Consider the following 70,154-nt stretch of genomic DNA (forward strand, 5'->3'; position numbering starts at 1 on the left):
GCTATATTCCTTCCTCTAAGCCTGTGTGCTTCCCAGAACTGTCAGTTTCACAGTGATTTGAGCATCCTCGCGGAGGCGTACTTCTGATCGCAGTGTTCACCGTCGAGCGTGCTCTCTCCGTGTGAAGCTGGTGTGAGAGGTGCAGCGAGCTACAGTGAAGAGTGGTGCTCCGTTGTGGTGTGAGGCTGTGTGAAGACACGCATCTTTGAAAGTCACGCTGTGACTGTGTCATGTGTGGTCAGCCTTGTGCACCCTGTGAGAAGCAGCCAGTGATAGCCAGCACCCATTGACAGTGGGCAAATGGCCACATGGCAGTGTCCCCTGCCCTCTGTCCTGAAGGTGGGGCCTAACAGCAATGGAATGTTAATTCCATCCTTAGGAAGCCCTCAGCCACTCCCCCACACCACCTAGGTATTCGCTCCTGCCCACCTGTGACTCACCTATCAACTGAGAGGGGACGGTATTGCATTGTTGTGTAACCACTCCCCTCACAAGCCCCTGTAAAGGCCCATGAAGCAGGGGCTCGCTCTCCTTCTGGCCAGGTGCTGCCGTTACTCTGGCACCTCAACTCTTGGCTGACCCAGGACAGGTAATCTGAGCATGGTCCCTGTGTACTGCTTAGATGGGACAATGGATGTAATAATGTTGTTTCTGGTTTGTGTGCTGTCAGGAGTTCAGGAGAGGCGAGGCCTAGCAGTGATGGAACGTGGGCAGAGAAGCCAGGGAAAGGTGAGTGTCTGCAGCTTTGTAAGTGTGTCCAGGTTATTCATTGCATGGCTCTTAGGATAACTTACATCGTTGGGGAAGCTGGGACATAGGTCTTCAGCTCAATGGATGGACTTCAGGGTAATGACCATTTGTTCCTCTCGGGATTATGTTTGGTTGGATTGCTGTATGGACTCATGATTTGCTATTTGTAGCGAGCTCTGTTATCACCAAGCTTGGTCAATGGAGACTCCTTAATAAGCCTTCACCGTGTCTGGTGTGATCTTGCCCATAACATGTCCGCGGTCGGGCAGTCGGCCGCGGGTGGCGAGGGCTCGCTGTAGCACTGGGCTGTGTGGAACGAGGGATAAACCAACAGATGGGACGGTGCACACGCTCTTCCAACACCATAAAGAATCCTGCTAGCCCCTCCTCTATCCATTAGTGTCTGAAGGTTAGCATTTATACTGTGCATTTAATTTAAAGCTAACTTATAAACGAAACCTACACTGTTAAGTGTGTTTTATTATGTAGCTTCATTTTCTATCCTAATGAAAGTTTTTTTTAAAAGATTTATTTATTTGTATTGGAAAGGCAGATCTGCAGAGAGAAGGAGAGACAGAAAGATCTTCCATCTGCTACTTCACTCCCCAAGTAGACGCAGCAGCTGGAGCTGAGCTGATCTGAAGCCTGGAGCTTCTTTCTGGTCTTCCACGTGGGTATGGGACCCCAAGGCTTTGAGCCATGCTCTGCTTTCCCAGGGAGCTGGATGGAAAGTGGAGCAGCTAGGACAGGAACTGGTGCCCGTATAAGATCCCGGTGCTTTCCGAATGAGGATTTGGCTACTAGGCTTATGCACCAGGCCCCTATGAAAGTTTTTAAGTATGTACATACACATACTTGTGTCTGTGAACTAGTATAGATTAGTAGATAGCTTGATTGTTGAGTTAGCATTTCATGTTCAGAAAGATTCTTGTCCAGCTGTCTCCACTGGACAAGAAGATGTTGGTTAATTTAAAACTGCAATTTTTGGGAGCCAAAAGAATTCTAAATCTAATTAGGGAAAATTAAGTTTTACTTCTTTGTCTGCGATTGTGGGGTTTCTATGCAGGACGGGTTCCTTCCTCGCTCCAAGAATTCTTCACATTCCAGATGTACGTTATTTTTAGAAGCATTAGAATTTTAAAACCATAAATAAGTGATTTTATATTTATGTATATCCAGACACTCTTATTAAGAAATCAGTCATTGCATTAAAAAGCCTTGGGCAAAGGGCCAAGATAACGCCAAGCATCATATTTATACAATGTGAAAAATGCTGCTCATGTTCTGCTCATATATTTAAGGAATATTTGTGGCTTGCTATACTTGTAAATTTTTCTTTGTATTTTAATGTTCTAATCATTGTGTACTTTGGTGCTTTCTCTATTAAAAAAGTTTTTTAAAATTGGGCTTATCAGGGCCCGGCGCGGTGGCGCAAGTGGTTAAGTCCTCGCCTTGCACGCCCGGGATCCCATATGGGCGCCGGTTCTAATCCCGGCAGCCCCGCTTCCCTTCCAGCTCCCTGCCTGTGGCCTGGGAAGGCAGTCGAGGACGGCCCAAAGCTTTGGGACCCTGCACCCGTGTGGGAGACCCGGAAGAGGCTCCTGGCTTCGGATCGGCATAGTATCGGCCCGTTGCGCTCACTTGGGGAGTGAATCATCGGACGGAAGATCTTCCTCTCTCTCTCTCCTCTCTGTATATCTGCCTTTCCAATGAAAAAATAATAAAAATAAATCTTTAAAAAAAAAAAAATTGGGCTTATCAATGTTAAGCTTTCATTTAACCAACCAGCTTACTAACCAAATTTTCAAATTTCACATGATCTGTTATTCCATCACTGCAGTTACACTATTTGTTAAAGCTCAGGAGTGTTCAGCATCTACCCGCATGCAGAGGGTACAATGTGCTGAGACAGCGGCGCCTGACCTGCTGCTGCGACCCGCCTGGTGTCTGCTTTTACAAGGGCGAACGTAGAACCATGTCATGCATGTTCTGTGTCAAAGCGCACATGCACAACGGGGCCTCTAAAAGCTTGCAAGAAGTGGAATCTGAAGCCAGTTCATACTTCCCCAAACTTCCAGAAGCCCCTTCCTACAGGAACGAACAGGCTTAGCTGCATCCCAAACCCCTTTCCTTCTGTGGTTCTTCCCTCACACACATGTGCTTCTTTACACGCTGGCTTGGGTCCTGGGTTCCCCAGAGCCCTCGTTCTCCCATTAGACAGTTATTTTATACTGTATGTATTTATTACTTGCCAAAACTGTCACAGATGCTTGGGATAGTCCAGTCAACACCACACGTGCATCCTATCAGTCAATATCACAATAAACATAGTGGTGGGTGATATGATTATAAAGTGGCGAGTAGAAGAAGGAACTAGAACAAGGTGGGGGGGTGAGGGTGGCCTGCTGGAGCAGGGAGGCACCCCAGGGGAGGGGCTTGCCCGTGGAGGGCTGAGGTTCTGGGAATAGCCTGGGCACCACAGAGAAACCCAGAGGTAGAAGCAGCTGGGGAAGAGAAGAGCCACGATCCAACCCCCTTGGGCCCCCATGCCATGCTGAAAGCATTTCCTCTGAAGTGACTGACACAGAGCGGCATGATCTTTCAGATGGAGCAGGACCCCCTGGCTGCTGCTACGAAGAACGCGAGGGTTCGGGGCATGAGAGTAGGAAAAGAGGCCAAGTGGGAATTCAGGCAGAAGTGTTTGTGCGTGGAGCTGCTGTGGTGGCAGCAGAGACCCCACAGGAGTGAGTCTGCATATATTCCTAAGGTCGGAACCCAGCAGCTCAGGAATGGAAGGGAGGGAAGGAGTCTGTGATGGCTCCAAGGCTTTGGGTGTGATCCCTGGGAAGGTTGCATCACTCTCAACTGAGACCGCAGAACCGGAAGGAAGAGGAGGACGTCACAGCACAGGGCCCATGAGAGAGAAGAGACCCATGATTATCCTTGAAGGCATTCCTGTGGGGGATGAGGGTGAAGGCCCAGCTGGAGTGGATTCCAGAGAAGTGGGAGGAAATGCTGAGCCAGCAGTAGGCTGAGATCCTGTCCTGGTTGGGAACCCCGCTGTGATCGTGTCCTGGTGGGGAACCCCGCTTTGGTCCTGTCCTGGTTGGGGACCCTGCTGTGGTCCTGTCCTGGTTGGGGACCCTGCTGTGACTGTATCCATTCCTTGACGCTCTTTTCTCCCATAGCTCCTGTAACCTCCCAATCTCCCTTTCCTCACGGACTTGGCAGATGAGTAACAGTTGTGCCAGAACAGGATGCAGGAGGAACAGGGAGAAGGGCACTCCATAGAGAAGAGACCAAACAACCAAAGTGTGAAGATGTGCCTGGTTTGGGGGACCGTGCATACCTGTTGCTGTGTAGCTAACGTGGGCCTCAGGTGGGAACCAGGATGAGCCCACGTGGAGCTGCTGAGTTGCCCTGGGCCAGCGTGACGAAACCAGCTGCAAGCTATTTCAGAAGCTGGTTCAAGGAGCAGAGACTGGAAACTCAGACAGTGCTGACACCTGGAAACTGTGGGCCCTGGGAGCTGGCAGGAGAGTGAGGCTGCATTTTCAAGATGGAACTTCTGCAAGGAGCGTGTTGCCTTTCAAAAATACAGCAAATAAGGGGGTTTGATGAAAAAGGTAATTGGTGTATATTAATTAGCGGGGTTGGCATGAGCACAGATGCAAGCAGAGACAGAGATAGCTAGATCGAATTCGACTTTGAAAATGATACTTTAGAGAATCCTCTGCCTAGAAGTACAGGGGACAAAGGAATGATAAATGACAAACTTGTGCATATAACACAGGATTTAAGAGGCAGGGAGAGGAAGGACAGAGCAGAGCTATCAGGAGAGGCTGCGGGGCAGAGGCTGCGGGGCAGAGGCTGCGGGCAGAGGCTGCAGGCCACCAAAGCCAAGGAGGCCAGGGAGGCGAGTGAGGCCTTGTCGGGCCTGAGAAGAGGCAGAGAGGAGGCTCAGAGGCCCCTAACGCCTGCCTCAGGTCACACACCAAGAAGACACCACGCGTGCTCAGCTGTGGAGCGAGAGAGTACTGGAGTCCCCAGGGACAGCCTGACAGTGACTTGATTTACAGATTTGACCTCAAGGTTCTGCTGCTGGGAGTGCAGATTGACAGTTTGCGATCAAAGGAGAGTTTGTGATATGGAGTGAGAGAACAAAGCCGAAAATGAACAAGCACCTGCTGAGATTTCATCAGGCAACCAGAATTTTTCCTTTTTTTTTTTTTTTAATTTATTTTTATTGGACAGTCAGATATACAGAGAGGAGCAGAGACAGGAAAATCTTCCGTCCAATGATTCACCTCCCCAAGCGGCTGCAATGGCTGGAGCTGAACTAATCTGAAGCCAGGAACCAGGAGCTTTTTCCAGGTCTCCCATGTGGGTGCAGGGTCCCAAGGCTTTGGGCCGTCCTCAGCTGCTTTCCCAGGCCACAGGCAGGGAGCTGGATGGGAAGTGGGGCTGCTGGGATACGTACCTATGCCCATATGGGAATCCCTGCATGTGCGAGGCGAGGACTGTAGCAGCTAGGCCACTGCTCTGAGCCGGAACTTTCCAATTCTAAGCTTTTCCTCTACAGTTTGTTACATTTCTGGAAACTACTACCACATTGAAACTAATTGAAACAAAGATCAGTCAATCATCTGAGTCAATCATGAGTGTTATAATTGATTTTTAAATTTTAAATGTGGACTTCCTCTCTTGCGTTCTGCCAGCAAAACTGCCAGCTTCCATCAAAAACTCTTTAATGTCTTGTATTTCAAAGATCATCTTGCTACTACTTTATATTCATTATATTCTGAAATTCTTGAATTTAAAAATACTCAGGGAATGGTGGGCTATTTACATTCCAGGGTTTCAAAACGCCCATAGTATTTTTCTGTTGTGCCCCTGGCTTCTTTCCAGAGCCCCAGGAGGAATCCATTCTCATTGGCACCCTGGTGTGCTGCATGGTCATAGTACCGGAGAAGCCGGCCGAGCACACGGGCACACGCACCCTGAGTGTGTGACGCGGCGACTGCTGGCCACCAGCGTAACTGACCCGGAAGCCTGTGCTGCACGCGCAGGGAGCGTGTCGGGAAAGCCACCAAGTAAAACGAGCAACAGGATGAAACAAGACAAACTCACGTGGTTCTGTTTCTGAGCCTGAGATTCTATGCACATTCTTTTTTCAAGTAAATTCCTAGTTCTGTTCCTCAGTCGTATTGCCATGATGAAATAAATTCAGAAATGTTATGAAGCAAAGGGAAGCTCAATTCCCTTTTTTTGTCTTTATCCCTAAACTTGGTAAATGCTCATCCTGGCAAGAATCAACATTTGAAAACACTGAGTTTTTGGACTCTTAAATTTTGGTTTGGGTTTTCTTTTCTTTTCTTTTCTTTTTTTTCTTTCTTTAACTCCTGAACTCCTAGAAGTTGATAATCACCAAAGAAGTGAGCCAACCAGACCCGCACGGTAGCCTAGTGGCTAAAGTCATCGCCTAGCATGCGCCAGGATCCCATATGGGCATAGGTTCGTATCCCAGCTGCTCCACTTCCCTTCCAGCTCCCTGCTTGTGGCCTGGGAAAGCAGTCGAGGACGGCCCAAAGCTTTGGGACCTGCACCCACCTGGGAGACCCGGAAGAGGATCTGAGCTCCTGGCTTTAGATCAGCTTAGCTGCGACCATTGCGGTCACTTGGGGAGTGAACCAGCAGCTGGGAAATCTGTCTCTCCTTCCATCTGTAAATATGACTTTTCAATAAAAACAAAATAAATGGTAAAAAAAAAAAAAAAAAGAAAAATAGCCTGTGATGCAGCAGCCATGTTTGACATGGTTGAACATGATTCTCCTGGTTGTCCCGGGTCTCCAGACAGGTACACCTCCTTCGAAGGCCTTTCTTGAAGCTAGCGGTCCTCAATCTTTTCTGTCCTGCAAACTCACTCCTCTTTTCACTCAGTGGCAGGTAAGGTTCTGGAGTAATCCCTGCAGCCTGTGTGTCCGATGGAGCCCAGCAGCTGCCTGCGAGGGAGTTCTCTGCCCTCTGCATTTGCCCTGAGAATCACGCTGAACTACTTTGGCCCAGAAGTCTCCCTGACCACCTGCAGAGCCCAGAACTCCTTGAGAAACCAGCAGGATGCTCCCACACTCCCTGCGGGGTCAGGGTGCTCCCGCACTCCTTGCGGGGTCAGGGTGCTCCCGCACTCCCTGCGGGGTCAGGGTCCCTCAGCCTCCTGGGCTGTGCAGTTGACAGGGAGAAGAAGTTGTAGCGTTTCCACAGCCTTTCACGAACACCCGAGGGACGGGGAGCTGGGTAAGCATGCATTCCGTGGAAACAGTAGTTAAAGATTAGGGCAGATTTTTATGGCATATCTATAAAATGAAGCACTTTCTTTTATCATAGAATTTAGCAAGCTCAGTCTTTCCCTGAGCAATAAATTGAGCTCTCCTAAGAACTATTTTTAAAACCAAATTGAGCTATACTGCATGCTGGGCTGCCGAGATGAAACAAAGCATTTTTAGCCCTATTTCTCTAACCAGATTTACCACATTTCATTACTTTGCTGCCTACGCCTTTCCTGTTGGTCCCTAAGGAAATAAGTAGGTGAAACTGAGAATAAAAACAACATAAAATAGGATATTCAATACCCTCGGTTGCGTATGCCCAATCTGGTCACACAATGATTAAATTTAACTGCATTTAACCTCATTTCCAGCGCAGTTCAATTCTAGGGGCAACAAGAAACCCAACACTTTGTGTTATCAGGAAATACTTGCTGAAATGCAGTTTTGAGTTTTCCTGCTATATAGGACCTTGACACACAGCAGGCAGGTTTACTCTGAGAGGCTGGCGCATACTGCACTGGCACACCCAACATGACAGAGGTTTTCTGTAGCCAAGGGCATTAGCCAGCACCCAAACCACGAATGCATACTCCACCTTTTGCAGCTCGGCTTTGCTGTGTCTGAAAGAAGAAATTTCCATCTTGTTCCAGGAACCAACATGCTTAGGCCTCCTGTACTCATGACTTTAAATGGGTTGCCACATTGTTTGAAGAGAGATCCCAGTGAGTGAAGCATTGGTGTAAGTTGAAGAACTTTCAGATGTCCAAAGTGGATTCTATAACAAGGTCAGGAAATTTCTTCCTGGGAAAAGGGAGGGATGAGATTTCAAAATCCGATTGGCTCCTTTCGCCTGGGCTGGTTTTAATTAGCTGGTGATTCTGTTGTGAAGTGTGGAGATTGACCAGATGGCCGTTTCAGATACTCTCAAGCCTGCATGCCATTGACTGTTCTCCACGCCACTGCGCAGCCAGGGCAGGAACGCAGGGGGCACACACAGCACAGTTACGCGCTTGTCGTGGAGGAAAGCCATGTCCCTTTGCAGTCCCATCATTATTTTAAAATAAGAGTTTTAATTGTGAAGATATGGTGAGTCCATGGGGGTTTATAAGACATGTACAATTTACAGGTTGACAATGGACGTTGGTGAGACAGACCTCTCAGCCCTGCAGGTGGGGGACTGACCTAAGACCACAGGTGTTTCTTGGGAATCTCTTCTCAGGCTCATCCCCCTGTTTTGCTGGGCAGTTTTATCATTTATTTAAATAGCCCTTATTAACATAAACAATGTCATATAAACTGATTTAATGTGTTCATTTTTCTGTGACTTTCATAACTTTTTAAAAAGATTGATTTATTTGAAAGGCAGAGTTACAGATACACAGAGGAGACAGATCTTTAATCCACTAGTTCACTCTCCAAGTAGCCATGCAGCCAGGAGCCTGAACTTCATCCAGGTCTCTCCTGTGGGTGCAAGGCCTAAGGATCTGGGAGATTGTTCACTGCTTTCCCAGGCACGTTAGCAGGGAGTTGGGTTGAAAGTGGAGCAGCCGGGACACACACTGGAGCCCAGCTGGAATGTGGTGCTGCTCAGGACAGCTTAGCTTGCTGCACCCAGCACCAGCCCCTCCACAGTGTATTCTGAGGTTGAGCTGTGCTGATGCCCTAACTGTAATTCATTCATTTCCTTTGGATGCAAAATTCCATTGCACAGATACAGCACAAGTTGAGCAAGTCTGTGATGGACTTTTGGGGTTCTAGTCAGTATTTCTGTTTGTCTTGGTGAGTTTTGGGTGTGTTCTGCACATACACAGGCTTCTCGGGGCATTGGTGTGGATTTGTGGAAGGAGTGCCAACTCTAAGTTGAAGAAGTGACATTTGAGCTGCGTCCTAGGTGGTACAAAGGAGGCAGCCATGTGGAGGTTAGAGAAGGGCATTCGAGCACAAAGGCTGTTGGGTGAGGAAGTACGGGGTGCTGCAAGATCAGGAGGCCCGTGGCTGGAGGATGGGCGCCCACAGCAAACGACATATCAAGTGTAAACGTGATTATGACAAGGAGGCCATGCAAGGGGCTGCAGAGAGACGGCATTAGCAGTGAAAAGACAGAAATAGGGAGGGCAGCTGAGAGGCTATGTAAGTATACCAGCAACATTGGGCTGTTAGCTTATGTAAGAAAAGTAGCAGAGATAGAAAGAGGTGAATGTATTGAGAAACACCTAGAAGATGGAGCGATGGACCCAGTGGTGGTTTGGACTTAAAGACTGAGAAAAAGCAATCAAGCGTAAGCTTTGCATTCTTGCTCTGTAAAAACCTGGTGACGAGTAGTGATAGTTACTGGAAGGCTGGGGGAAAGGCAGGGAGGTGAGGAAAATGAGAATGTTTGTTTTACCAAGACTGGGTTTGAGATGGTCTAACACATCCAAAGGCAGAAGCTGGCAGGCGATGTCGCTGGCAGTCAGATCCGAGGTCTGCTCTGGAAAAGCCAGCTGGGAGTCACCAGGATGTCGCTGCCAGTAACAGCCAAGGGAGGTTACAAGATACCTGGAGAACATATGGAAAACAAGATGTCCATGAGCTAGCCCCAAGGTGCTACCAGCATAATTTGGACAATTGAAGAAGAGACAGCAAGACAGGGAGGTTACAGGGGAACCAAGAGGCACAGTATATGAGCTGTGAGATCAGACTGCTTCTGGAGACTGGGTGTGACCTCCTGATGTTGCCAGCCAGCTAGTAAGAGAGGGACATGGACAGAGGAGGCCTTGGAACAGTTTTAATTACAGGGTAGGCGGGTACTCCTGAACAGACTGGGGCGAGAGAATGTAGGGTAGGAAATGGAGACAGTAGCAGAAATCTTATCTTTCTGTAAGCTTAGCCACAAGGGCAGCAGAGAACTTGAGGCAGAAGCTGGGGGGAATGCAGGATGAGTGTGTGCACTGAGGCTTCTTTGCTTGTTCAAGGTGGCAGCTGCTGGCACCACGTGTGGGAAGCAGTGGTGGCGCAGAAGTTGGAGTGGCCAGCTGCAGCCACAGTGTGCATGGGAAAGCAAGAGAGTAAAAAAAAAACACGAGAAGTTGACCTGTGATGCTGGCAGGGAAGCCCCACATCAGAGACCCTGAGAAGGTTGGGAGGCTAGGTGGGCTTCTCCCTTTATCTCTCCCTTTCCCCAGATACAGAAGAGAGAGAGGCAACAATGGTCTTAGCCACTTTCTTGTAACCCTTGACCCTTTGCATCCTAATTAACTACGTAAAAATCGCTCCTGCCTCAATCTTGTGGGAAAGATGAGCAAGTCATGACAGGCAGAGAGTGGGAGAAGACTTAAAGGGGAGCAGGAAGGTGGCAGGATCAGAGTGAGTTCACTAAGGCCGGCCTGTAAGAGGAAGGAGTAGTGAGGGATGCAGTGAGAAGGGGCTGAGGAGGCGTTTCCCACGGCTGTGGTTCTTGCCCCAAGATCACGGTGGCCAATCCGTTAGGCTGTGGCTGAGTGGCGGTTCAGGTGCACTAGGAGGAGCGTCTGAGGAAGCAGAGCCGGCTGGATCCAGTGTTAGCACAAAGCTCATCCTGACACCTTTGCTAAGAGAAGCACAGAATGCTACCCACGCCTTTCAAAGTCATCGCTTTCACTCAGTTCACAACTAGTTTTCACTTTTTGTCCATTTTAAAGACTTTCCAATTTCCATTTAGAAGCTTGCCTAATTCCAAATCTTTATGGATCTTTTTATAGCTTTCCATGATCGTTTTTTGGTTTAATTCCACTGCAGTCCCTTGTTTAGGATTAATTGAGACTTGCCTTAGTTTCCAGTATCTGGTTTATCTTAGTGAACGCTTCAGGTGCTGTTGGGGCCTGGAGCCTTCTGGATATGTCAGTGGTGCCAATGTCATTAGTATTTATACTATGCTTAAGTATTCTGATCTTTACTGGTGTTTTATTTGTTGTATATTCAGAGAAAAGAATCCAGATCTCCAACTGTCAATGCAGACCCTGTTACCACCGCCCCCCCCCCCCGGTCCTGTAAGATTTGCTTTGTGTATTTTGAAACTGTCTTGTTAGGTCCACTCACATTCAAGATTGTTAAGTCTTCTTGAATAAGTGACCCTTCTATCATTACAGAATGCCCCTCTGCTCGAACACAGCCTAGAGCCTTCTACCGTTGTCTATCTCCTCTTTTCATCTTTAATTTTTTCTTTTATTATTATTATTCTTTTGATGATCTTTACATTAAAGAAATGAGTAGGCAATGGAGTCCCCAGGACAACTTCCTTCGGTTCTCCTGGTCTTCATTCCACTCTGGTAGGAATACAGTTACCGTGCACTGTTGACACCTCCCCAAGGGGATCAGAAGTAGCCGTATCCTTCATTTCCAAGGAAAAGTTCAGTCATGGAAATGAACTGAGATATCCCTGCCCTGTGGTCACCCAAATATGGATGCATGACCCAGCATCGGTACATGCGGTCTTCCCCCAGAACCACCTGAAGAGCTATACACCCACGCCACGAAAGCTGTCCAGGGACATGCGCACACGGCACCCCAGGTCTGTACGAGGACAGAGAGTCACTTTGAAAAGCAGTCTGAAGAATTGCAATCTGCAGAAACACCAGCTCCTGCCACCAGGGCTGCCATACTTGTACCCTGCTAAGGATCAGCTCCCGGGAGCTGGGCTCACAGGGTCCCTGCCTCCCAGGAAGAGTCATCCTCCAGGGGATGGTGTCACACAGCAGAGCGTGTGGGCTTAAACCAGTTCCTACCCATGAAGCAGCAGGAAAGTGCAGAAACTCTGAAATTATAACTCTTTTCTCTCTTCATTGAGGAAATAGAATAAATCTCAGCATCTGGTCTCCCCCTGGGGATCACCATGTTTACCATTGTCGTTCAAAGCGGGAGAGGTCACACATCGACGGGGGACGTGAGCTGAGGAAATGCTGGCTTGGCTTTGCTTTCTGTGCAGTGTTAGAGCCCGAAGAATCATCTCTGCATCCCCATGGTTGCCAGCCAAAAGCCAGTGCCAGCTCCTCACTGCTCTGCCCTCTCTGGAGACAACAGTTTCTGGAGAGCAGTTGTTCAACTCGGTGCTCACTGCGTTGGAATTCCAGGAGGTTTGGAACCACAGTGGCCAGGTGCCACACTGCGGCAGCACTGGGGTACTGATGCACTGGTGACACTGGCCATGTGTCACACTGCGGCAGCACTGGGATGCTGATGCATTGGTGACACTGGCCATGTGCCACACTGCGGCAGCCCTGGGGTACTGATGCACTGGTGACACTGGCCATGTGTCACACTGCGGCAGCACTGGGATGCTGATGCATTGGTGACACTGGCCATGTGCCACACTGCGGCAGCACTGGGGTACTGATGCATTGGTGACAGTGGTGACAGTGGCCAGGTGTCACACTGCGGCAGCACTGGGGTACTGATGCATTGGTGACAGTGGTGACAGTGGCCAGGTGCCACACTGCGGCAGCACTGGGGTACTGATGCATTGGTGACAGTGGCCATGTGTCACACTGTGACAGCACTGGGATGCTGATGCGTTGGTGACAGTGGTGACAGTGGCCGTGTGTCACACTGTGGCAGCACTGGGATGCTGATGCGTTGGTGAGAGATACACTGGAAAGCCCAGGCCTGGTGCCCTGCCAGTCGAAGGGGTACCTGACTGCACGTGCTGGAGGAATTCTGATGCTCGTAGTCCAAATTCCCATAAGTCCCTAAAATCACAAATGCATGGAACTTGGTGGTATTTAAGGGGAAGAAAATAAAAACTTTGTGTGTCCTTCCGAATCTTCTGTCTTAAAAGAAGTGATGGATAGATAGTTATGGTCATGTGGCCGTCTGTAGCAATTTTAACATCAAAGACCTTGTGGGCATTTTTTATCCTCTTTGAAAGAGGTTTCTCCTTTGGGGCCTTAAAACCATGGTCCCCACCCACTTGGAAGCTTTAATCCCGTGTGGCCCACATCTGAAAAGATCACATTTGTGCTTCTGTGGACATCTTGAGATGGTCTGTTCTAGCAATTACCCTTGCAGTGTATTTTGTTTCTCTATTGGGCTTGAATTTCAAATTCCACAATGGTAATTTAACCACAGCTTAACCAGAGAAGATGTCATACATTTCAAGTCTGTCTAGTGGATGTTGGAAACCCCCACCTCTGGCTGGCAGCTTCTCCCCCAGTGAGTACCCAGTGCCCTGTTCATACACAACAGCCAGGAGCTTGCCAGCTGCTAAAGGTTGCCATGGAGCCAGCCAAAGTCACTCCAAACCTTATTCTACACTTTCTGAAATAAGCTATTCTGTCAACGTCACTTGTCACTGAGCACATGGCTTACCGCGTTGTTCCTGGAATCGGCATTTGTACCCGAGGCTTCGCTCAGCTAACTCTGCCTGTTACAGGCAGATGAAACTATGGGTTCCCAGATGGGTGCCAGTTTGAGCTCCAGTGCTCCACTTCCCATCCAGCTTCCTGTTTGTGGCCTGGGAAAGCAGTGGGGGATGGATCAAAGCCTTGGGACTCTAAACCCACCAGGAAGAAGCTCCTGGCTCCTGGCTTCAGGTCAGCTCAGCTCTCGCCATTGTGGCCATTTGGGGAGTGAACCAGAGGATGGAAGAGGTTCTGTTTCTCCTTTCTGTAAATTAGCCTTCCCAATAAAATGAGTACATTCTTTCTTTTTTTTTTTTTTAAACTTTCCGCTAGTTTCCTTTGAGTGGTCTTTACTAGCTCTCCAGGTAAACTTGGTAAGATGAACAGTAGGGGCTGCACAGCGTGACCTATAATGACTATGTGCAATCTGATGCAGCTGCAGAAAATCTGGGTTTCACATGCTTTCCGTCATAGCAAGAGACACATAGACACTGTGTTGAGACAGAGACACATATCTCAAGTAATAGAAAGTCCAATAAAACTCCTTCCTTGCCTCCTGCACGGCACAGGACCGGGTGCAATGCGGGCGTCTCCTGCATGGCACGGGGCAGGCGCAGTGCGGGCAGACACAGGGAAGGAAGCATTTGACGGTCTCTGACAATCGGACCCTCTCGGTGCTGCTTCTGACCTGGAAGAACTGGGAGGGGCGCAGTGGTTAATTTGCATGTTAATATGTCTGGCCATGGAGCGTCCAGTACTTGGAAACAGTAGTTCTCTTTCTTCCTTCCTTTCATTCTCTTACTAATTAAATTCCAACTTTATTTCAAGCTGAATGTTTTTCCACTTACATCCTTCTCTTGCTCTGGGCCCAGGCCGTGGCGTTGCACGGCACTTAGCATATAGGGAGATCTGAACAGAGCGATTAAGTGCTGCGGCTTAAACAGTTTTGCTGTAAGAAATTGAATTTGCTTAAACATAAGGAAGGAAATTGCACATAAATCAGCACAACACTGAACCTTACTTTTGCATGACAAATGAAACTGAACCAAGAAACTTGCAGGCCTGGGCCCTGGGTACATATACTCACTTCACCTGCCACTCTAGCAGCGTGCAAAGTGAAGGACAGAGAAAAGCAGAGTTTGGAGTAGCTGGGAAAGAATTTTGAACAAACAAGAATATGTCATTAATTGGCTTTCCACGTTTAATTTCACTATGGAAAAAGTTTGTACTACAGGATATGAGGTTTTATAGATTTTACTCTAGAACTAAATACACTTCTTAGTAATGGTATTGTCTAGACAGCTAATGTGGGTTTATTTGAAAAACATTTTCCCATTTGACATATTTTTCTTTATTTTAGTTATTCTTCGTATTGGGAAATGTTATCTTTCTCAGAAGCACAGGCTCCTGAAATGCTACTTCAGGGTGTCTGCGGCTGGGATGGGAGTGGGCAGCCTCAGCTAAGCAGGCCAGCCTGGGCAGCCTGGAGAACCCAGCACGCAGGGCGGCCTGCACCTCTCTCCCCTGTGCGTGGTGCTCTTTGACGCTCAGTCCACACCAGCCAGCAGCTCTCCCAGATCTGTGAGCTGGACAGGAGCCACCATCAGCTGCCTGCACCTCCGGCCTGCAGGGGACTAGGGACAGGGGCTGCAGAGTGGTGTTTCAGAGGCTCTGTGACCACAGGGCCAGCACTCAGCTTCACACATGCACAGAGCTAACCCACCTTGCACACACGAGAGGGCCTCGACTATGGCAGCCGAGGTCACCCTTTCACGCTGCTTTCCATGAGCTTTCTGAAGTGCCTTCACACACATGAGAATGTGTGTGATGGTGTGTGTGTGTGTGCCTCTGTGCCCAGGAGGGAGAGCCCCAGCTGCAGCCTGACCCAGCCACTGCTGGAGCAGCCGACCGCCAGACAGGATTCTCACCCTTCGGGTTTGAGACTGCTTGCCTCTGGGTGTGCTGCCTGTGGGGCAGGAGGGGCAGTGGCTAGGAAGGCCGCTGCAGGCCTTGCCTCCTGAGGGTACACAGGCTAAAGTCCCAGCCCATGGAGGCGCCGCACACGCCCACTCCTGAGAGCGTGCCACTTTTTGTCACCTTGGGCGGTTTGCAGGTGTGCAGTTATTCTGGAGCACAGAACAGGCTGGTGTCATCAGCCGAGCTTTCTGGGGGAAAGAGGAGGCCGGAGTGGGAGGGCGCCGCGAACCCGCCAAGTCTCTGGCTTTGGAGACAGAGGAAGGGGCCACCTGCCAAGGAACGCAGTGGCCTCCGGAAGCTGGAAACCAGCCGACGGTTCCCGCCCTGGAGGCTCAGCAGGACTCCTTCAGGCCTGAGCAACAGGAGCTCCAGGTCATTCATTCCATCAGGCCGAGTGAAGCATCTGCAGGAAGATCGGCTGCAGCAGCGGGAGACCAGCAGAGGAAGCCGACCCAGCAAGGGACCCAAAGGCCCGCCCAAGACCCCGCACTGCCTCCCTGGACAAGCAGGGCATGCGGCCCTGGCCCTCACCCTGGCTGTCACTGCATATCCCCAGGGACTTCGCCGGCCTGACGCTCATCTGCACAGGTTACTGGGGATGGCAGAGATTTCCACCAGCCCTCCACAGACTCGGGCCTGAGACCGGAGAAACTGCAGGTAAATTGTCCCTGGGGTAGGCGGATGGGCTGTGCACCTTACCCGGAACAGGAAGCTGGGTTCATGACAAGATTTATTAGAGGCCTGATGCAATGCTTAATGGCTAAATCCTCATTTTGCAAGAGCCAGGATCCCATATGGACGCCAGTTTGTGTCCCAGCTGCTCCACATCCCTTCCAGCTCCCTGCTTGTGGCCTGGGAAAGCAGAAGAGGATGGTCCAGAGTCTTGGGACCCTGCTCCCATGTGGAAGACCCAGAAGAAGCTCCTGGCTTCAGATCAGCTCAGCTCCAGCCGTTGCAACCACTTGGGGAGTGAACCAGCAGATGGGAGATCTTTCTGTCTCTCCTCTCTGTAAATCCTCCTTTCCAATGAAAATAAATAAATCTTTTTTAAAAAGAAAAGAAGAATAAGAAACGCTTCCCAATGCCTCTATGAATCCTCCATGCAGACAGGGCCCTGCCTTAAGTGTTCAGAATAGAAGAACTTGATTTAAAGCTGTTCACTGAATGAGCCAAAAATAATTGCCCAAGAGACTTGGGATGAAGCCAACCAAAGCAGAGCGAAGCCAGCAGCAGCGCAGGAAGCCTGCAGAAGCAATGGTCTCTGAGTCTGTGGTGGGCAAGTGAACGAGGCCAGGCCGCCATGACCTGTGCCCTGTTCACAGGGAAACCAAGAATGTCCAACAGCCCCCAAGTACAGGTCAAGAGGAGAGAGGACTGGCGGCAGCTCCACGCAGCCTCAGTGCAGCCCAACTCACAGCTAGCAGGGAGATGCGAGTCGTTCTTCACCTTGCAGAATGTGAAGGGGATCAGGCAGTGGGAAAGAGGACCAGGAGGTCCTGGGCTGGCTCCACCCAGCAGGCATGAACACCCCAGGGGCCAGAGTACCCACCAGAGCTGGAAACTGGGCAGGGAGCTGCAGCCCCGAGGCCCTGCAGGGAGAGGGAAAGGCAGTGAGCCAGAGAGAGCCAAGCCATCGACTCCCATCGGCAGTGTGATGAGGCCACAGAGACACACTTGGGAAGCACATGGAGTGCTTGCTCACAGGTGACAGAAGTTCAGGATGGGGCCCGGCGCGGTGGCGCAAGTGGTTAAAGGTCCTCGCCTTTCACGCCCGGGATCCCATATGGGCGCCGGTTCTAATCCCGGCAGCCCTGCTTCCCTTCCAGCTCCCTGCCTGTGGCCTGGGAAAGCAGTCGAGGACGGCCCAAAGCTTTGGGACCCTGCACCCGCGTGGGAGACCCGGAAGAGGCTCCTGGCTTCGGATCGGCATAGTATCGGCCGTTGCGCTCACTTGGGGAGTGAAACATCGGACGGAAGATCTTCCTCTCTGTCTCTCGTCTCTCCTCTCTGTATATCCGCCTTTCCAATGAAAAAATAATAAAAATAAATCTTTAAAAAAAAAAAAAAAGAAGTTCAGGATGAGCTGGAAGAGCGAGGCTGGTCAAATGTAAGAGACTCAGGAGGACAAAGGAAGAAGAATCTCAGGGAAAGAACGTTCCACATGGGGACTTTAGGAATTCATAGGACTGACACCTGACGCTCCTTCTCCCGCCCCACCAGCATCCAGCAGAGCTGGCAGTGCTCCTCTGCAGCTTGCAGTGGCATTTTCTGGTACAAAGGCAGGGTGAGCACACCCAGTAGGGTTCCACTCGGACTGCATACAACGGACAAAACCAATGATGGCAGTTAAATGCCATTTGTACATTTCTCCCCCACGGCCGCCCATGGTGGTGAGAACCAGCAGCCACTACTGAGCCAGTGGCTCCCCTACTTAGAGAAACCTCATTACCCACAGTGACTGTTGGGGCTCCAGTCAACACTTTTATTCTTCCAGGCACTGGACTGCAGCAGTCAGCTTTTCACACGTCAACTGTAATGCCAGAGAGAAGTTTGCTGGAAGGAAAAAGCTTCTTCAGCTCACAGGATGGATGGATGGCCTCGTTAGTCTGGTGTCTGCTGGCCACTGGCCACAGTGGAGCTGGTGCAGACATGGTCACATGACGACCCAAGAAGCAGAGACAGAAGCGAGGCTGAACCCCAGGCTTCTCGGGATACCCTTGCAATCGGAGCCCTGGATGTCCTGAAGGCCGCCCTGGGGACCTGCTGGATGGCATGAGGTCAAGTCTCCAGGCTCAACTATAGATGACCTCAGGGTTCAAACAGCTGCCCAGGGTGTGTTTACCCCATCGTGTGGACATAGAAAACAGGGACGACAAAGAGGGCCCCATCCCTAAGTAACTTGGAGGAGGAAGAGAACACCCAGCAGGCCCGAGCAGCCTTGGCCACACTGATGCGAGCTGACCGATTCTATTCCAAAAATGAGAAGCTCTGGAGTCTTTATGCACCGGCCAGTGGGCTGTCCCGTACCACCACGAGTGAAAGAGGGCAGCAGCCCTGTCTGACTGATGTCGGAGGGTTTTAAGCTCACATTGTTGTCCAATGATCATCCAATCAGCTCAGGTGATGTGCATCACAAATCATTCAATCAACTTCAGCAACACACAGTACAAAGCATCCAATCAACTTCAGTTCAGTCTACACCGTAAGCCAATCAGCAGTGAGTGCGTGTACAGCAGCAGATAGCTGCAGTTTGCTATGCTAGAAGCTTAGTTAAAGAATCAAATCAGCGTCACAGCAGTGCGCCTCGGCCTCTCCCCTGCTTGCCGGCAGCACGCGCTGGCATCCCATCTCAGAAGTCTCCACAGCTGCTTATCCCGAGGTGCCGTCTGATCATCAGCCCTGCCTGTACCTCTCTTCGGGGTCTGCCTTGCTGGGTCTTCTCGCAGGGACAGAGCGGCTGTCTCCCACGGCCCACCTCGCTAAGGGACAGACAAATGCTGGCTTCTCCGCTGTTTGATCAACACCTTTTAAAATGTTAGTAAAATATGACATGCACCCTTTAAACCCTTCCCCTGGCATCAAGTCCACTCTAGCCAAGTACACTCCAGTCCTCCTGCTCTGTAAGTTCTGTGTGTCATTTCGGCATGGCGCATGCCTGGTGCCGTGCAGCAACCAGAGGCTCACCCTCCTCCCCACGTGGCACGCCTGCTCTTCAGCCCAGCCTAAAGCTGACCCTGCCGGCGTTCTAGAAAAGGGCTCTGAAACCAGTGGTGCTCCCTGCGGGCACACAGCACCTAGAAGTGCTCGCCAGCTCCCTGTCTGAGCCCCACTCTCTCCTGGGTCTCACGTGGCTATCAGAGCTGTGCACAGAGTCCTTCCTGCTGATGCAGGTGGCTATCCTCCATGTAATCCAAAGTTGCTTTTCTGCAGGGTTCAAGGGCAGGCCAGGAAGCAGGCGGGCTTCCAGGAGGTGGCAGGTGCTCAGCCTATGCTCATTTCCCCTTTCGTCTCAAATCGAAGTGGCTCCTACAGACTCTGCCACTTTCCAGGCCATAGTGGCCAGCCCTCCGCTGGGCTCCCCTCCTGGTTTGCCTTCCTGGCTCACCAGAGAAAGATCAGATTCCCACACACCCAGAGGAGGGACACAGACTCACGGCCAAGTCTGTCCCCAGCTTAGCCATTCAAAAGCATTTTTTTCTCCCCATCCTAAATGGCCTTATTTGGTGTCAGAGGCAAAAATATCACTATTTGCTTTTGCTTTAAGGAAAAAGTGTCTTTTAAAACTGTCCGAGTTACTTCTGCTTGTCACCTTGATATCCCTTTGAAAGCCATGCCCTTCCTCACCCCCGCCTCCCTCCAAGGCCTGGGCTCTGAGTTGCAACTGGCTGCTTTCTGTTTTGTTTTGCAGCTGCAAAGTTGAGCAAGATGCTCAGGTTTCTGGAAGTGAAAGCCCACACCTTAGCTGAACCGGAGCTCTCCCAGTGTGGCGGCTTTGGGTTCCGAGCAAAGTTCCTTCTGGGAATGCTGTCATTCAGCAAGGCCACCAGCTGCGTGCACAGCAGCCCTGAGAGTGACAGGCAGCTGTCCAAACCTCTCCCAGGCATGCCCACTGGCCTTGCTGTGTCATTTTTGCCTCACACTTGGACCAGCAGTCAGCAGGGCTCCGCAGGAGTCAGAGAGGATCAGCACAGGTCAGTGGGGTCAGTGGGGCAGGTGTCAAACACACCTCTTGCCTCCAGATCTCCACATCCTCTGTAACAGCGCCTGGTTAGTCCCTGCTGCTCTGCTCTCTAGCCACACCTGCTAACACAGCTAGGAGGCAGAAGATGACTGCCCACGTCCTTGGCCCCCTGCCATACACATGGCAGCCCCGGGCCTGGCTCAGCCTGATCCTCGGCTGCCGCAGGCATCTGGGGAGTGATCCAGCAGATATGAGGTACCTCTCTGTCACTTGGCTGTCAAATCCATAAATCAAAGTGCATGTGCATGAAGATGCCTGTCCTCCAGAGCAAGATCTGATCAGCCCGTTCTGCTACCCACCGTCCTGAAGGGCTCCATGCAGAGACCCCCGTAGCCTTCCAGAATTTTCTTCTGAAAGATGAGGAACTCTGGCCCCAGGGTTTTATAGCATTTGCAAGCCACCCTGAGCTCTCACACCTCTATATGCTGCCTCTCTCTCTTTTTTAAAATTTTTATTTATTTCTATTACAAAGTCAGATATACAGAGAGGAGGAGAGACAGGAAGATCTTCTGTCCGATGATTTACTCCCAAAGTGACCAAAATCGACAGTACTGCGCTGATCCGAAGCCAGGAGCCAGGAACTTCCTCCAGGTCTCCCACACAGGTGCAGGGTCCCAAGGACTTGGGCCGTCCTCGACTGCTTTCCCAGGCCACAAGCAGGGAGCTGGATGAGAAGTGGAGCTACCGGGATTAGAACCGGTGCCCATATGGGATCCCAGTGCTTTCAAGGCGAGGACTTTAGATGCTAGGCCATGGCGCTGGGCCCCATATGCTGCCTCTCTATAGGTGGTGAGTGAGCTGTGTGTACACATGTTGTCACAGGCCATTTCCTGGACGATGGCTGCCCAGGGCACTGGAGACTAGGGTCTGGTCTGCCCGCCCCCACATCTCCTAGGCTCTAGCCTGGAACAGGAGGAGGGGCCACATTCCAGGTGACCAATGGCACACCTGAATGGACATTCCTTGCATAGTTGGGGCACAGACAGCCCCTTTGCCTTCCCACATGTCTAGAGGGGTATAAAACTCCTCCACACGTATCTCAGACGCCCTTTTCGCTTCCCTCTTCCTTCCCCTCTGCGCGAAGGGGGCCCAGGAGCGGATTTTCCAATAAAGCTTCCATCTCAACTCTGAACAACTTGCCAATATTATTCCACCAGCGGGCGGGTGGTCGGTGGCCATCATCTAACACTGAACAGCAAAGCGGTCTGTGTGGACAGCAGGCTGGCCATGGACAGTGGTTGGTTAGGCACTTGGCTAGGCCGGGCACTGAGCTGGGTGGTGGGACTACCCTTGCCACTCACAGCCATGGGAGCACACCACTCACGTCCCTTGTGGGCCACACCATCTAGAGCCTCAGCTTGGGGACCCTGCTGTCTGAGGAGATTCTTGCAAGGGCAGTTGCCCAGGGAGGCGGGCCACCACAGCAGCCAGAGGCTAGGCACACAGCCCAGGGATTCATCCTCAGGTAAGGGGATGCCTGGGCAGCCTTGTGAGCTGGCATGTAGGATTCAAAGGTCTGAGTCTCTGCGATGCCCTCTCAGCAAGCCCTCTGGGGTTAGGAGACCTGTGCTGACAAAGGCCCTCTCCCTACTCACTGTTCCAAATCATTTCTCACCAGAAAAATGCCAGGCTACAGGATCCCTTCCCAGCCCACCTTTATGTAGAGGACCCCGCAAGCCCCTGCCCACCCTCCCATAATGGACTCTGGTTGTCCTCCTCCAGGCTGAGGGCAGGTCTTCCCTGGCCTCCTTCCTAACAGGTGAGCTCCGCCCTTGAGCTGGGCTGCCCGCTGTTGGGAGCCTCCAGGGCTGACATCCCGGCCAGGGCAGCCACCTGTGACACTTCCAGGCTTTGCTGCCCCCAGGGAGCGGGTAGGAGACACCACTGCCTTCCCCTGGGACCGTCCGCCCTCCACACCACACATTTCCCTGCTCTCAGATAGCCATCTCCATGCATTTGCATTTGGGTTTTTCTTTCCCATCCGATTTCTTTGTTTGGTCTCCAACAAAGCTTCTTTTATTGATTTCCATTAATTTTTTTTCCCCGAGGAATTAGAAGGCTTAATGTCAATTTCCATTTCCAAAGCTGGTAGCAATTGAGAAAAGTACTTTCTTCAGATCGATACTTCCTCCCACTTGACACTGAGCTATTAATGATCACGTGGTGTCTGGTTTCCCTAGGAAAGACGAGGACCAGTCAGACGTCAAGACATGGCTACAAGCTCGCTGGCTTCCCTGAGTGGGCTTTTATGGTGGAGAGGCCTCAAGCGACTGAAAAAGCAAAAGATCCTCTGGCCCCTGTGCTCCCACGATGCACCGAGCCTATTATCAATCACCAGCAAGGCAGTCCACTCGGCAAGAGGCACCTCAACAACGTGCCGATGCCCCAGCTGCCTCAGACTTCAGACGGCCCACTGTGCCCCTGCTCCAGGGACTCACTGCGCATCAGAGTTATTTACAGGTGCTGATCGGCTCCCCCCGTGAACCTAACAGGTCCTAGGTGGCTTCCGTGCTGCCCAGGAAGCCCAGGTACTCCCCCAAGGCTACCCTTTGGGGATTCAGCACCCCTCCACACACACACACAGCTCCTGTCCTGGGAAGGCAGCCAGCTGGCTCTGTATTTTCTGCCCAGCCCACCGTACACTCACAAACACTTGCACTTGTATACTCAAGCACATACAACCCTCACTCTCGGGCTCAAGCTTAACCTCCACGAGGAGCAGCAGAATCAAAACCATGTGTCAGACTAGGCCCTTTCCCAGAGCCCTGCCGTCTGCAGTCCTGAATGTCTGTGCGGGGGCAGTGTTGCGTCACCTTGGGCAGGGTGTTTCCACCCTGACCCCAAGCTTTCCACATGATACCTCCTTGGGCCAGCCAAGGACAAAAGAGGAGATAATTCTGACATATCCGCCAACCCCCTTAACTTCCCAGATGCAAGGAGAACTTGAAAATGATGCTTACAAGGCCACACGACTCAGGCCCAGAGCAGGGGGAAGGACAGGGATGAAAGGCCACTGGCTCCTTCACTTACATGGGGGAGGGGGTGGGGCGAGGTGCATGTTCAAGGGAAATCTTGGAGAGGGAGAGGATGGAGAGGGGTTCTCTCCGATTCCCTGCACTCTCCCCAGACCTCACTAATCACCCAGCACTCTTCAGTTCCACCCAGGGAATTTTTGATGACGTGGTGTGACGTGGCACCCATGCTAGGGGGTTCCCAATGCCCATGTGAATGCCATCATTTCTACTTACAACATTGCCGTGTGTGCTGTTCTCAGAAGTCGCTCCATCTCACACCATACCCACTTTTTAAAATGTGCGTGTTCTGTGCAAGCTGCTGCTGTTTCAGAAAATGCTATTGCAAGAAGGACGAGTGGGTTGATAGAGCCAATGAGTGGACTGCTGGGTGGTAAGTAAGGTGGCGGTTGCCGAGGGCAAGTGAGATCACACCAGACAAGTCTGGGATATACTAAGGAGTCTTTATGAACCATGCTTGGTGATGGTGGGGCCCACTAGAAAGCAAGTTGACAAGTTCTCATGGCAACCCAGTCTGAATCCAAACCCTGAGAAGAGCAAATGGTCATTACCATGAAAGCCATCCATGAAACAGACCTGTCCCGGCTTCCTCGGCATTATGGATCATTCTAAGAGACACACGGCGAACAGCCTAGACACAGGAGCTGCAAGCATCCGCCTTTCCCTGGCTCCTCCGCCCACATTCCATCACTGCCAGGCTTCAGCTCTCCTGGACTCTTGAATGTGCACAAATTAGAAGTACAAAGCATCTTAGCATTTGCATCTTCACTGACTCGCCCAAGCACTGAACAGAGGGTGAGGAATGCAGACATACGGGGCCAAGTTCAGGAGGTGTCTGTCCCCGGAGTCTGTCCGCAGGAAGCCAGAGAGCAGGTGGGTCCTGGGGAGGCCAGGAGTCGGAGTGCAAGAGTGGTGGAAACATGTGACCAAGAGCGCAAGCCCCTCCTATCCTGGGCCTTTATGGGAGAGTGCAATACTGCCCCCTCGGGTTCCAGGTGACGATGGGTGAACATCACAGCTGGGCAGGAGGGACCACGTAGGTGGGGGAGGAGTGACTTCAAGCTGGAGACCCTGAACTAGCTGCCTAGGACCACAAAGTGGCAGCTTCTCTCTCCAGAGCTGAAGCATTGCAGCTTTTCCCTTAGAGCAGGCATGGAAACCTGCACCCATTTGTCAGCTGGAGATGGCCTTCTTATTTCAGTCTTCAGACTCAATCCTTCCGTCAAGCTAAGGAGGAGGCAGTTGTGTGAACTTCCACGGGAAAACTCACATTAAGATCTCCAAGGAGACACGTGGGCCCCTAGAGGCGAGAGCAGGAGTGGCTGTCTTTCCAGGCCCTGGCCGAGCAGTCTGACGACATGCTGCACCACTGACCTTCACCCACCCTGCCTCCAGCCTTTCCAAGTCTCCATGTGGTGTTTCCTGTTCTGCGAGCCCCTCCCGTGATGGCCCCTTGGCTGAGGTCCCCATCCCCGGAAGATGGGGAGAGTGGAGTCTCAAACAGGATCCAAGAACAAAAGGTATGGCCAGCACACAGATGTGCTGGTGAGCAGTTCCAGCATGCTGCTTCCCGCCAGCCCTGCTGGCCTGAGGAATCACCCGTCCCCCTCCAGCAGGGTGGAAGGTGGGCCTCGGCTGTGCTACACTGCTATTGGGAGAAAGGCTGTTTTAGGAAAATTAAAAGCAAGCAAAACAAAATAAAGTATCAAAAACCCCCAGGAAACATTGGGCAAACAATTATAGATTTTACAGAGAGACTTTCTTGGCCTGACAACTTGGGTTTTTTCCCACTGATACATTGAAAGTTTTGAGGACAAACCCAATGTCCTTGATCATTTATGCTGGCAACAGCAACCCCAAGCCCGCCCCATCTCTATGGAGAGAGAAAGCCATTTGCTTCTGCTTATATTTAGGACATAGCCCTAAATACCCTTGCTCCTTCGTTTTTCTTGCCTCAACAAACACACGTAACTGATTGGTTTCAAAGCATTGCTAGCGATCAACAGAAAGCAGTCCCACAGGGCAAACGCTACCCGGACAACAGATACCGGCAAATAATGCCTTGGGCTCTGACAGCCTTCAGTGCAGGAGCGTGAACCCAGCAGTGGACGGATTGGGGCATGCCGTCCCACCTCCAGGTGCCTGTCTTGATGCCCAGTTGCATCAAGACATGCCCAGTGTCCTTGCAGTTCAGATGATGGGCCCGTGACTGAGTCCCTGCCTCCCACACGGGATACCTGAACTGAGTGTATGGGCCCTACATTGGCCCCAGCCTAGCTCCACTCACTGTAGGCATTTGGACAGTGAAACAGCAGCTGAGATCTCTCTCTCTCTCTTTCTCTCTGCCTCTCAGCATTTCTTGCAGGGCCATTTTGAGAATGAGCAGTACTTCACGTGACGGAGCTTTCTGCCAGCTCATGAGCTGACATCATTACCAAAGAAGCTGTGCTTGCTCAGGGTCACATGTGCAGGACACAAGCCAGTGACATGGACGTGAGCTCTAATCTGGCGCAGAGACACTGCCTGGGGCCAGCGTTGCTGTGCAGTGGGTTACGCTGTCACCGGAACCTGCAGCCCCTATTGCATGCCAGTTCTGGTCTGGTTATCCCACTGCTAGCACCCTGCCAGTACACCTGCAAGGCAGAGAGGGATGCTCTAGGTACTTGATATTAAGCCACCCATGTGTTAGGAATAGAATTCCTGGCTTCTGGCTTCCACTTGGTCCAGCCTTACCTGTTGTGGACATTTAGGGACTGAAGTAGCAGACATGCCATTCTGCCTTTCAGATAGATAGATAGATAGATAGACAGATCTTTGTTTTTTTTAAAAGGCCATGTGGGTAGCACGTGGCTTGGATATGAGAGCAGTTGTCTCCCACCCAGCTCTGTACCAAGGACTGCACAAAAATAACCTTGATTTTTTTATAGACCAGACTGTTTTCCAAAGCCTTGACCCATAATCTTATTAAACTTAACAATTCAAAATAAATTTCCCTGGGAAACTTTGAAAACCAGGGCAACAGGAGCCAATCACTCCACCATTTTCAAGTTGCCATGCCCAGCTCTGCCCCTCCAGGAATCTCCCTCCTTTGGAGTCCCCACTGGAGTGGTAGACAGTGAGATCCCTGCCCCCAGCCGAGATCCCCACAAATCACTGAATGGCAGCCCCATCTCTGGGCTCTAGCAGGCAGCAAGTTTGCTGTGTTTCTAGATCCTTCTGTCTGCATGCGGTGTGGAAGGCCCTCTGGGTGAGAGGAGAGGACTTGGCCCCCAAGCAGCTGGACAGACACCTGCTCACTTGCTGACCTGAATCAAGTGTCTGGGAAGATACTGCCCAGTCCACCCAGGCCCTGCTGTCCTACAGGCTATGACACTCGCGTGAGACAATATTCCTGCTCAGAACCTGGAGCCCAGGGCAGCCAGCCCATTCCAGGGCCCAACTGACCTGGATGAGCCAGGGAGGGTCTCCTCCTATGGCAAACTAGATTCCAAATGCCTGAAGGACCTGGTGCTGTTGTCGCCCTGCCAGTGGGGGTCGGGCCACTGTTCTCCCAAGAGGCTGCAGCCAACTTCATTATAAAATGCGTAATACTGGGTTTTTGTTTTATTTCTGAACCACATATTGTTCTTGGGAGAGATGTTGCTTTGGACACGTGCTCTGGCCCTTTGGGAGTTCAGTGAAGTCAAGGGCATGGCAGCTGACACTTGCCACCCTTGCATGCCAGCTGCCTGCCCAGCCAAGCTCCTGCACTCTTGAGAAGGTCCTAGCTGGGCAGCCCAGGAGCACCACTAGCTCCTTCCCAAACAGGAACTCTCCTGACAAGGCAGGGCCTCACCTGCAGGCGACATCCGCTCTGGCCTACGGCATCGCTCTCTGTTGTGCCCCGAGTCCTGCTCCCAGGTCCACACATGGGGTGGGGGGTGCTTCTTGCATCTGTAGACCTGGGCTGCTCCCTTCCTCCTCGCCCCATCTGGGGTCTGGGAACATCTTTCAGCCCCTCTTGAAGAGATGGTGAGTCATACTCCCACCAGCTTCACACCACCACGTCATTTAGCACTCACAGGTTCAGGAGGCTCCATCTGCAGCCCTGAACACTCCTGTCATGGCTGCTTCGGCCACCCAGCGCTCCGCTCCAGAGGACCCCCCCACCCTGGGCCTTGCTCACGGAGCTTGCTCCCCGGAAGCCAGAGGGGCAGATCCACTTCCAGATCCCCAGCAGCTGCCTGCCCCAAACTAGAGGCTGGGATGCCAGGCAGGATGTCACCGGCCCCGGAGAGGGCTCGGGGGTCTCATGCCCAGCGTAACTGCACAGGTTAGGGAAGGGTTGGCTTGAGGGTGCTTCTCGCAGGTGTTTGAAGACACATCAGCGAGATGCAGTCTGTGCAGGAGCAGTTCGGCAGGAAGATTGATGGTGAGCCAGAGCCCCGATTAGACACGGGGAAGGAACTGGACAGCCTTTGCAGTCATGCCACCCCTCGTTAGAGGACTCACTTTGGTTTCATCTCTCAGGCTTCAAAGAAATGCAGGACACTAAGGAGGATGGAAGGGAACGCGATTAAAGAGAAGGCAACGGCGCCAAAGGAGGAAGGTCAGAGGAGAGCAGGGTGGGAGCAGCCGGCCGGCCTGCGGGTGAATGAGCTTCAGTTGCCCGAGCAATCCCGGGCCTTTGACCCACAGTGCGCCCTGAATGAGGCTGTGGCCTGGGGCATCCAGCTGCCCGTGGGGGCAGGATGAGGGACAGGGGTGAACAGCCCTATGGCCCCCGGTGTGCCTCGCTCAGAAGGGGGACAGATGAAGGTGTGTGGGCTTTGAATCTTCCCTCACTCTCTCCAGGTGTCCCTGGAAGTCTGGGGTAACACTGCAGCAGCAGAGCAGGGAGCCAAGGTCAGGCCAATATGCACCACAACAATGAAGGATCTGCTGTGCCCGGAGACATGACCGGAAGTGTAGCAGCTGCCCGGCCCTGGAACTGGGCAGGCCTGAACATGTGGATTCTGCAGTGTAAGCCACACTCGGGCAGCGTGGGTGAGTTGGAGACTGAGAGTGAGCCACGGGAGCTTGATGGACTTGCCCGCCCATCTTACCCTTCACACTCTGAGACCCCGGAAGGCTGGTTGCATGCCCACTGCCCTGACCATGAGCTTCCTACCCAGCTTCCAGGAGAAGAAAGGAGCTGTGTGGAATGAGGCCACCCACCAGCACACAGGGTGCTACGGCAGTGCCAGCTACAGACAGACCACCTCTAATCGCTTCTCAGCCTTTTGGCTAAGATCAAGTGCAGACAGACCACCTCAGGCTCTGCCAATGGCTGGGCCCGTGGGCCTCTAGCTTGAAGCAGGAGTCGAGTTCAACTGCATGCCAGGAGTTAGGCAGAGGAGCTCTGGAGGCATTTGCAGTTAAGCAGAAGGAAATGAGGCTGTAGGGCTGGAAGTCAGGCCTCAGTGTGACAGGTAAGCAAGCACATGTTTTATCTAAAGATGATCACGTGTGCAAAGCTGACTCAATGCTGGCAGCCAGAGCAGCTGTGCATGCTTTGCCTAGCCCAAGACTTCTTGGTGGCCCCACTTTCACACACATGGAATGAGGGGACTCCACCAGGCCAGAGCACAGCTGGCACACCTCTGGGAGGCATTAGGAATGAATGAGAATATGAGAACTGATGTTCTGAAACTGCATATTAAGCCTCAGCCTGCACTGCTGGCATCCTACAAGTACCAGTTCCAGTCCCAGGTTCTCCAGTTCTAATCCAGCTCCCTGCCAATATGCCTGGGAACACAGCACTACATGGTTTAAATCCTTGGACCCCAGTCACCCACTTGGAAGAGTACAGTGGAGTTCTGGGCTCCTGGCTTCTCTACCTCGTTAAACTCCAACAGTTGCAGCCATCTGGGGACTGACCCAGCAGATGGAAGATACACCCCTTTCCCAGCTGCCCGCAACTTTCTTTCAAATAATAAATAAATAATAAATCTTCCAGAATCAAAATTCTGCAAGTCAGAGGATCTGTACTTGAGGAAGCCTCCTTGTGGTTAAGGAGCCGGAGAGAGCCCACTGGTTTTCCTTACTAGCCAGGCTGTGTAGATGGAGTCAGCGCAGCAGCCAAGAGCTTGGCCCAGCACTGCCAGCCCTGGCATTTGTCAATGGACACCTGCTCTGTGCCAGGCTGGACCTCAAGTGCTTTCCTTCTTTTAGGAATCGTAGCCACAGCCAAGTGTCAGGAGCTGTTACTGGCACATGCGGGTCTGCAGACATGGCCCCAGGAGTAACTGGTCAGCCCATTCGCCATGGCCAAGGGACTGTTCTGCCCACAAGGGATAACTTTCTTCCAACTATAGACTGGAAATGGGAAGAAAGCTAAATTTCAGGAGTTACAAACGGTAAGGAGAGACGCTGTCTAAGCTGATGAGCGACCACCTCTAGGCCAGGCAGGGCCACCTGCCCAGGCCCCTCTGCTCGGACCTGGCTCTCTCAACACTCCCTCTGGCATCATGGGCTAGAGTGGAATCCATGCCAGCCCAGGCATTTAAAAGGCCAGTGAGAAAGGAGGGGACCCACTTACTGTTGCCATCCATTACCTTAGATGTTCACACAGCCCTCATGACCATGACCCTGGGAGATCAGGTCATTACAACAGCAAGTGCAGTCACAGGCAGGGAAACTGAGGCAGCGAGGGGCTGAGGAATGCCCCCTGCCACATGGCATTGCCACTTGGCACACCACACATAGGAAGCACTGGAGCGTGGGACACCGCGGTGACTCCCCAGAGGCTGAAGCCAGAGCAGCCCAGGGATGGGGCCCAGGGAAGCAGAGAAGGAGCGTAGGTCCCTGCAGTAGCTTGGTGGCCTCAAAGACAGGAAGCACGCCCTGCGCCTGAGGGCCTCTCGGATCAGCAGTGCCCCCCAAGTGTGCCAGGAGGCTCCGGCCAGCCCCATCTGTGAACGCTTCTGTGGGAACGCTCATGCAGCAGCGGCTGCTTGCAAGACAGCATGACTCATGGTGCTGGAACCGCATGAAAAGCCCAGAAAAGGCCTGTGTGGGGTGGCAAAGCCTCAGCCCTGGCTCCACCATCCAAAAGGAGGGCTGAGGTGGCCAGAGGCTTCTTCACTCAGCGAAAAGCCAAAGGCAACAAGCCAGGAGAGGGCATGGGCTGGGGAGCCTGTCGGGAAGAAGCCATCCATGCCACTGGTTCCCACGTGGGAGAACCTACAGCCACCCCCCCGCAAGGGTCAGAGTTCCAGCGAGGCACGGATGGCCCCCACTTGTCTCCCTGGCTGTCCCCAGTCAGGTTGTGAGCTGGAGGAAATGCAGGCAGCAGATACATTGAAATCATGTTTTAAAAGAGGACAATCCAACAAAAACAAGCAAAATACAAACAATCCACCAGAGCCGTGTGAAAGCCTTGCCAGCAAGGACAGTGCAAACGCTCAGAGCCGTGCTGGTCACACCCTCCTTACCAGAATCTCCCGAGGCGTCCGAGGAGAGGCACGGAAGCGAGGGAGAGCTCCTTTCACACACCGTAGTGGGAAGGGATTTCAGTCTTCCTGGTGGAAGGTTTGCAGACACAGGCAATCCTGACAGTGTCAGAGGCGGCTGCAGTGGGAAGAGGACCCCAGTGCCACTGCTGGTCACCTGCAGCCACTTGCTCTCCACCCACGCTGCACCCAGCAATCCTGCCAGCAGAGCAAACACAGGTGCCATCCCTGCCCTCGCTGCAGCCCTGTGGGAACAGAGTCCGGCTGGGGTGAAGGCAGTGGTTTGAGAAGTGGATTCCTTCTGGAATCTTCAGCTGGCTTCTGCCTACCACCTCCGAGAGACGTCGCCTCTTTCTGCAAGGTCCTGTGAGGTACACAGCAGTTCCGTGTGAGGGAGCTGGGAGCAGAACCGGTCCATGAGCTGCAGCTGTACACAGGCTGCTTCCTGCAGCTGTGTGGAGATGCTGCGTGTACTGAGCCAGGTCAATCATTCCCTCCACAGCACTGCTTAGCCCCTGAGCCTGTGGACACTCATACCACGGTGGCACCAGAATGCCAGCACAATTTACATAAATTTCTTCATGTGGGCATCAGTTGTAGACAATTCTAGCAAAACTCCTCCAGCCCTTGCTCATCAAAGATCAGCCTCCAAACCAAGTCTTAAAACAGCTGCTCTCACAGGAACGTAAGGCAGCGTCCTGACTCCCTCACTGACCTGGTCAGGTAGCCACATGCTATAACATACTACCCATCTAACTTGCATTGTGTTGAGATTTGCCAGCTACAGGCCAGCAGGGCTCACAATTCCAGGACTGTTTCATCTACAGAGTCTTTAAGGACAATCAGGACAAACTGTAAAAGCTGACTTCTGCTGACCAGCTGGCGTTGAGTAAGGGACCACTTGCTTAAATTTGGATAAGGCCTAAAAATGGATAGTGTCAGCTCGCCAACTTGGTAACTCTCTCAACTCCCAACAACGGGAGCTGGAACTGTGACCCAGCAGGCTTAGCCACTCTGCCAGCATCCCCATGAGCGCAGATTTGAGTCACAGCTAGAAGACGGGCCACGTGTTTGGGCTCCCAGCACTCAGCTGAGAGAGCCCGAGAGCGGTCCGGGCTCCGGCCTTCGCACGGCCCGCCCAGGCCGTTGTGGCCATTCAAGAAGCAAGCCAGTGGATGGAAGCTCTCTGTGATGTTGCTTTTTTCCATCCTCTTTTTTCTTTCTGTAACTCTTTCAAATAAATGAATGCGTTTCTAAACTTCCCATCTATGTATAAAACAGGAGTGAATTTGGTCTCCATTGCATGTAATTGAAACAAAACATGGAAATCACTGAAGGAGACAATGACTAAAGTCATTGCCCAGTTACATCAGCAAGAAGCAATTTCACTTGGTGCATTACATATATTAAATACTGGTGCACACAGTGTTGTATTGTGCCATGGAAAGGCAGTGTTTGGCAAGGATTCGAGCACACGGGAGAGGCGCTTCCTTGCAGGGTGCTGTGGGACAGCACACACACACACACACACACTACCCGCCCACAGCACACTCACATCCTTCCAGACACACACACACCCAGAGAGGGACATGTGCAAGTGCCACTGGCAGGCAAGCAGGAGGCCAGAGAGGAATCGGCAGTGACGCCACACTCCGTTGGGTAATTACGGACTACAGCATCCAGGGTAAGCAAAAACACTCATTTGCAATGTGGTTAAACGCAAGCTGGCTTTGGCCTCTTCCTAGCTGGTCATGCTACCCAGGCAGTCACCAAGCTGGCAGCCAGAAGAGCAGCACACCAGGGGCCTGCTTGACTGCCAAGGGCACACACAGCACAGGCATCAGCCCCCCATGCCTGCCATCTCTTCATACACACTGTCACCCCCAGACCACACAGAAGGTGACAGTGGCCAGCACAACCCAGGACGCCAGCTCTGCCAAGGGAGCCAGGCTCTGGTGTTAACCCCCCTGATGCGGGCTTTTCCTTCCCCAGACCACACAGAAGGTGACAGTGGCCAGCACAACCCAGGACGCCAGCTCTGCCAAGGGAGCCAGGCTCTGGTGTTAACCCCCCTGATGCGGGCTTTTCCTTCCCACCAAGCCACACATGCAGAAGTCTTCACACACATGACTAGACGGAAGTCTTCGTGACCTTCAGTGCCATTTGGGAAACAGCCAGTCATTATGGGTGTGGCATGGGCCGGCAGGGGACTGGGCAGCAACGGACAGGAGTCTGGGAATAGCTACAGTAGCTCTGTGGGGACCCCTGCTCACCCCAATCTCCATGCTGCTTCACCTCTCATGGGAGCTGGAGTCACTCCAAAAGAACCCGAGCAGGTGGGTCCCTGTGTCTGGGTTGGACAGGTGCCGGAGCAAGAGCAGAAGAAAGAAACTGTGGCTTTTTGGTATTTTGTTCAGGTTGTCTTCTTTGACGTGTAAACCTCCAACAGGAAGCACTTCTCGTCTCACCATGTCTCTTTGCATGCTCCTGTCACGATTTCTGAAAAGGGTAGACCAGCTGACACAGCAGTCATGAGGGCCAATTAGGGTGGAACGAGGTTCCTTTAAGATGCAGGCTCCTTGTGCTTCTTCCCACAGTTGCTGGTACTGGGCACTGGTTCTGTGTGCCTCCCGTCCCTCTCGTCCCCTGGCAGGTGTGGATGCCCAGAAGCCCGGGAGTCGGTCCTCCCCACTCAGTAGGCAGGGCTGCTCTCTGCCCCTGCCTGTGGGCACCGCCAAGCTCACCTTGGCTCCGTGGTCAGCAAGCCGACAGCACAACCCGGAGCTCCCTGCTCAGACACCTCAGAGGTGGCCCTGTCTCCCCCAACACAGTCTGGAAGTCGGTAGACCCCCAAAAGCAGAAGTACAGGCAGCCCTTCCACACGCCCACACAAGCTCTGTTCCAGGAGACAGCTTTCCACCACTTCTCTTGCTTTTTATTCTAGAAGCTCTTCTTGGCCAGCTGGGCAGGATGTTTCAGCTCACAGACTAACCAAACCACCTCCGCCGCCTTGTGCCACACACACACACCACCTGCCATGGCACACTCAGGATCTCAGACACACACACACACAGTCTCAGGGACACACACGCCCTCATGCACACATGCTCATGTGGGTCTGCACACTCACACACTGGGGCCATGTTCACCACGGTGTTCACATTTGGGTGCGCACACTCGTGCACTTGCCAGGTGACTGCCAGCAGGGCCTGTGTGGGCCAGGAGTCCCCCTGGAGCACACTGAGTCCATCACGGGCCGTGCCCCCGCACGCGGCACCCAGCTGCGCTAGATGGCCCAGCATCCACACGCTTGAGGGACTGTGCTGAGTTCCGCCAGACAACCGTCTGCTGGGCAAGGCGTCTCCCTTGGAAAGGCAGCATAGACCTCCCCGCAGCCGCCTCACCAGGCATGTTCAAGGCTGGAACGTGGCGGCTTGTCTGCCTGCTGCAGCTCTCTCAGCGTGGCTTGGAGGAGGTGGCGAAGCTTCCAGAACACACCGGGGGCGGCTGTCCTGGAGCATTCCCGCACAGCCTCCTGCAACTGGAACTGACGCCATGGAGGGACGGCAGAGTCCCTGGGACTTGAGACAAACCAGTAGCGAAATATCTTGTCACAGATCACCTGGGGACAGAGAGGCCAGAGTTACTTCCGGTCGGGCAGGGCTGCGGCATTTTTCTAAACCCATCTCTGCTGCTGGGGGATCACCTGACTTCAAAACGGGCCTCGGACCTTGCGGAGGCCGTCCTCTGCGAAGGGGTGGGGAGGTTCTGGTGACACCTGGGGGAGCAGATGCCACAGGCAGTAAGCACTGCAACCTGCAGGTCCCGGACCTCCCAAAGACGGACTTCCCGCCATGAGAGGGTCTCCCGCACTGGGCTCATCGGCAGGAAACAGGTGCAGGCGTGGTCGTGCCATTGGAAGCCCCGGGAATCAGGATCTACACAGGGGGGCAAGGCTGCCCAAGAAGCCCTTCAAGGAGCCAGGCTCTTAGGAGCAGACGTGGAACCCAAGCCACGCTCTCCCAGCCTCTCATTCAAACCAGATCGGACCTTCAAGATCGCCTCAAACTCTGCAGTTAACCAAGGTCTTGTTCCACAGTTTCCACCACAGGCGCACCTGCATGGGGCACCGCACAGCAGGCGCACTCGGCCGGACTTGTGTGGGCAAGCACAGCACGACACACAAACGTCAGAGCTACTTTTATAAACGCCTGCCCCTCAGCTGAGCAGAGAATGCACGCCCTGTGCCGCCGACACCATGGCATCTTAGTCTGTGCCCAGCCGCCCGCTGCCCCGATCAGGAACAGCCAGAGTGTCTCTGGATGGCCTTGGTCTGCTCTGCCTCCGCCTTTGCTCAGCCTCCCTTCATCTCAGAAATGCATTTATGGCACACACTGCTCAGCTGCCATTCTGGGGTGCTCATTTGGCCCAGGAGTGAAAGCCCTGCATCCCACACATATCTGGCTCGGAGTCCCATGCCACCCACGAAAGGTTTTATACCCAAGTAATCTTAGCTTAAAATTTTATTTCTTCATGCACTTTTTATTTTAAATGTTTCAAGTTTAATTTTTTTTTTAATTTGAAAGGCAGAAACACAAAAGAGAAACAGAGACAAAAAAAGAGAAGAGGGAAAAAAAAGAGAAAGAAAACAAGAAATAAGAGAACAAGAAAGAAGAGAAAAGGGGGGAACTTCCCTCTATTCGCTCACTCCCCAAATGCCCACAATAGGCAGGGCCGGGCCGGGCTGCACCAGGGGCTCCGTCCACAGCCAGGGCCGGGCTGCACGAGGGGCCAGGGACTCCGTGCACAGCCAGGGCCGGGCTGCACCAGGGGCCAGGGACTCCGTGCACAGCCAGGGCTGCGCTGCACTAGGGACTCCGTCCACAGCCAGGGCCGGACTGCACCAGGGGCCAGGGGCTCCGTGCACAGCCAGGGCCGGACTGCACCAGGGGCTCCGTCCACAGCCAGGGCTGCGCTGCACGAGGGGCCAGGGATTCCGTGCACAGCCAGGGCTGGGCTGCAGCAGGGGCTCCGTCCACAGCCAGGGCTGGGCCAGGCTGCACCAGGGGCTCCGTCCACAGCCAGGGCTGGGCCAGGCTGCACCAGGGGCCAGGGACTCCATGTGGCAAGCTAGACCCAAGCACTTGGCCATCACCTGCTGCCCCCATGAATCGGAAGCGGCCTCTGTAACCTGTCTTCCCTCGTGCTTGGAATGCCTCCTTCATCACAATCAAGCACTCACATGCTATTATTTCTGAATTGCTTTTAAAAACTTCTGTCCCACTGATTTAGCCATTTATGATGGATGGGAATTTTCCATTGTTTTGGATTTTTTTTTCAGTAAAATTTTAAGATAGAAATCTACAAAACATAAAAAGGGTGAAGAAAATTAAAACTGCCTCGATCATCATCCCAAAATAATTGCTCTGCATGTTTGGGTCTGTCCAGTCGTAAACTAACAATAGCAGGATCGTGCTGTAAATACAGATTTCTGACCCGTGTCCGATTCCACTTGATTCAGAGTGCTTTCTCATATCAATGTGTGGGTTGATTTCCAGGACTGTGTAGAAGCGGCCACCAGGAAGGCGCGCAGTGTGGCCGCCCAGCTAACGGTCCCAGCCCTCGAGGAGGCAGCATGCACAGTCACGCTCACAATGCAGAAGGTGTCTGCTCCGCTGGAGCCTCGCCCGCGACTGTGAGCAGTGTCTGAACCAGTCCCAGCTGGTGAATGAAACTGGTTATCAGGATTCAAGTTGCCCTTCTTGCTGAGGCAACATTATTTCCAAGTTCTCTGGTCATTTGGATTTTGTTATAAGTGTATTTGGAATATGCTTTTCTGTTCCTCTCTTGCTAATTTTATGCTCTTTTTTGCCTCTTTTAAAAAAAAATTAATTGTATTTATTTGAAAGGCAGAGCAAAAAAAGAAGCCATCCATTGGTTTACTCCCCAAATGCTCACAGCCGGGGCCGAGCCAGGCTGAAGCTGGGAGCCAAGACCTCAACCTGCCTCTCCCACAGGGAGACAGGGCTGAAACTCTTCAGCCATCACCTGGTGCCTCTCAGGGCCTACACGAGCAAAAGCTGGGCCAGAGATGCAGCGGACAGGACTGGAACCAGACACCAGCATCTTGGCAATGCTTTGCACACCTGGCAGCCTCATCCTGGATGCGTGGTCTCGGGGTTCTCTGTGTGTTGTGTGTGAAAGAGAGATGAGTTTGTAGATGTGAACTCTACCCTGAGACAATAGCCATCCATAAGCCCCCAGAAGCCCAGCACCAGGGCTTTGCTGGCAGCCCACCCACTAGAACCTAGGGTCCCTTGATTGCCCCCACCCATTCCTGGCCGTGGGGAGTAAACAAAGAGCACTTACCTGGCCCAGTACCCAACCCTGCCCTTACTACATACCCCCAGCTCAGCCCAGAGGGCTTGCACAGGGGACTTGCAGAGGGGCCAGCCTCGAGGGCAGAGGCCACCAGAGGGCAGCACGTGGCACCCCCAGCCCCAGGCTTGGCCATGCCGACCTGCAGGTTGCTGTTGGCGCGCTCTGCTCCACACTTGTTCGCTCGCAGGTCACACTTGGAAAAGCAGTCGAAGAAATTGCAGTCTTCATCACCCGTGCAGTTCTGCTCGAGGATTTCCCTCATTTTAGGCTCAAAAAAAGCCATGTCCACATCTATAGCCAACACCTGCAATCAAAGAGGCACGTGGTCTTTAAATTGCCAGCCACCAGCAAGGAAGGAGGAGCCCCTGGGTGGTTCCCAGTCCCACAGCTGGGAGTGCTTGGGTCCACAACGCAGGTGAACCCAGAGCCTGCAGAGCTGGAGGCGCAGGCCGAGCCCTCGGGATCTGCCCCACCACACAGCACTAGCTGGAGGGCTGAGCTCACATCACTCCAGCAAGCCCAGGTTTGGAACTGCAACCACCAGTGGTTTTCATCCTCACACGCTTCACCAGCTTGAAGACTTCCTAAGAGACAAATGCCTGCATCAGGGTTGCTGCAAATGCAGTTTTGTAAAACCAGCCTTGTTACATGGCTTCAGCTTTAAGGATCTGTGATGACTAAATGTCAATACACAGTGTCAAGGCCAGGGATCCGCTCAGCGTCTGCTTGCTGCCGTTGTCTGCAGGCCCACTAAGCTAGACTCCTTTTGCTTTTGACCTGTGAAACTTCTTTGGTGAAGCAGCACGCCTTTAAACTGTAATGCAGCGTTAAAGTGTGGTATCTCAAAAGCTGAAAATTACAGAAAGGGAGGTGAGGGGAAGGCAAAGGGGCTATCATGTTCTTAAAACTGTACTAGAAACTACAGTGGATCTGTTAAAGGCTAATTAAAATTTAAAAATTAAAAACAGACTCTTTGAAAAATCTCAAAGACACATTTCCCAGGGCCTGGCCTCTAAGGGTGAGGAGTGCAGAGCTGTGAGAGGGAGACAGTGCCGTCCCTGAGCACAGCTCCACTGGGTGACGGGCGTCGGGGGTTACATGGCTGGCTCCCCATTTCTGGGTCCTGAGTCACCTGGTCCAAGGCTGCCTGGTCAGGTGAACGGTGGCATGGCAGGGTCAGAGCCCTCAGATCAGGAGCCAACAGGACCAACCACCAAGGCCCACCGACAACATGAGCACCTGGAGACCCCAACGCTTCAGGCTGGTGTTCCTGGCTTCAAACCAAAGAGACTTCAAAACCAGAAACAAGAATAACTCCGATGTAACGTGCGTCTCCCTCCACCACCTGGATTCAACAAAAAAAGATGAGCTCGAATCAGAGCCAAGAGACCTGGAACCTGCCAGACCAGGCACGTGATGGCTCGGAGGCAGCCAACAGCTGCTAGCAGGCGTGAGCGAGCTGACGGGCCAGCGTGCTCCGCAAGCCCTCACAGGCCAGTCAGACCACAGCCAGCCCTCCACCCCCGGCTCATGGCTCAGTGATGCTAGTCCCCTAGCAGGCGTGAGCGAGCTGACAGGCCAGCGTGCTCCGCAAGCCCTCACAGGCCAGTCAGACCACGGCCAGCCCTCCACCCCCTGGCTCATGGCTCAGCAATGCCAGCTCTTGGTCCTGGCCTTCATTTTGTTCCTCATACAAGATGGATGCTGGGGACCACACAGCCTCTCAGGCATCCTTCAGTACATCAGAGCAGGAAGGGGGAGTAATGTGTTCAAAATATGTGCATAATACTGAGTATAAGGAACACAAACTCTTGACCTCAGGAACTTTGTCCATTACTGATTCAGGCACAGTAAGCAGAACTTCCTCTTTCCTATCTCGCTATCTAATCCAGTCAATAACCAACTTTGTAATTTACTCCAATTAGTACACTAAAAAACAAATAAGGGAAACAACACCATTGTCTTTCTGGTTTAGGATCGCAACCACACGACCCATCTTTCCACAGCTCCAGCCAAAGCCCTTCCCGGGTCCAAATCGGCCCCTTGGCAGCTTCTGCCACTTCTGGCGGCCTCCCTCTCGCTGCCCAGGGACGGCAGGTTTGGGTTTTCATGCAGAGTATGTGGCCTGAAATGAGCTGCACGTCTCACAGGCTGAACCATAGACCCTCCGACAAGGACAGCGACAGCGGGAGGGTCTGTGTGACACTTCTTGGACAACCATAAAGGTCTTCCTGCAGGGAACGGCCACCTCGCTTCCTCTCACACACTCCTGGTGTTTCTCCTGTGGATGGCATGACTCTGTGCCATCCTCCCTTGCACCAGCTGCTGCCACTGTTCAGGCTTACCCACACGTGTTTCCAGGTGTTCACCTGCTGCCACTCAGGCCTAGGCACAGGTGCAGGGCCCGCCCTGCCACCCGCACCAGGTCACAGGAGCTTGTTCTCACGCTACCCTGAGAGGGCATGCAGCTTCCTGGAAGGAACCAGAACGGGCCTCCAACCCAGACTCTTTCCTCCACCCCCGAACTCCCTATCCGGGGCCACCTTACCGTGAGGTCCCTTCTGATGGCAAAGTTTTCAGGCTTGACGTCGCAGAGGTGCAGGCGGTGGGAGAAGTCACGGTCAAAATGGCCCACCATGTCCAGGAAGCTGAGCGCGATGCGGCTGATGGCCAGGGCCCGGGCCCGTGCCTGCTTCTGCTCCAGCGGGAAGAGTGCCCGGTGCTGGGAGCTGCCAGCCGCCAGGTGCTCCACAGCATAGAAGTGGCCACAGGAGCCCAGCACGGGTGGCACATGGCGGCTCAGGCCCTGCAGCAGGCTCAGGTACACAAACTCCTCCTGCTGCAGCAGGGCCCACGCACTGGCCACCTGCTGCTGCCAATCTGCACCCCGTTGGCCCGGCCACAGCAGTCCCAGGCTGTCGTTGGGCAGCTCCAGTCCCAGGGCGTGTCTGACCTCGCCGGCCACCACCAGGAGGAGCTCAGCCTCTGCCGGGCCACCCTGGGACCCGTCCCCCAGCAGGCCAAGGGGTGGGAAGCTGGCAAAGGCCTCCCTCGTAGACTTGAGGACCACGGGCTGGCCATGCCACTCAGCCTGCAGCACCTTCTTGCCTCGCTCGTAGTACAGGCAGCGCTGGTACCGCAGCGTCCCCTTCTCACACAGGTCTTGGCACAGGTCTCCCACCAGCCAACCGCCCCGGTAGTCCTGGCACTGGAATAAAAGGAAGAGCGGTTACAGCAGGACCAGGCCGGTGCCATCCCAAGGTTGGGGCATGGAAAAGGGACGTTCCTAATTACGGCAGAGGCCAGACTGGTCCAGGAGAAATTTGCTGACTCAGGAAACTGGACACCATCTGATTCCCTCAGGACACAGGGAGGAGAAAGAACAGCTGGTGTCCCAGGAAAAGCCAGGCTGCAGGCAAACGCTGGCTGCACACAGCTCTGACAGCACCTGGGCAGGCCCAAGGAACTGTGCCTCCCCCGCAGGACAGTCAGATCAGCCAGGTCCCCAGCCCACCCCAATCTTCACCTGCCCCAAAGTCTAGCACAGTGCCCTGCTGTTCTCAGCATGCAGTAGGTTGGCCTATGCAGCCAGCAGGCTCCCAGGTGTTGCACTGGGGAGGGACTGTTGGGAACAGCTGGAAGGGAAGGAAGGGTGTGTTGGTATTGGGAAGTAGCGAGGAAGGCTGTTCAGGGCCCCTCAGGGAGGGTGGGGCAGGAGGATGCTGCAGCGTGCAAAGCAGGCACTCCTCCATGAGTGCAGACTCCCCAAAGCAGGCGCTCCTCCATGAGTGCAGACTGCAGGCACTCCTCCGTGAGCGCAGACTCCCCTCCGCCAAGCACCCACCCCATACTTTTGGATGAAATTGTAGTCAGGTTCCTGTTTTCACGGATGTGTGCACAAATGAACGACTCACACTCCCATCAGGTCCTGCTCCCAAGGGAAGCTCGGCTGGCTGCTGCTCCGTGTCCCTCCAGGCTGCCCACGGTTCTCAGGCAGAAACAAAACCTGTCGGCTATGGCCCAGTCAACTGTTGACAGGCCCCGGGGGCTCCAAAGGGCCAGGCTTTCTTCTGTGTGTTCCCTTTTGTTGTGCTGTTTATAAGCAGCAGTGAGTCCCAAAGTGTTTAGCGACATTCACAGCTCACAACAATATTCTTTTATGAGACAGCTATGCTGGGCACTGCAGAACACCACTACACTAAGCTGCAGCCCCTCCAGAAGAACACAGGTGGCCAAGCACCCAGGGAAAGGGCCATGCCCTGCTTGGGGATCTGTCTGGGAGCAAACCTCCAATACCGTGTCCCTTTGGGGTCACAACTAACCCAAACCTCCAGCAAGGCCTGTCTGGCCAGGCGGCAGTTCCTCCTGCTGAGGACACAGTCAGTGGGGATGCCACCCCCAAGAGGCCGCAGACAGCCTTGGGTCTTCTACTTGCTGCAGGCCTCTCCTGGCTCTTAAACAACTTCACAGTGGGCAGCATGACAAATGGCTTTACCTCCCTGGGACTGGGTTTTACCATCCACAAAATGGAGATACCAAAAGCCAGGACCTCATAGAGTTACTGGGAGAAAGTAAAGAAAATCTCACACATGTTAAAAAAAAGTCAGCCCTGAGTCCGCCCTGGGAGGGCAGACAGCAGCCAACATCTGGCCCCCAGTATCAAAAAACCCAGCTTCCAAATCAGACACCCCCAAGCCACTGTCAGGCCAGCTGAGCTTCCTGGCAGTTCCTGGAGAAAGGAGCCTGACTCTCACAGCACAGACACACTGCCAAGCCCACGGCGGGCACCATTTCTCCACCCAAAAAAGGGGCGCAGAACTCTCAGACTCAACATCCCACACCCAAGACCCACAGCCCACCGGCTTCCGAGCTCCAGCTGCAGTGTGGTTGGCAGCCTTGGCAGGTAGGACGGGAGCCTGTGGCCCGGCTCCAAGTTTTGTCATCTGGCTGCTTTATCCCACAGGTAGGTCCCAGGCCCTCTGGCCATGCCACCTGCTGCTGGGGGGCCTGGGAGCACCACAAAGGCTCTGGTTTTGCCAATGAGAGCCTGCCTCCGGCTGGCTTTGGCAAAGTTGCTTCTGTGCAGAGGGAAAGCTAATGAGTGTCTGGAGGCCGGTCAGAAAAATAACGACCCATTTTATTACCCAGGATAAAAGCCAGGCAGAATGCAAAGAGCCGGGAGACAGAGGCTCAATTCAGTTCCAGTCCTCGGGAGCCGCGGGGCCAGCTCCTGCTTGGCAGCCCAGCCAGCGCAGCCTGGGCCGCCAACACTGGCCTTGCACTTAAATCAAGAGTCCTGGGTAGAAGCTGAGCTCACAGCAAACTCAGAAGCCAGAGGAGAGGGATGGGGTGGGAATAAGGAGAGAAGTGCACACTGGGCCACGCAGGTGCTCCCGGAACAGGCTGCCACCTGAACCCCCAACAGACTCCTAGGAAACAGACTTCCAACTTCAGTGTCCCCTGGGAAGGGGCAGCCAGGTTGAGCCTGCAGAGGCCAAGCCCGTCTCTGGGGCTTTGGTGATCACCGGCCATGATCCCTCGGCACTGGGAAGATGTATGGGGAAGCCTCTAAAGAGCGTTGGTTTTAATTTATGGCCTGGGCTGCCGGGAAGGTTATGACGAGCAGTTACTTAAATTATATCAAGCTATTTAATCTCCATTAAGGCGCTTCCCCACTGAATCAGACACAAATAAAAGTGGTCTCTAGCTTTCCTTCTCAGCTCCAAGATGATCAGACTGTGTGTGCAAACAGGTGCTCGGTTCTGATGAATCACTTCTGTTCATGGTAATCTGTTAACCAGCCCCCAACATACATCAAAACAGAGGGCAAAGCAAAATCCTCCTAAGCCGAAAGGAGTCTGAGCCATCCAGGGGCTCCTGGGAGCTGAGACACGTGGCCCTTCTGGGTCACCCTGGGGGGGAGGGGGTCATCTCGGGGAAGGGGACCTGTCTAGCTTGTACATTGGGCTATTTTCCTCCTGGTTATTATAAACTTTTCCAATCTCATTTCTGAAAAGGCATAGAACAGCTCCACAGTGCCCAGAAGCAATATGGAAGAAAACTTCCCATGCACTTCTTGGGGACACTTAAATAATTGGCCACTTTTCAGATCAAACGTTTGGCTGCTCTCTCAGAAAAGGCATAATCCACCCGAGAAATCATCTACCACAACTGGCCACTATCTCTGGCCTTCTTGGGTTTCCTCTTAGGGATCCCCGCCCGTCCTGGCCTAACATGCACCGAGTTGCAAAGCTCTGGACAGAGAAGTGAGCGCAAAGCGGAGGACACGGGCCAGCCGCAGACTGCAGTGCCCTGGTACGGCTTTTTCCGTCCGCGCCTGCCAGGCCCACCTGGGAAGCCCTCCGGCTTAGGAGGCTCCGAGACTGGGGATTCGGGCAGGCGTTCGCAGGGCTCCACCGCTCACTGGCGCTCCTCCTTGCGTCCCACTGACCGCATCGTCTCGGCTCTGGGGCGCAGAGGCGGCGGCCCTGCACCTCTGCATAGGTCTGGGCGAGGTTGAGTGACCTGGCCGCCGGGATGCAGGCGCTAGATCGCGCCTGGGCGAGAGGACGGGGCATCCTGAGAGACAGGAATGTGGTACCCACCGGCCGTGGCTCCAGCGCCGGCTGGTGCCCCAAACCCGCCCGCCCGACACTGGATGTGGGCGCAAGACTGCAAGCCGACCTCAAACTTTATTCAGGACTGCAAGCTTCCGAATGGCGGGACACATGCGAGCAGGAAAACTGTCTTGGGACAAAGGACCGGTTTAGGCAAAAAGGGCAGAGAAGTCACACGAGGGCCCCCAGAGGACTCCCTGTTGACCCGGGCATGCGCCTCCCGCACTGAACGCTCGCATCGAGACCCACCCGTGCACCCGCCGCTCAGGTTCCGGGGTGGCTCCGGGGTCCCTGGGGGCGTCCCTGAGCCCCTACCGGGAGCGCAGCGCGGGGCAGCGCGGCGCCAGGACCTACCAGCGCGGCCAGGATGCGCCGGCTCTTCTCGTCCGTGCAGCGCTCCGAGAGGACGCCCGGGTGCGCTCGGAGCAGCAGCACAGCGGCCAGCAGCCAGCCCGCGGTCCACGCGGCGACGGCGAGGAGCGCGCCCCGGCCGCAACGCCCGCAGCGCCCGCAGCGCCCGCAGCGCGCCATGGCCAGCCCGGCCGCACCCCGCACCGAGCGCCGGCTCGCAGCGCCGCAGCTGGGCCCCGCGCGGCGGGGAGGGGCGCGAGGGAGGGGCAGCGCGAGAGCAGGGGAGGCTCGGCGGCTCCGGGGGGACGTCCCGCGGCGACACCCCGCGCCCGCCCCAGCCCCGCTCCTCGCCGCCACGCCTTCCACTCTGCGCTTCTCCCCCAGAAGACCCGCGGGCCACTTGCACGGAATCCACACGGGTGCAACCCCCACGCTCGACGCGACTCCGGCTCCCCTGCCCACTCTTGCCAAACCAGAGCCCCTTGCCCCCAGCCCCACGCCCCGACCCCCAACGCCCCGCTTCCTGGGCTGGGACGGCCCGATTGGTGATCCTGTGCCTCTGCCCCGGACCTCCTGAATCCGATCCCTCAGTGGGTCTCCCCGGGAGTGAGTCGGGGTCTGGACACCAGGACCTTCTGGGGTAGAAAGGGCCGCGCGGGCCGAGGTCCGTCGGAGCGGAAAGCAGGCGGGCTCCTGGCGCGTGGGCGTCCAGGAGCCTGGGGGCCTCCCGGCTCGCCCAGCGCCTCTACCCCGGAGCGGGGAAACTCGGGGAGGCGGCTGAGCCCGGGCCTGGACCCCTGCACCCCTGCTCGTAGCTGCCACGCACGGTGGCTCCCGCGTTCACTCCAGAGAGCCGGACCGCCCCATTTATCCCAGTCCGGGACCGTGCGCTCCCCCGTTGAGGGTCCCAGGAGCGACCCTGGCCCGAGGGGTAGGGAAGTGTGCTCTGCAGGCGCCCGCTTTGGTCGTCGGTGTAGCTCTGTCCTAGGCCTGGGGAAGCCAAGATCGCAATCGCTGGTCCTGAGGCGCACAGACCCTTGGGGGGCGCGAGGGCGCCAAAAGCTAGCTATGGTAACGCTCGATGCCTGTGCCCGCCTGCACCACGCCCAGGGCTCCGGTATGAGGCGGAGAGAGTTTTTTGCTAGGTCCCTGCTACATAACTTGGGATGCAAGAGGTGGGGCTAGACCGAGGAAGAGGAAGGAGCGAAAATAAAACTTAGGAGAAGGAAAACGCAAAGCTAGAAACCAAAATGAACCCTAAGTTAAGATTTTCGAGTTAAGTTTTACTTTTTAAAAAAGATTTGTTTTTATTAGAAAGTTAGATTTACAGAGAGGAGAGAGGAAAAGAGACAGAGAGGAAGATCTTCCATCCGATGATTCATTCCCCAAGCGGCTGCAACGGCTGGAGCTGAGCCAATCCGAAGGCAGGAGCCTGGAGCCCCTTCCAGGTCTCCCACGGGGGTGCAGGGTCCCAAAGCTTTGGGCCGTCCTCGACTGCTTTCCTGGGCCACAGGCAGGGAGCTGGAAGGGAAGCGGGGCTGCCGGGATTAGAACCGGTGCCCATTGGGCCCGGCGCGGTGGCGCAAGTGGTTAAAGGTCCTATCGGCCCGTTGCGCTCACTTGGGGAGTGAATCATGGGACGGAAGATCTTCCTCTCTGTCTCTCCTCTCTGTATATCCGCCTTTCCAATGAAAAAATAATAAAAATAAATCTTTAAAAAAAATTAAAAAAATAAAATAAAAAAAAGAACCGGTGCCCATATGGGATCCCAGGCGTTCAAGGCGAGGACCTTAACCACTTGCGCCACTGCGCCGGGCCCACTTTTGTGAATTTTAGAAACATACTTCTTTGGGCACTGGATAAAGAGAAGTATGCAAAACAAACAAAAAAATTATAATCCATGACTGAGAGCTACTTTTGACATTCAAAAATTCTGAATCTCGAAGTTATGCTGCTCTCCAGAACCAGAACAAATCCACAAGAAACGCACTGAAGGTTGCTATCGCATTGCGTGGCCTGCGCACTACACGAAGCCAGCGGGCTGAAGTTCCGCAGGTCCAGTTCCCCAAACCCTTTCTGACCGCAGCAGGCCACTGTTTAGTTGCCTGCCCAAAGGGAACTTTCTAAATTTCGTATTTATTTGAAAGTGTTAGAGAGAGAGAGAATCTTCCATCCACTGCTTCACTCCTAGAAAAGCTGGGGCTGTGCCCAGCTGAAGCCCAAACTTTCCTCCGTGTGTCCACGGACGGCAGGCCCACGAACCTGCGCTACCTTCTGCCACTTCCCAAGGCACTTTAGCAGGAAGCTGGATCCGAAGTGAAGCAGCCAGGGCTTGAATTGGCGTACCTATGAGATGTCATTGTCACACATGGTCACTTTATCCCTATGCCACAACACCTCTCTTGTCTCCCAGGAGCCTTGCTGGTTGCATGTTGGTACCACCCAAGGTGGCCGAAGCCTTCTGAGGGCCTAGTGTAGGGTCCTGTGGACCAGCAAGAAGGGGCGAGCAGAGCTTGGAGCTGGCCCCGTGAACACTGCTGTCTACGGCTTTGTAGAAACATGAGGACATCTTCGTTGAGATCTGTCAGTGGGAGTGGCAGGGCTGGAGGCCCAATCGGCTGCTCCCTGAGTCTGTATTCTAATTTCAGTGTGGGTTCCAAGGTGCCACGCTAGAAGTGACCAGCGGCATTCTCCTCATGGGCCAGGGTCACACGCGGCCTCTTGCTGCTCATTTGCAAGAGTTATGAGAGAACAAGATTTTCAGTTGTGCTTGGGGCAACAGGGGTACCACACAGACACGTGCGCGCGAACAGCAGCAATGTAAGCCCCGCATGGCATGCAGGGAGGGACGCCTGAGGACCAGGGCGCCCACCCCAACGTCCTGCACTTCAGAAAAGGGACAAGGTGTGAGTTGGCTTTCTCCACCCCTTTCCCTGCCTTCCGCTTCCTGGAGAACAGCTCCACCTATCATATGAGGTTCTGTCTGGGGAGGAAGGCGGTGGGCATGCCTGGGGGCGGGGCAGGGGAGGGTCCTCAGCTGTAGGGCCCTGGGAATCCTGCCACCCAGGGCAGAGAGCCACAAGGCAAGGAGGTGACTGCTGTGACAAGGCAGGGGGTGAAGGAGCTCTGGGGGACGCTGAGGAGAAGCTGGGGAGACACACCTTCCTGAGCCAGCACCTTAGGGGCGCGACCTGGATGCTCAGGGGAGCGGCCGCAGGGGGAGGAACCCCAACACGTAAGGACTAGCCAACTCGATCTTCACCAGCGGTCAGTCTGTCTGCTGCCCACGGCCACTCCTCCCCACACACCACTTTCCGCTTGTGCGGGGGCATCTGGGTGGGCTGGGAGCCACCTGCTGGGGACGGCTGCCTGTCCCTTATGGCCAGGCCGGTGAAGCCTGCTGCCTCGAGGAGGCGGGAAGCTTAGCTCCGGAGGGACTGTTGGGAAAGAAGGTCTTGTTCAGGCAGAGCTGGCCAGGTTCTGAGGAAGCCATTGCCGGGGAGAGTGGGCGGGGAGCAGGCCCCACCCAGTGGCAGGCCTCCCAGAAAGCCTTCGGTCCTGACGTCATGACCCCATTGTCGCTTCCCTTTGTGTGAAAGCCACTGGGCTTGGGTTTCTGTCATTTACCACACGAGGACTCTGGAGCGGTCTAGAGAGATGGTGTCGATTTCACAGAGTGAACGGCAGCTTCCCACGTGCTCTGCTCCGTGCGGTTTTCAAACACGCCCTCCGGGTGAGTATGCAGGTGCTGGAAACCCAGCTCACAGGTGCTGCTGTTCAGCCCTCTGTCAGTTTTCCAAAATCAGTTGTGCTGATCACGCACTGGCTGTTCAACAGCAAAGCCCTGCTGTTTGAGGAGTTGAGCAGAGCATACTGAGACCTGAGGGCGGGGTCTGGAGTTGGGACTGTGGACACTAGGCGTGGAGCCACAGCTGCCCCTGCCCACAGCTCCCACGAAGAGCCACGCTACCTCCTCCTCTGGGGCCCCCAGACGTGTCCATAGTTCTGTTAGAACGCTTGTCTTGTAGGAGCCTGCTCATGCATGCCAGCTCGACTGGGCGCTGCTCCTGGTGTCAAAGTTATAAAGGTCGGTTTTCAGATCATGCTGGCTTGTACTCTGGGTTATTCACGCCAGCTCAGAGTCCACGTCTCCTGCTTTCGATGTAAATTCAGTGAGTCTTTGGGAACTTGCAGAGCTGTGCAGCCAGCACCTTCTCAACTTTACCTCTCCAGGAAGACACCTCTGGCCCCAGACGATGTTACTCTGCCTCGGCAGGGTTGGGCTGGTTTTGTTCTTTCCTCCCTGGACATTTTGTACAAATGGAGTCATGCGACAATAGGTGTCGTCTGCACGGCTTTCTTCACTCCCTTTGGAGGTGCATCCATGTGGCAACTGTGCCACTACACCACCTTTTAATCACGATAGCAGCCCGCTGTTCTCACATCGTGCGTTGCGTGTCCACGTCACGTGTCGTGTGTTCCACTGTGTGTCCAAAAATGACCCTCAGTGTCTGTGCCCGTTCTTTCATTGCCCTGCAATGGATGCTTTTGTCATAGAGCCTCACGGTGAGGATTTCAGTTCTGAATCACCACGCTGTGGCTCTGCCTGGCCTGACACACTGCAGGAGCTGTGCAGGGGTAGGAACCACTGGTTTGTCAAGAAGCCGTCAGGGGGGCTGAGCCCGACCGAGTGGCCTGTCGTTCTTGGTGGGCACTTGGCGTGAGTTCCTGCACCTTTCGAAGCAGCTCACCCAGAACCACTCAACAAAGTCCTTGCTCTTCTGTTTTGCTGATGCCTCTGTTTGTTGAGGTTGACCAGAACCCTTCTGCACAAAATGATTCATTGTGTTCCATGTAGGAATCAACTGGGTTCCTACCGTCCACGATGGCAAGGCCTCCGGTGGGGGAGCAACCAGTTGCCAGGAAATTCACAGCCATCTTTTGGCCTCTCTCTTTGTGTTTTCATTGCAACTGAGGCCCCGGCTATGGGCTGGAGTTTCCCACCAGGTCACGGGGAAGGCGGAAGGGCCCAGGCCTGCTGAGGCATCCTGCCCTGTGTGCTCACAGACGCCTGGTCTTCACTGGGAGCGCACGTGACAGTCCTACTCACCCGAAGGCACTGAGGCGGCGACACTGGCTCAGGTCCTTGCAGGGGAGAGTTGGTGACCCCCAGGCCCTACTGTCCAGAAGGGGTCTCCAGCACAGCCTTTCTTCAGACAGACCCCTCCCCGGCCGTTACGGACCCCCGTGATGGTGAACTGCCAGAAGGCCCAGGTGATCCTTGATTGCGTTCCCCCTCACCCTCAAGCTGGAATTTTCTTTCTTTCTTTTTTTTTAGATTTATTTTTATTATTTTTTTATTGGAAAGGCGGATATACAGAGAGGAGAAACAGAGAGGAAGATCTTCCGTCCAATGATTCACTCCCCAACGACCGATACTATGCCGATCCGAAGCCAGGAGCCTCTTCCGGGTCTCCCACGCGGGTGCAGGGTCCCAAAGCTTTGGGCCGTCTTCGACTGCTTTCCCAGGCCACAGGCAGGGAGCTGGAAGGGAAGCGGAGCTGTCGGGATAGAACCGGCGCCTATATGGGATCCCAGGCGTGCAAGGCGAGGACCTTAACCACTTGCGCCACTGCGCCGGGCCCTAGCTGGAATTTTCTAAATCAGTGCTTTTTTAGAGTAGTTCCAGGTTCACAACCAGATGGAAAGCAGTGGGGTTTCCTGTCCACCCTGTCCCTCGCTCCCTGTTAGAAGTGGTGCCCTTGTTGCGCCTCGTGCCTGATGCCCACGGTGGATATGGGGTTCATGCTCAGGCTGTAAACACAAGACCCGGGGCCAATGCACAGTGACGCTCAGCCTCAGCACCAGCACCCCTGGGAACCACTCATCTTTCCTGCTGGCGTCATGCGGCACGTAACCTTTCCCCACTGACTTCTTTCACTCAGTCATACACAGAGCAGACTCCTCCCAAGCCCTCTACGGCGTCATTTCTGTTTGTACTGGATGATGCTCCATCACCGGACAGCTACTAGTTTGTCTACTTAGCTGCCTAGGCACCTAGACACGTGCACCACCCAGTTACTAGTTGATCTACTCGCGTGGACACCCGGGTTGCTTCAGAATGTTGGCAATCTGCGGCCAGTTGTCTGTGTGGTCATTGGTTGGCGGCTCGTTCAGGAGCACACTTGGCTGGACCGTGCGGTCAGATTGCACACAGCATGGCTGCGGCCTTTGGGCTCCCTCGGCCATGAAGGAGCGCCCCCTGCTGCCCTCACTCGCACAGGCATTTGCTGTCAGCGTTCTGGATTTTGGCTGGGCTAATAATGGGCGTGTGATTCTATCTCCTTGTTGTTTCAATTTGCAGTTCCTACACGACATATAGGTTGAGTGGATTTTCCTTGGGCATTGTAAGCTCCTGCTGGGCGCAGGAAGGCTGAAAAACGTCAACGTGTTTGCTAGAAATGCATAGGGTCACTCAGAGTGGATATTTTGTGAAAGGTGATGGAGTGGCCGGCATGGGAGAGCTGAGTTAGATTCCTTGCACTTGCTTTACAGCTGAGAATGACGTCAGTGTTGACATGGCCACAGGGACCACCGCGATTACAACTCTGGCCAAGGAAGGTCTTCCCTGACCCTCACCTCTCTCACCTCCACCCGCCCAGTGTTGACATGACCACCATGATCATACTGTTTCCTGTCGTCCAGCGCTGCCTCCTGCCCAACTCCTGTGTGACCTTCACGCATGCCAGCCACCCCCTCCAGGCTGGCTCTTCTCGGCTCTCCTCCGCCAAGCTGTGAGTTTTGCCCGGCCATGGGACCCACTCCCAGCCAGGATCATTCTATATCCTTCTGTCCTAAGTACCAGTCCCATTGTCTGCCCCCTCTTCCTCCATCCTTTCAGAGACCCCTGCCCTTCCTTCAATGTCCATCCCCAAGATCTGCTCCCAAGGTCTCTGGTGACATCTGCTCATGGTGCTTCCCTGGGGAAGTGTGAGCCAGGGGCTTGTTTCCCCCATGAGGCTGGTGGCTCCAGGGGCAAGTGCTGCATCCCAGCCCTCCCGTGCCTCTCAGCACCTGCCTGCTGCTCAGATTCTCAGATGCCACCAGGAAGCCTTTCTCATCAGCCACAAGATTCAGTTAGTAGAGGGACACTTAGAAGAAGGCTACGCCAAAAAGACAACCGAGGGGGACAGGGTCATTTCAGGAGAAATTATGAAAGAATTTGCAGTTTCAGGGGCAGGTGCCGTGGTGCAGTAGCCCATGCTCTGCCTGCAGCGCTTGCTTCCCCAGTACTGCTGCAAGTCTGGGCTGCTCCATCTCTGCTCCAGCTCCCTGCTAATCAGCCTAGCAAAGAGGATGTCCAAGTCTGCAGCCAGCTGGGAGGCTGGGAAGAAGCTCTGGGTCCTGGCTTCAGCCCAGCTCTGGTCACTGTGGCCATTTGGGAAGCGAACCAGCAGATCTCTCTTTCTTTCTCTTTTCTCTCTCTGTGTAAGTCTGCCTTTCAAAAATAACAATAAGTAAATCTAAAGTAAAAAGGAATTTTTAATTTCTGTGCTTCCTTAGTGTTCCCTCTGGCACACAGCAGCTCTGAGAATCACCAGGCAGCGTTGCCCGGCCGGCCTCCTGCCCAGATCCTGCTCCTTACAGCTCCTGGCTCGTCCACAGGCTCCCCAAGGGCAGGAACTCCGCTTTGGGGAGATTTAGCCCTGAAGCTGTGACCAAAGAACAGGCACTGGTACAGAATGAACTGTGAAACAGGCTCCTAAATAGATGAATAATATGATGCCTTTGCTTTGCTAATATTAATTTTTAATGATAAACAATTTCATGCAAGATATTATCATTCCCCATTATGAAACATGATTTTTCTCATTCTGGTAAAATATGCATACCACAAAATTCAGCATTTTATCATTTTGGGGTGTGCTGCTACCACCATCTGTCTCCCGCATCTCAAATTGAAATGGGGCTTGTTACACCCCTACCTCAGCCCGCCCGGTGCCCAGCCTCTGGGAACCCGCTGCTCCTCCGTCTCTAGAGCTCTGCCTGTAATCCGGGAACTGCCTGTAATCCGCAGGACGTGGCCTGTGGAGTGATTTCTTTCACTTAGCATCATGTGCGGGGGGCTCGTCTGTGTCGGAAGGCGAATGGTTCTGCTCTGTCAGTGCACACTGCACCTGCTTATACCCCTCGGCCGGTGCGGGCTTTGGTCGCCGGCAGGTTTGCCCATTGAGAATAGTCGTAGTGATGCAGGAACATTCCCTGCTGGAAAGGTCCTCCTCCAGTGATGAAAGGGACCAAGTGTGGCTGCCTTTGCGAAGTCAGGGTGGGTTCTCTGTAACGGACATGAGCATGGACATGGCTGCTTGGACTGAGCTAACGTGCGGCTGTCATGGTGCCCAATGGCTCCCCAGATTGGTGGGGGGGGTTGCTGTAGAACCCCCAAACCTGTGTCCATGCACTCTGCTGACACATGGAAAGCCAGTGCCTGGTCTCAAAATGCTGAAAGGAAATAGGTATTTATTGCAAAATGCAAAGCAAGGCCTCATTGCCAGATCCCAAAGGAGAGAAGCTTCTTACAGACTGAAGTTGGGACCACAGAGGTTGGCACTGGGGTGCAGACGCTGGAGCAGCTGCCTGCAGTGACAGTCGCCCGTGTGGGCACTGCTTCCATTCCTTTTGCTCCATTTTCCATCCAGTTTCGAGCGAGGGCAGCTGGGAAAGCAATGGCAAGTGGCCCAAGTGTCTGGGTCCCTGCTGCTTAGGTGGGAGACCAGGAAGAAGCTGGTGGCTCCCAGCTTAAGCCTGACCCAGTGCTGGCTGTTGTGACTGTAAGGAGTTATTCGAATATCCCACCCTGGACCCGGTGCCATTTCCTCTTCCTCACAGCTCTGGTCTAGCCATCCACCAATCAGATGTAACCCAGCATTCCACCTGAGAATCCCACCCCCACTCTTCCAGCCCCTTCCCCAACCCCGCCCACTCACCAATCATCCCTAGACATTCACCTGCAGGCACCAATCCCCTGGTGCCTGCCCTCAATCCCTCCCAATCCCCACCCCCCACACCTGCAGACAAAAAGCCTTCCCCCCATGGGGCTCTCTCTTCTCCTTCGGCCTCCCTTCCCCCCTCCCCTTCCCCTTTTTCTCCTCCCTTTCCACCACCCCCACCCCTGTTCCTGCCCCGCTAGAATAAACCTCCTAAGATACCTCCTTGCGTCTGGTGTTTTCAGCTCACGGTAAAGAACCGGGTTGTGGGAATTAGCTGCGCGTAAAATATCATATATCTAGTATGAACTAGAACTCAAAATGTTTTAAATAACTAACAGTGACCACCTGGAGAGTCAGCCAGTGGATGCGAGATTCTCTCTGTAATTCTTTTAAAAAATTGAATATTTATTTATTTATTGGAAAATCGGATCAGATTCACGGAGAGAAGGCGAGATAGAAAGATCTTTTATCTGCTGGTTCACTCCCCAAATGGCCTAAATTACCAGAGTTGAGTCATCTGAAGCCAGGAGCCAGGAGCCTCTTCTGGATCTCCCACAAGGTGCAGGGTCCCAAGGCTTTAAGCCATCTTTGACTGCTTTTCCAGGCCACAAGCAGGGAGCTGGGTGGGAAGGGAGAGGCTGGGCCAGGGAAGCTGCACCCACATGAGAGCCTAGCACCTACAAAGTGAAACTGTAACCATTGAGTCACTCTATTGGGCCTGTAATTCTGACTTTGAAATAAATAAACGTTTAAAAATAAAAAAGAAGAAAAAGTTGGGGTTGAGAGTCATGTAATCAGCTTGCATTCAAGTTGCTTGGTTGAGCAGGTGCTCATGATCTTTCTTTGCTTGGCTGGTGATGCTGTGGGAATTGATGGTGCACAGGTGAGCTCCAGTTGGTTGCGGTTGGGGGCGGGGGGTTACATGGAAGTGGAAGTTACCCTTTATCCCAGACCTGGAATTTCTCTGCTTGGATCTGGAATTCACCTAAACAAATCCCTGCCAACAATCACAGGAGGAGCAGGTGCGAAGGTCTCAACTACAGGAGGAACAAAGGACTTTAGAGTCTGGTGATAGCAGCTTGTCGGACCTGCTGGGTCACTCCCTCAGGTCTTGGTAAAGGACGGTGAGGACGCCTTGGGCTAAGGAAATGGACAAGGGCCTGGGCCTGTCTCCACACGGTAGAGGTTGTGTCTTGGTCACGGTCACGGCCTTTTACTAAGTTACAAAACTGCTTTTCTATCCTTGCCAAGGTGAGGGTTACTCAGGAGGAAAATCTCCCACAACTGTCAGTCAATCCAGGCAACGTGGAGGCTCTAGCTAGCCGAGCTGCCTTCTCCTCAGTAAAGACCAGTTCACGGGCTGTCTGAGGCCCCGCCTGCACCCGGGTCCCACTGCCGAGTTGTTTTCATTCGAGCCATCATCTCACCGTTTCCCTTGCTCACCACTCCTCCGGCCAAATGGCTGCTCCTTGCTGCTCCTCAGAGCCAAGGTTTACTGGGAGTCCTGTTTGCTTGTCCGCCAGCCTTGCGTGCCCCTACACGTCAGTGCGTTGTAAATTCCAGGAGCAGTCCAGCCATCAGGTCTGTCGACATGGAGTTCGGAAGGTGCCTGCTTCTCTCCCTCCTCAGATGTGTGCCACACTACAGATGTGTGGCTGCAAGAAGGGGGGCACAGGGCCCGGCGCTGTGGCCTAGCAGCCAAAGTCCTCACCTTGCAAGCACCGGGATCCATATGGGCACCAGTTCTAATCCCAGTGACCCTGTTTCCCATCCAGCTCCCTGCTTGTGGCCTGGGAAAGCAGCTGAGGACAGTTCTTAGCCTTAGGACCCTGGGCCCAGCGCTGTGGCCTAGTGGCCTTGAACTTGCTGGGATCCCGTATGGACGCTGGTTCGTGTCCCGGCAGTTCCACTTCCCATCCAGCTCCCTGCTTGTGGCCTGGGAAAGCAGTCGAGGATGGCCCAAAGCCTTGGGACCCTGCACCCATGTAGGGTAGCCGGAAGAAGTTCCTGGATCCTGGCTTCGGATCGGCATAGCATCGGCCATGGCGCTCACTTGGGGAGTGAATCATCGGACGGAAGATCTTCCTCTCTGTATCTCCTCTCTGTATATCCGCCTTTCCAATAAAAAACAATAAAAATAAATCTTTAAAAAAAAAAAAAAAGATGCAGCTGTCGTAAGCAGGGGCTTAGCGTGCTGTGCCACAGCATTGGCCTCCTCGTTCAATTTCTTACAAATGGTTTCCTCAAGTTCTTAGCAGCTAACTTAAAGTCTCTGTCCAGTAGGTTCAACACCTAGAACTCTTCGGATAATATTAATCCCCATTCTTTCCCTGTGCATAGACCACACTTTAAAAAATTTTTTTTTTAAATTTATTTTGATTGGAAAGGCAGATTTAAAGAGAGAAGAAAGGAAAGAAAAATCTTCCATCTGCTGGTTCACTCCCCATGTGGCTGCACTGGCCAGAGCTGAACCAATCTGAAGCCAGGAACCAGTAGCTTCCTCTAGGTCTCCCACAAGGTGCAGGGTCACAAGGCTTTGGGCCATCTTCTGCTTTCCCAGGGAGCTGAATGGAAAGTGTGGCCACCGGGATTAGAACTGGCGCTTATCTGGGTGTGCATGGTGAAGACGTTAGCTGCTAGGCTACCATGCCAGGCCCCATCTTGTGTTGATTCTTTATCACATGTGGCCTCTGTTAGGACACAGCTTCCCAGGGACTCACGGTCCTGTGTTGACCTTCACCTGCCCCTCAGCTGAGCCTTGGAATAAGCAAGCACACAGCCTTTTATGTGTGTGGGGGGCCTTCTTAGCTGCCAGAAGTACATCGCAGCTTTTCAAAGTCCCCTTTAGGCAGCTTACTTTTTTCTTTCAACTTCTCTGCTGAGCATCTTGCTAACGTCCAGGAAATGTGACATTGAACATTGCTGCTGGTGGAGTTAGCAGATCTTCCTGAGGCAGTGCTGCTGGCACAGCTGTGAGGCAGGTCAAAGCCGGGCAAGCCTGGTCACAGGAAGACAACGTGGCTTTTGCAAAGCTTGGGGACAGGCTGAGGTGACTCCCTACAGGGCCCGAGCCTTCTGCAACACTGCCCGCTCTCTGCTGCCCCTGGGCTGCCCGGCCCTCGCCATGCGACGCCTCCACCACCACAGCTGCAGTAGATGCACAGCCTTCGCACTTTATCAGACTTCCTCTCCCCCGACTCACTGGTTTCTTCGCTGCCCTTGGCCTTGGCGCTCTGCAGCACCCAGGGCTCAGGCTCTCCTTTGCTGCTTCCTCTGGCTCCCAGGCCTTCATCCATCCCCACGGCTGTAAGTGGCCCCTTGGTGCTGACGACTCACACACCCGCACCCCCACCGCTGGCCTGAACTCCTCACTGCTGGTTGGCCCCGGCAGGATGAGTTCACCAGCGTCTCAGATCTGAACAGTTCAACGATGAGGTCCTGCTGTTCCCCAACTCATTCCCTGTGCATGTCTCTCCAACCCAGTCGGCCCTAACTTCCCGCCAGCACCTGCACTCGATACTTGGTGTGCCTGGCGCTTCCTGTGCTCACGCCCAGCCCCTCAGCATGCCTGTCACTCAGCCTGCCTCCCCATGCAGCAGCCTCCCCCCAATACCTAGTTGTCCCCCCGATGCGCCCTCCCTCCCACATACGGCAAGGCCGAGCCCACCTGCCACAGCCCCGATGACCCGCCCTTGCTAACGTCCTTGACCCATGTCCCTGGATCTGGCCCATGGCTGCCATGCCCACATGCTTGTGGCCCAGGGGTCTTGGGACCTCCCTGCCTGGCGAATCTTTGGCTCTCAAAGTGGATCTTTATCGGAAGTGCTTGGCTTGGGTCACCTGCTGGCGCCACTCCCTGGGGCGCAGCTCCCAAGCAGAGATGGACGCTCCGCAGGCTCTGCAGGCACGGAGCTGCCCCTGGAGCCTTCACTCCAACTGACCCCTGTCTGGGGGTTCGGACACTGATCATCCCAGCTGCCAAGCCCGGAATCCAGCAGCAGCCTCAGCCCACGCCACCTGCACCCCAGGCTGCACACCTTGGTTCGCTCTCTCTACTGGCTGCCGTGTCCGGCTTTCCTGGCTGGACGGCTCTCTTTGGCCCAGGGCTGCCCTGTGGCGAGCCAGAGGGATGTGCTGAGCCCGCCTTTTCACAGGAATGGGTGCCCCTCGCCGGCCACCCGGCTGGCTCCACAGCCCTGGGAACTGGGCGAGGAGGCGCCCTCTGCTCCCTCGGAACCAAATGCCTGAGCTAATTCAGCAGAGCTCCCCACCCCCTGCCCCATCAACCCCCCTAGGGCTCCACCTCGGGCTCCCAGCTCAGCTCGGAGAACCGCCCACTCCCGTGCTGCTCTTGCCTGCCTGGTGCACCAGGGTACCCAGGGGCCACAGTCAATGAGCTGCAACTTCTGCAGGTGCTCAAGTCGGGCGACTCAGGGTCTGCTCTCCCAGCACAGCAACCACCCAGCCCAGCCTTGTAGTCCCAAGAGCTCCTGCCAACTCCTCTGCGCTCAGACAGGGTCCGGAGCCCCCCTTGAGCCCTGGCACTAGGCCCTGGCGGCATCCTGTCAGTACAAACCAACACAGCGACGCACAAAAGGGAAATGGCACGGACAGGCCAAGGCAAGCAGAACCCCGCTGCCTGGGAGCAAGAGCCCCCAGGTGGCCGCAGCAGCTACTGCAGGAGGGTCTCGGTGCCAGTTGATTCTCAGGCTTTTCCTGTGCCACCTCCGCCTTGTGCAGGCAAGATAATGGACCCCGCCCTGAAGCCTGGGGTGTCCTGGCTCCAGACCTTACAGCAGAGGACACTCTGTCAGGGCCTGCAGGAGATCACCCTGACTGGCAGGTGGCCACAGTGTTACCACACGGCTCCTTGCAGGAGGAGGCCCAGGGTCAGAGTCAGAGAAGGGGACGAGCCACAGGCTCGCGGTGCCCTCCGCCCCTGGCTTGGAGCAGATCCAAGGTCCCATGAGCTGACACCTGCGGGTTGCGGCTGGGCGCTGTGACTTCCGGGAGCACTGAGAGACAGGGAGAAGGAGACAGGTCTAGCGGCTGGGTCACTGCCCAGCTGGTCACAGGGCTGGGTCAGGCAGAGGCCAGCAGCCTGGAGCCCAATCTGAGTTTCCCACTGGGTGGCTGGGGTCCACCTACGAGCCATCGTCCCGGCCGTGTTAGTGGGAGGCTGGTTCAGAAGTGAAGCAACGGGGATTTGAGCTGGCACCCAGTAGGGATGTTGGCATGGCATCAGCAGCGGAAGTGACTGTCCCACTACGCAGACGCAAGAGAGCACTCTCGGTGCAAGCTCTTAGGATACCAGCCCCAAGGCCGGCCCCCAGCTCTCGGGGAGTCCCCGTGTCCAGCCTTGTTGTTTGTGATTTCTTGCGGCAGCAAGGAGATTCTAGCAGCTGGGGAAGCGCAGGGACACCAGCGACGTGCCGCTTCTCTCCAAGGCACACCGTGAACTGAAGCCGCTCAGCCCAGACAGCGCCGGCTGCCCTCCCTTAGCCCTGACCTCCAGCCCACCCTGGCTGCTGACACTTAAAAATGCCACACAGCGATGCTGCAAAAATTCATGCTTTTGTATGCTGACAGCCATACTTGAAAAAACAAATCCCTGCGTCCGATCGTCTGGGTTTTGGTCAACTCTAAGGTGATAGTGTCACAACTGCAGATTCAGTGTGCTCCACGCTCCCCTCTCCATCCCCGCGCCCCCACCCTCAGCTCAGGCTGCACAGAAAGGAGACTGAGCGAGAGAAGCACCACCGCACTGCTCTGGAAGATCAGGTGCAGCTCTGGAAATGGCACTGTAAGAAACATCTGCGTTTTCTCTGACTTCCATCAACCCGGGAAAGCTGGGAGCAGGCGCTGTGCTGCCGTCTGGGGACACGCACGTGACACATCAGAGAGCCTGCCTCAGCCCTGCTCCTCCTTCCTCTGGTTCAGCTCCTGGCTAATACGGCTAATGCGTACCCTGGGAAGGAGACTCGGATGACTGCCACCCACGTGGGAGACCCGGATGGAGCTCCAGGCTTCTGGAAGTGGCCTGGCCCAGCTCTGTCTGTTGCAGGCGTTTGGGAAGATAACCTGAAGGTAGATTTTTCTCTTCCTTTCTGTGTCACTCTGCTTTCCAAATGAATAGGGGGGGAAATCTATTTTTAAAAAATACAAGAAACTTGAAGAAAATTTGCTACAACTTAGAAATCGAAGAATGTAATTCAAGTATGGACAAAATCTAGCTGTCTAATTCAAGGGTACCTGAAAATCATGAAACCTCTAGGGAGCAGCTGGCATGGCTGGCATGCACCCCCTGCTGGGCACAGCGCCAGGGCTGGGGGCAATGCGTGGCCCGCCTCCCTGCCAGAGGCTTCATTTCTGTTGATATTTCACCGGGGTGGGGACTGGGTTTGGCTGCCCTGGGTGGGATGAGTTTGGCTTCAAACATTAACAAGAATGTTATACACTGCTGGTTGGCCCAGTCTGGGCATCTGGGTAATGTAACCTTGGGGCTTGAGCCTTTACTGCCTCCAGGCAGATTTATATATGTCATTCACGTGCATCAAGGCACCTGGTTACTATGTGCAGTTGCTGTTCAAGCACAAGGAGAGGCAGGGAGGCAGGGAGGCAGCGAGGCAGGGAGGCAGGGAGGCAGCGAGGCAGGGAGGCAGGGAGGCAGGGAGGCAGGCACGCGGCTCACCACCCGCTGGAGAGGGCATCTTGGGCCAGGCGGGAAGGCCAATGTCCGCCCACTCTTGTCATTCACTCTACACATTGTATTGTTTTTTAAGATGTATATTATTTTTACTGGAAAGTCAGATATACAGAGAGGAGGAGAGACAGAAAGGAAGATCTTTTGTCTGTTAATTCACTCACCAAGCAGTTGCAAAAGCCGGAACTGTACTGATCCAGAATCTGTTCTGCATCTCCGACGCGGGTGCAGGGTCCCAAGGCTTTGGGCCGTCCTCGACTGCTTTCCCAGACCACAAGGAAGGAGCTGGATGGGAAGGGGGATTAGAACTGGTGCCCATATGGGATCCCAGTGCGTGCAAGGCAAGGACTTTAACCAATAGGCTACTGTGCCAGAGCCTCCACGTTGTATTCTTATGCTAATGTATTTATTAGAAGGACACAGCAGTTGGGGGTTAGTGCCATGGTGTAGCAGGATAAGCCTCTGCCTGCTAGCACCAGAATCCCATATGGGTGTCAGTTCTAATCACAGGTACTCCACTTCCCATCCAGTTCCCTGCTTATGGTCTGGGATCCACATGGGAGAACCAGAAAAATCTGGCTCCTGGCTTCAGCTTAGTTCAGCCTCAGGCGTCACAGCCATTTAGAGAATGAAGTCAAATAGAGAAGCACTCTCCTCTCTCTCTCTTTCTCTCTCTCTCTCTCTCTCTCTGTATGTGTGTACTCCTTCTGTCTGTGTAACTCTGCCTTTCAAAACAATTTTAGAAATGTTTAACACATATGTGTAAGGAAAGACGTGGTAACACAGAGAGATCTACCATCTTCGGGTTCACTTCCCAAGTCCCCACAGTAGCTAGGACAGCGCAAAGGCAGAAGCAGGAGTCGCAGCCGCACGGGCTGGTGGCAGCACCCGGGTGCTTGAGCCATGAGCCGCTGCTTGCGGGATGCACGTTGGCAGGCATCTGCGTGGGAAACAGAGGCAGGACTGAACCCCAGGCATTTCAGGGTGAGATGCTCACCCCCCAGGGACTGGCCCGGCTCTCCGCGTGCTTACAAACTTGGGCACAAGGCTGGTTCAGTGTCACGGTGAGCCTTGGTATTACAGGAGCTCCTGTTATCTTGACACTGCCATGACTGCCAGAACATTCTTTCCAAGAGTGTCATGTTTGAAGATCTGTGTGCCCCCTAAGACATTAGCAGGAATGCAGCTTGAAAAAGCCAAATGTGAGAGAGAAAATACAGCGCTCAACTGACAGAAAGGAGCCAGTTCAGACATATGGCAGCCAAACTATCTCCAGTTAAAAAAAAGACAGCTAAAAATAGCTGGGAAGACAGAGAACATTCTGCCCGGAAACAGACGTGACGACGGCAGAGGGGCAGCCATTGCCACAGCACCCGAGTGTCGCGGGCCAAGCTGGCGTTTGTTCTGATGCTGGGGGTTCCTGCCGGCCTTTGTAAGAAGCTGGGCAAATGAAAGCAGCGATTTCTTAACCCCAATGCTCATTCGAGCTCTTCGGACTTGAAAACTGTTGGCGCAGACGCGGTAGGGCTGCACAAACTTACAACAAATGTTCACAAATTCATTTAAATTGACTTTAACACCCTTAAAGTTAAGATGGTATACACTCATGCCAAACCAGAAAGTAAGATACACTTGTGGGGAAAATATCAAACTAGGTTTACTATTGCTGCTGCTGCTGTTGGTATTCAAGAGAGGGGAGGGAGATGGCAGTGAATCGGAATTTTCCTTACAGTAGTCTTCTTGGATATTTTTGGGGGGCGGGGTTTTCCCTTTATTTGGAAGGCAGAGAGAGGGGCCCGGTTTGGTAGCCTAATGGCTATAGTCCTTACTGTGTACACACCTGGATCCCAAATGGATGCGAATTTGTATCATGGCTGCTCCACTTCCCATCCAGCTCCCTGCTTGTGGCCTGGGAAAGCAGTCGAAGACGGCCCAAAGCCTTGGGACCCTGTACCTGTGTGGGAGACCCAGATGAAGCTCCTGGCTCCTGATCAGCTCAGCTCTGGCCATTGCAGCCACTTGGGGTGTGAATCAGCAGACAGAGGATCTTCCCCTCTCTCTTCTCCTCTCTGTATATCTGAATTTCCAATAAAAATAAATAAATCTTAGAAAAAAAAAGGAGACATAAGGAAGACCCTGAAAAAAAAAAAAAAGGCAGAGAGACCAAAGAAAGATCTATCAAGTACCTCACTGCCGTACACCTGCAAGGGCAGGGACTGGCCAGGCAGCTCTCTTTCGATCTCTCTCTGTCTCTCTCTCTCACGCACACACACATTCTGTTAGACAGCACCTCGGTACTGTGTGCAGTGACCAGCCCTGGAGCAGCTGATGATACGGTCTCAGGTGGGAACCTGCCTCTCTGCAGGGCTGCGAAGGGCTCCAACACCAGCAAAACGCCCACACCAGACACGAGAGCTGCAGCAACCCAGTTAATCAGCCCATGCGTCATAACTCACAAACCAGAGCTGTCCAACAACTAAGGATACAAAACACACACATGTGCAGGTGGACTAGGTCAGCCAGTGGACCTTGGCAGGGTTTCCTCATCCTCGGAGCTGTGATATTAACAGCATGTCAGAACTAACGAAGCCACTGGAGCAGAACCCTCAAAACATGCTCTGCATCGGGGACTCTGGCACGGCATCAGGTGGCTGTTTCCCACCTGAGGCAACTGGGAGGTTGGATGTGGTTTCTTCCCTTGTACCCCCTCCCCCAGGCACAGGAAGAAGGAAAAGAAAACGTGTAAACAATTGTCTTGCCCACTTTCCCCTGATCCTTGAACCTTCCCACCCTGGTCAACTATGCAGACAGCATCAAAAATAAACACACACATACATACACGTTTAAGGTGTGTCTGCACTGACATAAGAATTCTGGGATGATTGTCTCCTTTCCTGATCATCACTGTCCTGCAGCGGTGGAGCCGATAGTAATACGCGTGGACTACTGACTGATGGTCAATAGCCAGAGTTTATTAACAGCACCAGACTTTTTTTTTTTTTTTATTGTTGCTTACATTGTATTATGTAGTACAGTTTTATAGGCGCTGGGGATTCCCCCCACCCCTCCCATACCCCTCCCCCCATGGTGGATTCCTCCACCTTGTTGCATAACCATAGTTCAAGTTCAGTTGAGATTCATTGCTTGCAAACACATGCCTAGCATAAAGTTCAGCGTCTTATTGTCCAGATAGGTTCAGTGGCCTCTTGGGGAGACCTTCAGCACCAGACTTTTAAAGGAAGGTTGTCAGGTACACATCCAGGGAGGAGGGGCTTGAGCTATTTACATATCAACAGCAAGGTAAAGTTCCCAAAACACAGCTGGAAGATTCTTTATCTAAACCTTATCAATTGCTCCTGGTGCCTTCAGGTGGGATTCAACTGGCTATTGTTTCCCACAATAGCAAAGATTCTGAATGTCCTTCCACAACTTACTTACAAGTTTTCTTGGCTTGAGAACCACATCGGAGACTACAGAGCCATGACTCACTACTAAATCCTCCCCTTGCATGTGCCAGGATCTCATATTGGTGCTGGTTCATGTCCTGCCTGCTCCACTTCCCATCTTGATGCCTGGGAAAGCAGCAGAGGCTGGCCTAATGCTTTGGGACCCTGCACCCACATGGGAGGCCCAGAAGAAGCTCCTGGCTCCTTGCTTTGGAATGGCTCAGCTCCAGCAACCGCAACCACTTGGGGAGTAAACCGGTGGACAGAAGATCTTTCACTCTGTCTCTCCTTCTCTCAGTGAATCTGACTTTCCTAAAAAAAGATCTTTAAAAAGAAGAAGAGAGAGAAAGGAAATAAAGAAAGATAGGAAAGAAAAAAGAAACAAAAAGGAAGAAAGAGAAAAGAAATTGAATACAGAGCAGAGACATCCAAGTTCTTCACTGTAACTTTCCGAATCCAGTGTATTCACAGTGAGGCCTATTTCTCACTGGAATTCTAGTGAGTTTGGCCACATAGATGGTCTCTTAATGAGAAAGGACATTTGAAATGCCAAGTCAACTATAGTGGATTGATAGTTCAGTTGGAACTCCTGGTATTGACCCTTAGTACACACGCAAAGCAAACTTGGCCAGGTAAGTGCTCATCTTCCCAGTGCTGGAGATCTCAGCTCTGCACACTGTGAGGGCAAAGGTGGGCGTGGCCTGCACTGAGGAGACCAGCCAATGCTCGGACTAGGAGCACCACCGTGATGGAGGAGCACCCCCATGATGGAGGAGCACCCCCATGATGGAGGAGGCAACGGGGCCGAAGCCAGAGAACACTGTCGGAGCTGAAACGTAGCCGAAAAGTGAGCCATATGGGGATCATACCAACCCCCTGCTGTCACAGAACAAACCATCATGGCAGTCTTTTTTTTTTTTTTTTAAGATTTATTTATTTATTGGAAATTCAGATATACAGAGATGAGGAGAGACAGAGAGGAAGATCTTCCGTCCAATGATTCACTCCTCAAGTGAGCGCAGCGGCCAATGCTATGCCGATCCGAAGCCTAGGCCGTCTTCGACTGCTTTTCCAGGCCACAAACAGGGAGCTGGATGGGAAGTGGAGCTTCTGGGATTAGAACTGGTGCCCATATGGGATCCTGGCGCATTTAGGGCGAGGACTTTAGCCACTAGGCCACGCTGCAGGGCCCGCATCCTGGCAGTCTTAAACAGCTATCACTCCTTCTGTCCCAGCCTCCACAGCGTTGGCTATGCCACCTGCTCAGGGCATCACCAGCATCCAGAGTTGTGTTCACCTCTGTGGGCTGGGCTGGGCTGGGGAGAAGCAGCTTCCACATTCATCCCATGGTTGGCAGAACTCTCAGGATTGAGGCCTCCAGCCCTCAGCAGCCACCTGCCCGTGTCAGCCACGGGGTTTCTCCAAAGGCAGCATTTGATCCGTTGTTGCGAGTTGGCTAAATCTATCGCAGAAATGAGTTGAATGCAGACTCTTAGAGGCTCAGGAGTCTTCTATTCATTGGCCAGCACTGTCCCATTTCACATGCGGAAGAGATGCAGCCCTGGTCAGCCATCTTCACGGGTTCTTAAGCAATGATCAGACAATCAACTATGAGAGCACTGGCATATGAATCAATCAAACAAGCAAGCTCACATCAGTGCATGGTACAACTGATCCAGTCAACGGTAGTGGCATGGAGCAGACGCCCAACAGTAACAGCCACACCCCACCTAGTAGCAAACAACAAAAACAGGCAAGCAGGTCCTCCAAACCCCACTTAGAGAAGCAGCTGGGCCAATCGGCTTACTGCCTGAGCTGTGAAAGCGCAGATCTCATCATGGAGTGAGACCCCGTCTTGTGATAAGCACTCCCACTCCCCTTTTTGGGACTTTCCCCAAACCCTAGGTTACGGCAAAGGTCAGGTAAAGGACATGTCCCAGAAATGTTTCAGAAGACCTAGCCTTCCTGTCTCCTGTCTCTGTTGTCTAGGCCGGCAGGACAACTACTGGGGCTGCATAACATTCTGACCTTTCCAAAGAGCTCCCCTGACGAGGTCAGGCCCACCCAAACTCCAGAACAGGAAACTGGGGAATTCAGTTCACCATGGGCACAGCCTATGAGGCTGACCGACACCCTCAGGACAGACCCAGGGCAAGGAGACCCTCCTGAGCCACTTCAGCTGCGCAAGGCCAAGGACTCGTGAGTCCACTTGGACCTGCTCCTCGGCCACTCTTCACCCTCTGCTTCCTTCTTTATGCCACCCTGTGGGCATTATTCCATGTTTGCAATGGCTGCAGTGGTTAGATCCCAGCACCAGGCGAGGCAGAGCTGAATCTTCTGACCAACCAGCCTGACAGAACACACCATGCGAGCGCCTGGCACTCGGAGCAAGCGTTCTCTTGGGGCTTGGGGTTCTGCATGTTTTCAGTCCGAGGCTGCGTGGGCCCCCAGAAGCATGGCTTCTGGTAACTCAGATCTTACCAGAAGAGTCCAAACAGTGGCAGGAGACTCTGAGAACATGCATCTGCCTTGCAAAACCCTTTCACCCCAAAGAACTGAACTGATCCCATCAGAACTGAATCAAGTGTTCACCAACACTAACCTCAGACTTCCGTGTGAGCTCAGGGGCTGTATCAGCCTGCGGTGTCTGCCAGCTCCCAGCCTCTAGAACCCTTTCCTGCATTCCCTCTTCCCCCTTCCAATGCCAGGCTCTGCCCAGACCCAGGAGAGCAGCCGAGACGGATCCATCCAGCTCACGCCTGCAGGGAAGGCTGGGCGCACAGCGGCACCTGCTGAGTCTCAGTGCACAGAGGCTAGATGCCTGCTGACTCACTCAGCTAGGGATCTGTACAGCTGGTCTCCACTGTGGAAGGCGACTTAAGCAATATCACAGAGCTGTTAGGAGGACATGGATTCAACAGCCAAACTCACCGGGTTCTCACCTGGAACCTGGGCACCTGCAGAGACGGGCCAGCCTGTGTCACGCCAGGCCTTTCTGTTCAGAGGAGTCCTTCCACGGTGAGAATGCCCAGTGTATGGGAAGAGGCACCTGCTGTCAGACATGGTCCTACATGCTGTACAGTTGGCAACTCTTTCAACGCCTCACCTGTCCCAAACAAAGGGACAATTCCAAGTACCATACTGGGTACCACACTCCACCTTAGGGTTAACAATCAGATACACACCTTTGCAGTGTTTCAAACAGCAGGACCTAGGACGTCCTGCCTTCTGACAACATGTCAAGTAACAGGGTTCTACGCTAAGGGTCAATTTTTTATTTAACATTTCTTCAGATTCACAGAAGCCTTTCCGCTGATTCTTGCAACGCTGAGATGATGAAACCTTGGCGGCCTCCTCCGGCGCACGCCCGCCGACGCGGAGGGGCGGGACGACGGCGGGGCGAGCGGGGCGAGGCTGGGGATTGGTGGACGGTCGGGGCGACGTCAGTCCAGGAGGACACTGGTGGACCGGCCAGATGCCGCTGCCTTCCGGAGGGGCCGAGGGTTGCTGGGCTGGAGGAGGCGTGGCCGGGGACACGTGGTCCGGAACCGGCGCCGCACCTGCCCCTGGCGAGCCGGCCACCTCCGCCGAGTTTCCCAGGCCGGCTCTTACTCCAGGTAGGCGGCCCGAGTCAGGGAGCGGTGCAGGCAGGGAGGGCCCCGGGGAAGTGGAGGACTGGCGCCTTGGTCCCCGTGCGATCGGCTTTGCTCTTGGCCCATCCGGGCCGGAACAATGGAGGCCGGGCTGTGCCCGGGGCCGTGGGCGAAGGTGCCTCGGAGGGAACCATCGGAAGGCCATGGGGCGAGGCGACCTCTGGGCCCTCCCTCCGCCGCGATCCCAAAGGCTACGTCCTCTGCCGGTCTGGGACTGCCGGGAGTCCCCGGGCTCGGGCCTTGCTGACGATTGCAGAGAAAGATCGGAAGCAGCGCGACCTTAGGCTCGGTGGGGCTGCTGAGAGAGGCAAACTTCTCTCCCTCCTTGCAGGCAGACCCCTTCCCAGCTTCCACCATCCTGTTGGGTCGAGGGGTCGGGAGGGCTGCGGTAGGAAGGAGACTCAGATCCCCCAGTAGCTTGCAGACGCCGACGTCCCCCTCAAGCTTGTCCATCAGTCAAATGGAGGCCACTCTTGGGTTGCTTTAGACGCTGGGCGTCGAAGAGCAAGCCCCTAGCCCTCCACTGCCTGCTCCGGTTGAGGAGGAACTTGTGCAATCCCGGGTTTTGCTGTTACTTCAGCCGGGCCGGTAGCAGCCCTGGAGTCTGACGGTGGTGTGAGGAGGTGCTGAGGTGTCAGCGGGGAGGGGAGAGAGGGCGGAGAGAGGGCGTCTGGCCTGAGGCACCACGGCTGGATGTGCAGGCAGCTGGAGCTTGTTTCCCAGCCCTGTAGACTGCCTGGGGAGATGAACGGGGTTTAGACTCCTACTCCTGAAAGTGCAATTTAGATCATTATATCTCTGAGTGTCTTTAGCTGGAAGGCAACTGTTGAATGTGACCTCAAAGAACTAATTGCAGGACCTCACCTCTGTGGGTTTAGGATTTGTGGTGCCTAGTGTCCAGGAACCCGAATGCAAGCCATTGACATTTCTGAAAGAAAAGAGAGAGAGAGAGAGAAAGAAAGAAAGAGAAAGAGGAAGAAGAAAGAAAGAGGAAGAAGGAAGGAAGGAAGGGCGTTTGATGGCAGCAGGTAGCTTGCACGTGTGCTTCCTGGTGAGGGTGCTGTCTGTCGGGTCTCTGCAGCGTCAGTGCGTCCTGCACACTTCCGTGCCCCCGCAGGGGTATCTGAGTTGGCATGGAGCCGTGCGGGTCTGTCACGTCCTGCTGTGCTTGAAGGGGACAAGAAGGCGTGAGGACCTCAGTCATCTGAGCTGCCCACGCACCCCCATAACGTCAGCTGAGCCACTGTCACTTTGTGGTACAGTCAGTGCTGGATGTAGAACTTTCTTTGGAGTCTTACATGGAGAAAAAATTATCTTCAGCCGTAGGGTGCCTGTACACGGCATTTGCCCAGCATCTGCTTCAGAGCTGTGGCCATGGGAAGACTTCCGGAGGCCTCGCGGCCCAGCTGCGCTGGCACACCCTGCAGTCCAGGTCCGCCGCTGCTCAAACAGGAGTCTGCCATGGAGAGGAATCCAAGTTGTCAGCTGAACACAGGGAGAACCTGTTTTGCAAGTCTTACTACCAGAATCATTTTTTACTTTGTATTCCTTCTGATTCTTGAAAGCACCGTTTATTTTTCCTGTATGGAAAGGCTCCGTGGGAATTAGTGAGTGTCTGTGCAGGAAGTGTGCCCACTATGTGTCGATGGCCGTGTGTTTGGGTCCTGTTGCAGGGAGCAGGGACTGTCTGGCTGTTGGGCCACAGAAGCCTGTGAAGTCACTTGGTCTGGCCCTGCGGGACTGGGAATTCCGCACATCTGTAGAACAGGCCAGTTAGTGAGTTGGTGGTGACTTTGGGTGGCTTGTGAATGATGTTGCAAATACCAAGTGACCCCTTGGCAGAAGGAAGGTTCCTCCTTTTTGCCCACGTGCTGGAGGTTTGGCTTGTTGCCCTTCTGCTGTGCATGTGCTTTGCTGAGGGTACTTGTGACTGGAGACACGAGTAACGTTGTTGCGTTGTTGCGCTTGTGGAAGTGGCTGTTTGCTCTGTGTGAGGAGGTCAGTGTTGCTTGCAGTTCCTCTTTTTTGGCCAGCTTTAACGCTGATCCCGACCAACCAACCCGCTGCCCCAGTGTGATTTTCTGCAGCTTCCTTCTGAGGAGAGTCAGGAAATTCCATCTCAGCCTTTAGTTTTGTCCCCGGAGCCCCGTCACTTCCTGGAGCATCCTCGTGATAACTGTGTTGCAATATGGGCTTGAGGGGCGGAGCCCCACAGCTGCCTTCTGAGCAAGCACCTGCCGGGCCAGTCGCCCAGCAGTCTCTCCGCAGAGGTAGGAACCGCCAGTCGGCCAGTCTCTTGCTTCTAAGAATCTCAAGCCCTGAAGCTGCAGGATGTCGGCTCTCACCACCCTGTTTCAGTACATTGATGACAATCAGGACCGCTACGTCCAGGTAAGCGGGGAGTCCTGCAAAGTGTGGGGTTGGGTGTGGTAGTGTGGGGCTCAGAGAAATTTCTAAGATGCTAACAGAAGTCGCTGTTGAAGCCGAGCATTAAAAATGTTCCTAAGGCTGCCATCTCATTACAGTGTGTTACATGTTAGATTTCTGTTAGTAAGTGTATATTTCTAGGGACAGCAATTAACCTGATTTCCTGTTCTTGTGAAAGTTTTAAAAAGCTACTTTGTATTTAGATGTAATGTTACATATTACTCTGTTTCTTCACATTAACTTAAAGAGTCACTTCATTCTTATATTCACCTCATTCTTAATGGTTAAAAATCCATAGGCTGGCATCTTTCTGTTGGGCTCCAGTCCTCAGCACCGCGAGTGTTAAAATCCTAATCGAAAGGCAGGTGTGACGGGTCTGTTTCTGCACGAGGGGTCACTGTCTTCAGCCTGTGCCTGCAGCCCAGTGGCTGTGCACACCTGCCTTCCCTTAGGAGCACCGTTTCACAGTCCCCTTTTGCTTGCTGTCCACAAACAGAAGCTGGCAACATGGGTGGCTATCCAGAGCGTGTCGGCGTGGCCCGAGAAGAGGGGAGAGATCCGCAGGATGATGGAGGTCGCCGCGGCTGATATCCAGCAGCTGGGCGGCTCTGTGGAGCTGGTGGACATCGGAAAGCAGAAGGTGAGGCCAGCTGCTTGGCGCAGCCGCAGTCTGTAGGAAGGGGACACCTGACTGCCTCTGTGGCTCATCTGCTTGGACAGGAAGGGCCTGATTTGGACATGGACTTCCGGATGGCAGCTGCAGCTGGACTGGGGCAAAGGTTCTGCTATGCTCAGCTCTTTCTTCCAGGAAAGAAGAAAGTTAATTAATAGAAAGGTCATTCTCAAGGAACAATGGCTGGCGAGCCATTCCCAGAAATCCCTGAGCTTACCGGCAAGGAGCCTAGACTTTACTCCAAGGATCGGGCCCCACCCTG

General features: G+C 53.8%; 2 protein-coding genes across 2 annotated transcripts in view; one reads left to right on the forward strand and one right to left on the reverse strand.

The window, feature by feature from the left end:
* Nucleotides 1–34,043: 34,043 nt before the first annotated feature.
* On the reverse strand, nucleotides 34,044–44,180 carry DIPK1C (divergent protein kinase domain 1C). The gene is made up of 4 exons (XM_040984779.1): nucleotides 44,004–44,180; nucleotides 39,581–40,240; nucleotides 37,172–37,336; nucleotides 34,044–34,273 (listed from the first exon to the last, which is right to left on the reverse strand). Exons 1-4 carry the CDS (start codon nucleotides 44,178–44,180, stop codon nucleotides 34,052–34,054), a joined length of 1,224 nt encoding a protein of 407 aa, XP_040840713.1. The 3' UTR covers nucleotides 34,044–34,051.
* A 22,469-nt stretch (nucleotides 44,181–66,649) lies between these two features.
* CNDP2 (carnosine dipeptidase 2) overlaps nucleotides 66,650–70,154 on the forward strand; it is a 13,843-nt gene continuing 10,338 nt past the window's right edge. The window contains exons 1-3 of the mRNA XM_040985126.1: nucleotides 66,650–66,756; nucleotides 69,039–69,183; nucleotides 69,716–69,859. Coding sequence (XP_040841060.1) covers nucleotides 69,124–69,183; nucleotides 69,716–69,859 — 204 coding nt within the window. The 5' untranslated portion in view covers nucleotides 66,650–66,756; nucleotides 69,039–69,123. The remainder of the gene's footprint in view (nucleotides 66,757–69,038; nucleotides 69,184–69,715; nucleotides 69,860–70,154) is intronic.

The sequence above is a fragment of the Ochotona curzoniae genome, unplaced genomic scaffold (assembly GCF_017591425.1).
Source record: "Ochotona curzoniae isolate NIBS_2020 unplaced genomic scaffold, NIBS_Ocur_1.0 contig_43, whole genome shotgun sequence".
Classification (NCBI taxonomy): domain Eukaryota; kingdom Metazoa; phylum Chordata; class Mammalia; order Lagomorpha; family Ochotonidae; genus Ochotona; species Ochotona curzoniae.

Excerpts from the sequence above, each read along its gene's own strand:
- DIPK1C (XM_040984779.1), bottom strand. The coding sequence starts at position 44,180 with ATGGCGCGCTGCGGGCGCTGCGGGCGCTGCGGGCGTTGCGGCCGGGGC. Across the intron at positions 37,337-39,580 it reads CCATCAGAAGGGACCTCACG|GTGTTGGCTATAGATGTGGA; the intron begins GTAAGGTGGCCC and ends CTTTGATTGCAG. Across the intron at positions 34,274-37,171 it reads GCGCCAACAGCAACCTGCAG|GTGATCTGTGACAAGATATT; the intron begins GTCGGCATGGCC and ends CTCTGTCCCCAG.